At 29.1% G+C, this 72,089-nt stretch overlaps 4 protein-coding genes across 10 annotated transcripts in view; all 4 read right to left on the bottom strand.

The window, feature by feature from the left end:
* Positions 1–7,236: 7,236 nt before the first annotated feature.
* Positions 7,237–11,993, bottom strand: LOC145933226 (uncharacterized). The gene is made up of 4 exons (XM_083032797.1): positions 11,536–11,993; positions 11,186–11,285; positions 7,857–7,958; positions 7,237–7,534 (listed from the first exon to the last, which is right to left on the bottom strand). The coding sequence occupies exons 1-4, from the start codon at positions 11,925–11,927 to the stop codon at positions 7,337–7,339; spliced, it is 792 nt and encodes a 263-aa protein (XP_082888923.1). The 5' UTR covers positions 11,928–11,993; the 3' UTR covers positions 7,237–7,336.
* Positions 11,994–21,922: 9,929 nt separating this feature from the next.
* LOC145933224 (luciferin 4-monooxygenase-like) lies at positions 21,923–49,215 on the bottom strand. 3 transcript variants are annotated; one of them, XM_083032794.1, is made up of 10 exons: positions 49,075–49,215; positions 45,853–46,002; positions 31,161–31,280; positions 30,872–30,988; positions 28,831–29,038; positions 26,905–27,380; positions 25,879–26,056; positions 25,495–25,716; positions 22,445–22,674; positions 21,923–22,187 (listed from the first exon to the last, which is right to left on the bottom strand). In XM_083032794.1, exons 3-10 carry the CDS (start codon positions 31,179–31,181, stop codon positions 22,029–22,031), a joined length of 1,611 nt encoding a protein of 536 aa, XP_082888920.1. In that variant the 5' UTR covers positions 31,182–31,280; positions 45,853–46,002; positions 49,075–49,215; the 3' UTR covers positions 21,923–22,028. The 3 variants fall into 3 exon arrangements, with proteins under 3 accessions (XP_082888920.1, XP_082888921.1, XP_082888922.1); XM_083032795.1 differs by having other exon boundaries at positions 31,161–31,209; XM_083032796.1 differs by having other exon boundaries at positions 22,128–22,258.
* LOC145947497 (uncharacterized) lies at positions 32,332–43,901 on the bottom strand. 2 transcript variants are annotated; one of them, XR_014427179.1, is made up of 10 exons: positions 43,751–43,901; positions 43,044–43,184; positions 37,683–37,897; positions 37,070–37,345; positions 35,953–36,009; positions 35,726–35,773; positions 35,300–35,544; positions 34,937–35,096; positions 34,234–34,783; positions 32,332–32,506 (listed from the first exon to the last, which is right to left on the bottom strand). XR_014427179.1 is itself a non-coding variant. In XM_083057283.1 (9 exons), exons 3-9 carry the CDS (start codon positions 37,882–37,884, stop codon positions 34,680–34,682), a joined length of 1,092 nt encoding a protein of 363 aa, XP_082913409.1. In that variant the 5' UTR covers positions 37,885–37,897; positions 43,044–43,184; positions 43,751–43,901; the 3' UTR covers positions 33,771–34,679. The 2 variants fall into 2 exon arrangements, 1 of the variants encoding a protein (XP_082913409.1); XM_083057283.1 differs by lacking the exon at positions 32,332–32,506 and having other exon boundaries at positions 33,771–34,783.
* Positions 49,216–56,702: 7,487 nt separating the features above from the next.
* The window catches only part of LOC145946565 (uncharacterized), an 18,705-nt gene continuing 3,318 nt past the window's right edge, over positions 56,703–72,089 (bottom strand). For 2 of the 4 annotated variants that reach the window (XM_083056251.1, XM_083056260.1), the window contains 7 exons: positions 71,988–72,089; positions 70,313–70,520; positions 62,193–62,674; positions 61,374–61,551; positions 61,020–61,241; positions 59,082–59,311; positions 56,703–56,969 (listed from right to left, as the gene is read on the bottom strand). The exon at positions 71,988–72,089 is cut by the window's right edge and continues 18 nt beyond it. In XM_083056251.1, coding sequence (XP_082912377.1) covers positions 56,799–56,969; positions 59,082–59,311; positions 61,020–61,241; positions 61,374–61,551; positions 62,193–62,674; positions 70,313–70,520; positions 71,988–72,089 — 1,593 coding nt within the window. In that variant the 3' untranslated portion in view covers positions 56,703–56,798. Of the gene's footprint in view, positions 56,985–59,081; positions 59,312–61,019; positions 61,242–61,373; positions 61,552–62,192; positions 62,675–70,312; positions 70,521–71,987 lie in introns of all 4 variants that reach the window. The other 2 variants (XM_083056278.1, XM_083056268.1) reach the window with 2 other exon arrangements.

The raw sequence follows: 72,089 nt of genomic DNA, 5'->3' as shown, positions 1-72,089 counted from the left end.
TGGATAATTTTTAATACGATTCTACATGGGTTTGCAATGGTTAATTTTTCATAGGATTCTACATGGGTTTGCAATGGTTAATTTTTCATAGGATTCCACATGGGTTTGCAATGGGTACGATTCTACATGGGTTTGCAATGGTTAATTTTGCATAGGATTCTACATGGGTTTGCAATGATTAATTTTTCATAGGATTCTACATGGGTTTGCAATGGGTAATTTTTGTTACTGGCGTGCCCTTAACTAGGCGCCTTTTTTTACCTTTTTTTTAAAGGTGAGTTTTTAGAGATTATATCATTCATTTTTGTATATGATAACATCTTTAAATAAAGAACCCACCACCACCCCCGTCATATTTCAAAATACGACGGTCTTCTTTGCTTACTATAGATAAAAATAACTATCTTGTACAACCATTTTTATTTAAAATATTTTTCAAAGTTTTAATTTATTAGTTGTTGCTAATTTAATATATTTCTTATTTAAATTTTAACATTATATTAAAACAATACACGTCAAATATATATATATATATATATTTAATATGAAAGAAATACCATATATATATATATGTGATACTACATATGCGATACTACATATATGTGATGTCCTATATTTCTTTCATAATAATAACTACTTTCTTGTTACAATCATCCAATTAATTATTTCATAAATATATATTTGCTAATATAAAATTATACTAACAATTATGTACTTATGAAAGAAATAGTAGGATGGTAGTGTAAAAAGAAAGTTATTATAACGAAAGAAATTAGTATAGCATATATATATAGATTATCACATGTATGTAGTAATGCAAAATGTAGATTGCTTGCTATTTTCTCATTATATATATATATATATATATATATATATATATATACCATATATATATATATATATATTAATATAATATTTGTAATGACTCTTTGAATGTTACGCTACCATTTTATTATTTTTTTCATAAGAATAACTATATTTTTTCTTATTACGCTATCATCCTACTATTTCTTTCATAAAGATATAATTGTTGATATAAAATAAAAAAGTGAATAAAAACTAATAAATAATGTAAAGAGATTACTTATAAAGAATAAGTATTTATATATATATATATATATATATATATATATATATATATATATTGATAGCTTATAGTACCCACATAGCACTGCTATGAGAATTATTGAGATATCAAAAATGTACATTTTTTATATTTTCATTTTACATTATTTTTTATTATTAGCTTATATTTACCTCCTTGTTTTATATTAAATAAATTATATATTCATGAAAGAAACAAATATTAGTATGATAACGTAGCAAGAAAGTATTTACGAATATATATACACACACATATATATATATATATATACATATATACATTCTTTAGTAAATTTATTATTATATATTCGTAAATACTTTCTTGCTATGTTATTATACTAATAGTTTTTTTCATAAATATATTATTATTAATATAAAACAAGGAACCAAATAAGCTATAATAAAAAATAATTTAAAATGAAAATTTAAAAATGTACATATTTGATATCTTAATAGCTCTCATAACAGTGTTATGTGAATACTATAAGCTATCAATATATATATAGATACATATTCTTTATAAGTATCTCTTTATATCATTTATTAATTTTGATTCACTTTTTTATTTATTTCAACAATTATATCTTTATGAAAGGAATAGTAGGATGATAACGTAACAAGAAAAAAATTAAGTTATTCTTATGAAAAAAATAATAAAATGGGCGTAACACACAAAAGAATCATTACTAATATCATTGTATTAATATATACACTTGCTACCATCCTACTATTTCTTTTATAAGTACATAATTATTGATGTAAAATAAGGAAGCGAATAAAAACTAATAATAATAAATAATGTAAAGATAATAATTATTCGCTCTTCATCCTTATTTTATATCAATAATTATGTACTTATAAAAGAAATAGTAGGGTGGTAGCAAGTGTAGCAAGAAAGTAGTTATTATTATGAAAGAAATGGTTTAAAATGGTAACGTAACAAGAAAGTAGTTGCAAATATCAATATATAAATATGCATTCAAGAAAGAAATAGATAGATAAAAGGATCTACATTTTGCAATACATACTTACTAAATACATGTGATATGTAATAATACTACATATTATGTGATATATTATATTTTTTTCATAATAATATAATAATCTATTTTCTTCTTACGCAATCATTTTCTTGTTATGCAATCATCCTATTATTTCTCATAAGAATATAATTGTTAATCTTATGAAAAAATAATTGCGTAACATGAAAATAGATATTATATTATGAAAGAATATAATATATTATAAATATCAAAAGACACATACATGTTACGTGTGTACGTATCAAGAGATGTGTATACTATATATAACCCCTCACGCTGTCAATATCGTGGAGCGCTACTAACGCCATCTGTTGTAAAACGTGAGAGTTGGACATTACCAATACATGCAATCTATTGCATGTGTTGTGTACGTGTGATATACGTGTATGCATGTGTTGTATACGTGTGAATACGTGTAGCACGATACTACTATGTATGCGTGGTCGACGACGACGTTTCTTACAAGAAATTTTTCATATTTAGACTTTGCATTATCATATCTCTGCTTACAAATCACGTAGAGCAGAAACAAAGACACTTTCATTACATAATTCGAACTCAATCTATCGATTGAGACTAGTATAAACTCGATTGCTTCAGCCGTTATTGAGGATTCCAAATTTATAATAGACTCAACTGTCCGATTCGCGTTAAGATACACGGTGCCTCGCTAAAGCGGGGTCGGCTACGCCCTCAACTAGGTGCGAGACACTACCGTGTCTCTTGATACTATGGAGCAAAGATTCAGCTTTAAGAATATAGTTTTAAAATTGCTGTACGATGATTTTTAACACAGTTATGAACGATCAAAGTGAAAACGATTACTTTCTCTTCAATTCTCGATAACTTGATAAGGAAAAATCGAAATTTAAATTTTAAAAAACGATTTTGCAAGGAAAACTTCAGGCTTTAACGTAAAACTCAAACAATTTTTTTTTATATTTTTGTGTATGCGACACGTATACAAAGTAAGAAGAAAATTTTCCATTTCGTTAAGTTCGTCGTTTTCTGTTGTTGTGCCCGTGAGAGGCACGAGGGTTTTTTAAGGAATCGTGGCCGGATAGGAACTGGAAAGTTCGGGATCGGTCCAGGGAATTGACACTCGAAGACGTGAAACAGTGTTTAGTATAGATTTCCAGAATTTATATCGATCTTCTTACAATTGCACTCGCGTATTACAATGCGTATTAGAGTGTATCCTTGCACGATACTCGTTATTATTATTGAATACTTCTTGGCGCTCGTTCGTGTCGACGTGGTTTACGCGTATACAGTCGTTTCGAATTGACCCCCGAGTTTTAGTGATGGGTCATTTTTATATTAGATAAATGGGTCGACACGCGCAATCAAAAGATCCTAGATGCAAGCGAAGGAGGTTAACGGGACGTTTCGCTTGCATTTTGGCAATTTTGAAATGTAATCGCTTAGTCGGCGTTAGCCTCGTTTTCGGATTGCGTGAGACCCGTTTCGCGCGGGTATGCGCTCTAATTTTAGTTGCTTAATATAATTGCTTAATTATATATATGTAATATATAAATATAATATAGCTTTTAGGGCTATAACACTGTATATAAAAAATACCAGAATTGAAGAAAATAAAAAACAGCTGTGACCTTTCGAAAATGGAGATTTCAAGCTTTGAAACCCTTTTTTAGAATTTAATTTCTCATTTTTTGAAACAAAGTTACAGCTATTTAAAATTTGCCTATTTTTTAGAAAATTTTCTTTGATCCCTTAATTATTTTGCGGAGTGTATATATTTTTTTACATACATACATATACAATATATACATATATATACATATACATATATCAGAGAGAAGAATGAGAGACCACGCAGCCGTTTTTCGTCAAACGTTTTTTCTAGCTGGTACAGTGGCGCTAACTGGATTCACTTTAGAGCCGGCGGAACTACGTAGCCAGATCCACTATTCGGTGCCACGGTAAAACGACCAATTGGTTCATGTCTGTGCTAGATCCACGATTGTGAATCTAATAAGCTCTCCATAAAAAATATATAAATATAGATTTATTTGATTTCATTAGCTGCGCGTGATGTTTTGTTTTAGTATACACTATGGACAACGATAAGTTATTCAAATATTTTTATGCATATACGTATCTGCAATAAAAAATAAATTGTTATTAAATCAATTTTCTTAATTAATTATAATGTAAAAGACATCTACAATTAATCGCTTTACTTTTTCTATTCCTGAAACAAAAATATCAAGCATTTTAAGCAATAACAAATTATGCTCTTTTATATAGCCACTTATTATTAATTATTTTTTAAAATTATTTATAATTAATTTATTTTTAATTTATTAAATAATATTTATTTATTACGTTCAGTTGGATATATATTAATGTGCAACGATGTATTAATAAAAGTTATATACAAATTTATATATAAATAGATAATTAAAACAATAAATTAATTGACACCTTATCTCTCGACCAAACTGGCAGTATATTTATTAAGAAAATCACAACGTTTCGACCTCTATATTTGGTCCTTATCAAATGATATAGTTCCTTAAAGTTATACACTTATGTCATATTGCTACGCGTCATGCTAGACAGACAGTTTATTGCTAAAACAATAAAAATATAATTATTATAATATTACAAATATCTCTTAAAAAAATATATATAACCTATATAGGTGTGTTTTTTTAAATGTTTCTTTGTAATCTATTTTAAAATTATTTTCAAAAAGGTAACATAAAAAAAATTTTAGTTATTTATTAATTAGTCATAATAAAAACATTTAAATTCGAAAATTATTATAGATAAGAAAAGATCTCTCTCTGAAGTCGTCGAAAGCGAGAACAAGTAAAGAGTAAGCGAGATGATCGTATTGTCAAAGGGAGTTCCGCAGTCTCTTACGCGAGGTTCGCTTTATCTATAGTATTTCACGAATATATGTCATATCTTACCATAGAAAATAAAATTTGTAATTCGCAATTTATCGAGTTGAAAATAATTTTAATGGATAAATAAAATTTTTGTGATTAAAATGGCACCAAACACGACATAAATCAAATAATTTTTAATTAGTTATGTAATCAAAATTTTAATTACCTATCTAATTAAAAATTATCCGATTTGTGTCGTGTTTGATGTCATTTTAATCGCAAACATTTCACTAATCCATTAAAATTATTTTTGATCCGATAAAATGTAAATTAAAAGTTTTAGATTTTATGTATAAGATGTTTATACATTCGCGTGAATTATTGTAGATAAGGAAAGATGTCCCGATGTCGTCGAAGCGAGAGCGAGAACGAACAAAGAGCGAGCGAGATGACACATCATCAAAGAGTTCCGAAATCTCTCTCGCGAGGCTTCTTTTAAATATAATTTTTCATATCATATGTCATGTTACTATAGAAAATAAAATTTTTGAATTTCGCATTTAATCGACTTAAAAATAATTATAATGGATTAATGAGATTTTTACGATTAAAGTGACACCAAACACGACATAAATCGGATAATTTTTAATTAGTTAGGTAATTAAAATTTTACATAACTTTAATAAGTATACATTTAATTTATTATTAACTTCTAATGTTGCATATTTGTTATAGTTCAAAAATTGATATGCATTATATGACAAGACAAAATATTTTTATATATACATCATTAGTCATGGAATTTTTAACGATACGCGCGCGCGTACATAAAGACAAATATGTTTATATTTATAAAAGAATATTTTGTCGTATTGTGTCACTATTACATAATACAAATTTAATACTATTTTGTGTATACATATTAAACAAATATTAACAGTGTACATACTAAATATTTACAGTGTATCGTATATTTTCTTCACATTGGGGAAAAGCATATAATACGTACAATGCATCATATTTCTAGCCCATCTTCTACGGCGAAAATTATTCGAAAAGTTGTCAAATAAGAAAACGTAGTCGATAAATACTGTCAGATATAAATATTTTATTTTTGTTATTGTATATATCATTAAAATGACTTTAAATTGTTAACAATTATAAATTATTTTAAATCTAGATAAACATATATATATATATATATATATATATATCTTAAACTATCAAGTATTTACTTTAAATGTACGTATATTTTCTTCATATATATATCTTAAACTATCAAGTATTTACTTTAAATATACGTATATTTTCTTCACATTGGGGAAAAGCATATAATACGTACAATGCATCATATTTCTAGCCCATCTTCTACGGCGAAAATTATTCGGAAAGTTGTCAAATAAGAAAACGTAGTCAATAAATACTGTCAGATATAAATATTTTATTTTTGTTATTGTATATATCATTAAAATGACTTTAAATTGTTAACAATTATAAATTATTTTAAATCTAGATAAACATATATATATATATATATATATCTTAAACTATCAAGTATTTACTTTAAATGTACGTGCAGAAGGATATACTAATATATAAAACAAAACATTAGCTAACTATTAGAGAAGAGAAATTATTCCGATAATTTTGGCGACACGCTATAATATTTTTTACAGATAAAATTCAAATGTTAGGATTTTAAAAAAATAAAAAATTGCGCTGCAACTATTTAATTTCAAGTTATTAATAAAAGAAACAATATTATACAAAGTAAAATAAAGCTAAAATTAAATTTTAGTATTATTTTTTATTTTATTTTATAAATAATCCGGAGAATTAAGAATTTAATAAAATATTTATCCTAACACAACTTAAAGTTCTACATATCTTTTGTTCACGTATTTATTTTTAATTGAATATGCATTCTAGAAATTAACACTAATTATAAATATAGAACTTACAATCATTTTCTATTTATTTCTAAGACACATTAATTTAAGAAGGCAAAAATTTATACGTGTGATTTAAATAAGTTTATTGTAATCAAATTTAGGTATACAGTACAGTTTCAAAAAATATATATATTATTTAATTTCTCACAATAAACACATAAAAATTATTTTTAATTTTATAATTTAAATAAAAGTTATGTTTATAAAAATTTATTATGTTTTTATAATATAAATAATTATAATTATAATTCAAAAGTAAAAAACTACTGTGCAACTAAGAATTTTTGCATTGCTTGTTTTGCTGCAAAGGAATAATTAAAAATATTCGTTAAGTATCGCCAAAAATATCGGAATTAAGTATGCCATAATAAATTATTCATAAATATTGAAGCAATAATGTTGTGATACGACTTACAGAAGCATAATAATTAAGTGAAAGAGTTGATAACATGCATGGTACAGTTACAGATACGGGCTGTTGACATCGCGATACAACATATAATAAATCTTTTTGTAATGATACTTTATTCTTATACCATAACGATTCGTATACAGCATGGCAAACGTTATTGCTCTGAAACATTAAAATAAAACTACATCTTGATTATAGTGCTATAAGAATGCTTTTATTTTGAATTTAAATAAAGAGTAATCAGTATAATATATGTATGTATGTATATAACACCTTTTTATAATAAAGCTGATCATGATAGTTATATTTTATATAGAAAAGAAATTGTGCATGCGCATATTTATATATATTATACAGATTTGTATATTTTTTATGTTTTGTGCTGTAAATGTAAAGATATCAGTTTTATATATACGAATTTCGTTTGGTTTTTTCTTATTTTTTCTTATATATTTATTATATATTATCAATTATCATATCTTACCGTACTCAAGACATAATCAGCTGGCCACGCGCAAACAAAAACTTCTATAAGTCCGGATACGCCAACAGTCATAAATTGAGCCTTTATAGTTAATGGTTGTCGCTGTATAGAATAATATTATAATATTAATACTACAATTCTGCTCTAACGCAATATATATAAAAAAAAATATTAAAATTATTAAATTATTAAATTCACAATACAAGAAAGAAAGAGAAAAATATTTAGTATTCACATAAACAGCTGTAGTCTAATAAGTCAATTTTTATATTCTTAAAGAAATTAGGTATATATGTATATGTATATATAGGGGAAAATATACTAAATCGTACTCCCCCCCCCCTAAGATAAATATTAAAATTGCAATAAAACTATCAAAGAAATAACACAATTTTTTCATTTATCTAAAACTATGGTTCTTTGTCAACAATATACGCTAAACATTAACACAAATTTATCATTGTTTCATATCGTAAATTAAAAATTAGAAAAAAGTAGTATTTGGTACAATTTACAATACTGGTTTGCTAAATTGTACTCATGAGTTTTTAAATCGTACTTCTAACTATAAAATTAAAGAAATGTAACAAAAATAAAATTTTATTTTCTACAAAAGTTCTCAGTCGGCAACAAAAAATATCTATAAGAACGTCATATTTTATATATAAATTTCATAATCATAAATTCTCTTCAAAAATTTAACAAAAATACTTTTTGTATTACACAAAAATATAAAAAAGTGTGCAAGGTGGTTTTTAAATTTTGGCTTCCTTATAGAGGAAGCTTAATGAGCGAAATAAAATGGTGAAAAAGTAATGTACAAGTTTCCAATTTGTACACTTTTTTAACATAACATAACATTTTTTAAAATGTCATGTACATGTATGTGTATATGTGTATGTATGTATCCACTCTCGTATGTTTTTTTCGTAAAATTCGAAAATTTACATTTTTTGAAAAATTCAAAATTTTATAAAAAATGAATCCTTTCACCGATCTTCGTCAAATTCAATACCAAATATCTTTTAATGATACTTTAATCATGTAAAAAAATTTAGCTTGATATCTCAAAATTTACGAAATTTAAAGCAACCATAGACATTTTTCATAAAATTCAAAATTTTATAAAAAATAAACCCTTTCGCTGATCCTCATCAAAATTTAATATCAACCATTCTTTAATGATAGTCTATTTTTATATAAAAAAATTTATCCCAATATATTAAAATTTATGGAAGTTAGAGCAACCACAAACATTTTCTAAAAAATTAAAATTGCATTAAAATTTAAAACACTATAAATTTTTATAAAAATGACAATAGTAAATGATGACAAATAATAAATAAAAGTACATACATACATACATACATACACACATACGGACGTTTTTAAAAAAATGTGATTTTTCGATGTTTTGGAACATTCTGAACACATTGGCATAAAAATCTTTAAAAAATTTTTTCACGAAAACAAAGCTTCTTCTATGAGAAAACAATATAAGTATTAACTCAATATAATTATAAAATTTGATAATATTTTCTTCAGTTGTCCATCTAAATATAAAGAAAGAAAACTAATGCCGAAGTAAAAGAATTAATTTAGTAAATCGCATCAGTAGGTACAATATAGGAAATAGTTAGTGGTACGTTTCATCGAATTTTCATTGCTTTGTCAAAGGCCGTAGCCGGATAAGATGGACCAATCTGTCCCCACACGGATCACGCTTATTTTTTTTGCTTTGATTGCTATTAGTGTCACTTACAATTTAGCCAAATATTAGTCCTTAATATTGAACCGTTTTGGTGTAAAAAATAAAAATAAAAATGTCGAAAATAATTCATATCTTTTGATCGGCTTTACCGATTTTGATGAAATTTTAATATGTTGTAGATATCATTGAGACACATTTGTGGAAAATTCGGGACAGATTTCTGATGACAAAAACATTGATTAAAAAAATGAATAAATGTTTTTCTTTCTTTTAATTCCGATATCTTTCTGGTATAATTACGAAAAAATTTTTGTAGAATCTTGGAATAGTTTCCTATCAGATATTATTTTTTTTGAAGCAATAAAATTTATAATTATTTCATTTTATTTTATTTTATTATTTTTTTAGTACCATCTATTCATTTAATCGATTCCGGAAAATTACTTGTAAGATTCCATTCCAAGATTCTAAACCCAAATATGGCGATAGTATCAAAAAACTATAATTTTGAAAAAAAAATTTTTTAAGTACCTTCCACCCATTTATTGGTTCGAGAAAATTACTTGTTGTAGAATATTGTCTCAAAATTCTACAAAAAATATATGGCAATCGTACCAAAAGCATATAATATTTTTAAAAAAATAAAGAAGAATATTTTATTTTTTTAAACTTCCGCCTACCTATTTTTTTGTTTCGAAAAAATTACTTGTTGTAGAATACTGTCTCAAAATTCTACAAAAAATATATGACGGTCGTACCAAAAGCATATCATATTTTAAAAAAATAAAAAAGAATACTTTATATCTTAAAAGTACCGCCTATCCATTTTATTGCTTCAAAAAAAATAATGTCTGATAGAAAACTATTCCAAGATTCTACAAACATTTTTGCGTAATTGTACCAGAAAGATATCGGGACTAAAAAAAAGCAAAAACATTTATTCATTTTTTAAATCAATGTTTCTGTCATCAGAAACCTTTCCCAAATTTTCCACAAATGTGTCTTAATGATATCTACAACATATTAAAATTTCATCAAAATCGGTTTGGCCGATCAAAAGATATGAATTATTTTCATCATTTTTATTTTTATTTTTTACACCAAAACGGTTCAATATTAAGAACTAATATTTGGCTAAATTGTAAGTGACATTGACAGCAATCAAAGTAAAAAAAAATAAGCGTGAATCGTATGGGAGCAGATTGGTCCTTCTTAACTGGCTACGGCCTTTGTGTGAATAAAAAAAAATAATTATAAAACATTTTATCGATTTATCAATGCTTCCATATACAGGATTAAATAAGATAAAAAAATACTTAAATAATATGTTAAACTGCTTATCTCTCTGAATAATAGTTTAGGCACGGGGTACCGAATATTACATAAAAATTACACAAAATAAATTTATGAACGTCACTTATCAACGGATCGCTTGAAAAGGAAACAAACATTGCGGCATTCGAGTGAGACTAGCTACGATACAACAGCGTTAACATTTTAAAATATTTTAACTCTTTAAGAAATACAGTAGAGCTACGATATAACGAACGGTACTATTTATCATACTTTTCGCTATATAAGCAAAATACGTTAAACAAATAAAATAGACACAACTCACACTTAAAAAGGTAAGACCGCTGAATACTACTGCTATAGTACTGAATCCTATTGATGACAATGCTATATAACGAACCGTCATAGTAACATCTTTCGCATATCTGTAATTAACTTTTAATTTCTTTATTTTTGTTTTAAAATTGACAATGAACGACAGAAATATAAAACAGTATGACACTATTTTAAAATAAAAAAAAATTTAGACAAATATTTAATTTCTATTATTATTATTCACAACATCAAATTATTTTAAAATTTCTGGCTTCTCTCACTGCAGTCATATATTGCAAGTACAACATTGAAAAGATAAAAGATAGAAATATTATTCCACCATAATATATTTTATCTCACCGTAATAGCTGTTGATGCAACTGTATGCAGATTTTATACTCTGAAAAACTTCTAACTTTCCGAAATTTGTGAGACAAAATTTCAAATCTTGCCGCTACAAACCAAAGTAGAACAGCTACAAAAACGTTGCTACATACTTGTACGTAACTTTGATACACGACCATCGCATGATGCAAATAAATGACAGTTTTTAGAGGTTGCTGGCCCACGTAAAATGGATACTGTACTTCGATTGGAAAGGATTGAGGTAGCAACAGTGGCCCAACAATTATAGCGACAGCAGTTATAGTTATCCAACTTAATGTCATAATGTAAAATAATTTGCATTTATCAATATATTTCTGAATAACACTTTTCTCTTTTGATGTTGCTTGTTCGATGAAATTTTCCATTTCATATATTATAACCTGCACAAATATATAATATGAAAGATATAATATTTTTATCTCATATGCATCAACCAGATCTATACATAATAATAATATATTTGTGCGTCTCTCCATCACAATGATTTCTATATTTCTAGATAAGTGTTATTTGAAATAACTGTTAAAATATAGAAGATATAAAAAATTTAAAAAGATTTCTTTTATATTATTTCTTAGAATTATATAATGTCAAAAAATCTTTTTATTTAATTTTTCAAGGTTATATTAAAATTATTCTGTTTTTTTTTTTTTTAACGAAGCGCTATATTTCTATTTCGACACCATAAAAGTATATAGAAAAACATGAATTCAATAAATTAATTAGAAATAATCTTGAAGTAATCCGAGATCATAGAAGAAGAAACAGATGTTTAAGAATTATTTCATTGCAGCTTATTTTAAATGCCTTAAGTTTGTATACAGAGTGTCTCATTTTAACTTTTGGATTGAAATTTCTCGAAAACCAAGATTTCCATCGAAAAATGTTTCGTACAAAAGTTGTAGGATTTCGAAGGAGGATCTTGTTGTAAGCATAATCTCATTTCATATGGAGGTATTTTTAAGATTTTTAGGTCATTATTACTTTTATAAATAAAATCACTATAATTTTTTTACATAAATCGATTCGTCATAATATTTAGTGTAAAAAATTGTTAAAATTGAATAATTGAAAAATGAATAGTTTACGAGATGTTTTATGCTTCATTTTGACACATTTTGACACAAAAAATATGAAATATTTTTCGTAATATATTCATTTTAAAATTTATATATTTTTAATATTTATTCTATTAATGCAAATAGATATAAATAGATATAGATATAAATTAAAACTACTATTAATCCAAAACAAAGATATATCTTATCTCTTACTTGCAAACGATCACTCTGAAGCGTAAACAATGTAATCTGTATTGGAACTTGTAGAAAGGCACTTAGCTCGCAACCCACTTTCATAAGAAGAAACATATTATCACGTTCGAGACCTAACGTATACATTAACGATATCGACATTAGCGTACCATTTAGGCAACAACACCATCGAAATATCTTGTCACGAATTTTTTGAGACTTTGTGGCCGTCACCGGAAGTGGCCAACAACAAGCAAACGCTAGATCTACTTTTAGAAAGGCAAGAACTTTTTCCAGTGTCAATATCTCCGTCATAATAATAATCTCGCAGACGTATTACGAACGGAAAATAAAACGTATCTTTTATTACAATTCGAACACAACTGTCTTTACAGTTATTTCCGAGAATTTGTGGAAAAAAAAATCGCGCGAGGAGCTGAGAAAACGCATATTGAACGCTTAGTTTGCTATTACGTTCATTTATAATTTATGGAACGTAAAACGTAAAATGTTTTCTCTAGTAAAAGGGATGCGCGTGAACTATGATATGGCGGAAATTATGAGACGACAGGAAAAGAGAGTAATAAGTTACACAAGAGATATGTACAATGTATACATATGTGTGGTTTTTATAATTCCTTCTTTTATATACATATATATATATATATATATGTATGTATATATATAGTACATAAATTAGCTTAAATTCAATAAGAAAGTTTCTTTTGTTATGTCTTTTGCAAATTAAACATTGAAAAATAATTAGACCTCTATGTAATCAGACAAAAAAAAGGAAAAGTGTGTAATTGTAAGAAAAGATTTGAGGAAAAGCGTTTGTATATCTAAATTTTATTAATTTTATTTATTTGTGTTGACGCAAATATGTCTTTAATCATAACTTACTATCATCAAAATTATTCTCTATACTATTATATGTTTTATATTATATTATAAATTTTTGTGATCAAAATTTTTTATCTTTGTATGATAAACTCAAGGGAAACTAAAACTACTTCATGTGTTTAATTGACAATTGAAATAATTATATATACATATAGCTTTCAGTAGATAAATAAATAAAAGTATATTAAAGATACAAAATAGATATATTTTTATTTATTATGTATTTATTTATTAATTTAATTAGTAATTTTAATAGTAAATTTAACATACTAAAAGAAATTCTCATATATATTTTGGGTATATATGTCTATTTTAGGTATATATATATTTAATTATATCAATAATAAAAAGAAAAAAATTTACCAAACAGAAATAATACGATTTTAATATATGTATTAATATTTTAACTGCTGGTTCATAATTAAAAGGCTTCTGTCTATTTCCCATACTAATCTCGTAATTCGCTAATAATTTTTTTTTTATAATATAAGAACTAAGTTTCAGAAAAAATTTTGACAAAGCAAAAATCGTTGAAGAATTAAGTCAGGAATATGACATTTTTAGAACAAATGCATGTTTTGAATTATTCAGTACAATCTAACGAGTGATTTTGGGGGGTGGGGGAGAAGAGGAGAAAATTATGTTTTTATTTTAATTTCATATTTTAAATAAGTTAGAAAAATAAAACGTGATGGACATTTTCCACTGGTGAAAAGAATACTTATTAATATTTTTTCTATTTCACCGTCTCGTTAGAATGAGATGAAGTTAGCAACCGCTTTTTAATTTTTTATTATAACTTAACTAGACTTAATATGATCATTTGAAAATATTCGTTAAAAACCTTGATTCTTTTGGAAACTTTTTCAATTTTTTAATTTTATTTATTTCTTTTATTATTTGTAAAATCAACAGTACTTTAGAAAGAAAGTAAAATACATGCATACATATGTATATTATAATTATGTCATATATCATATCATTTTAATTTAGTTTGCGCTACTTTTTAATATCATTATTTATGTAAAAAATTAAAATAACTATTAGAAAGAACAGTTTTTCATTAAAATATTTGAAATTGTAATTTTCTATTTTTAGTTGGCGCAATTTTTAATATCATATATTTTTGTAGAATATATTCGTACAATTTTCTTTCGTTAAAATATTTTTATAAGTTTTAATTTTCAATAATTTAAAATAACATTATATTTCGTGCAGATTAAATAAAAATAAAAATAATTATTTTATAAATTACAACAGTTATATTGGCTCCTTCCTTTTTAATCTTTTTTTTAAATATATTAATTACGTTATGTAAATCGACGGTAACCATTTCCTGCGACACTTCACACACAGAACAAAAACTTCTAATGGATGTCCAGTAGACGTCCACCATGGAGATTCAAAACCTCCATTAGACATCCACGTAACATCTTATGGATCTCTACTAGACATTCATAGTTCCGCATTTGCTATGTCCATTCGACATCCATTAGATGTATTCATAGATGTCATATGAACGTCATATAGAGTAATCATGGATATTTCATCAAGCTTTGATGACGAATAATGAATATTAATTAAAATTTATTTAAATTCATTATGGATGCTCTTTTTTCACTTTTTCACTTTTTTACTTTTTTTTACGCGGGGAAATCCTCATGGATCCCCTCCGATTCCCGAGAAAGTAGTGCCAAACTCTTACGACGAAAACCCCGCGAATATCTTACTCGGACTTTGTTTGTGGCAGATACCCGGCACAATTTGCTCGCTTCGGGACACCTCCGCATTCAATGCAACATTCTTGAATAATTGCAACGATTCGAATTGATAAAGATAGCAGATACACATTTTAAATCACAATTTGTCCTTAAAAAACTGACTTTTTTCAAATTGCGATAATTTAGCGAAAAAGTATCGTATCGAGTTCCGTCAAAGCACATTTTAAAGAGAAAAGTTCAAATTTTCATGTGCTTTTTATCCCATTGAGCTACGTCAACTGATTCACGCCGTGCAATTCAGGAAAGTGGACCTTCTATTCAACAGTTTTGCAGGTTCACATACTATCATTTGTCATTGCAAAACTGATCATTCCACGTAATCGGCACTAAAATTTTCTCAAACTACAATCTTCAAGCTTTATTTTCGTTTTTTAAACACCTCGATATCATAATTATTAGCTGAGTTATAAATTCTTGAACCTTGACAATTTTTTACTACTTTTTAAGTTATTTTTGGCTGAGTGTATATATATATCATTTTTATTGTCATTAGATACATTATATTCTATATGTATTGTTACGTCCTCGGGACGGCTTTTGCGGTTCTCGCAAAAATGTCACACTCACTCTCGCACTCACTCGCGCGCGAAATGAATCCACTTTCGTAAGGAAGCAATGGTCTTTAATATCACGACCCAATACGCGAAAGCAACGAGATACAATATTATTTGCATGTACAATGTAAGAAAGCTTGTCTGATCCACATGCGTCCGCTCGATGCGTCAGCCAGACCAAAACTGTCATGGAGCCGAAAAACAACAGGGCGGTTGTCAATAAACAACCCCCTTTACGATGAAGCTCCTCGATGACACTCAAGGGATGATATTCAGGGGAAGAAAGACCAGGGACGTAACACTGCCCCCCTCCGTCAAGATTGTTGTCCCGACAATCGATAACAAGGGGCATCCACCGTTAATCCAAAATTCTGTGCTTCGATGTCGACTTCATGACTCCAGCGAATATCCCTGTCCTATCCTGGGCTTCTCCCACAGGTTACCGAACAATCCGCGATTCTGGATCCCGTCGCACATCCGCACAAGTTATCTCCGCCAATCTAAATCCACAGTACATCTGCACCAATTGTCGATTCCAGGGCACCGACGAGTCTTCTTGCCCTACCCTGGGCTGCTGCCGCAGGTTACCGAGCGACTCCGTCAATTTGGTCCCAATCGACTTTTAAAGTTCCTTGAAGACAAGTCCCGGTCTCCCTACGTCCTCCGGTTCGGACAAGGGGGGGGGGGGTATTTTCCGTGGACCCATCGTCCCTCATGAACTCCCCAAGTCCCTGTCTCGGCATTTGCCCAAAGTCCCGCGGGAAAACCACGGATCAAAAACCGCGGGCGAGACAGTCTTCTTAGAGTAGAACAAAGACAAATGAAGATTTCCTTCCTGGAAGACTAAGCTGGAAGATCAACTTTTCCGCCATTCAGAAAACTCTTCCCAGGTTAAAGACAAACCTCTTCCCAAATTGAAGACTCTAAAACGGAAAATAAAATGCGCAATAACTTATTCTACTTTTCCTTAAATTAAAAATATCCCCCCGAATTTTTAAAGAAAAATCGACATTTCCGGGCTCCAATCTACTTTATTAGTTTTCTAAACTTCTCTCGAGAAAAGGAGCTAATCTATCTGAATGTACAATTTTTCTCTTATGTCTAGACGACTTTTCTATACAAAACACCACGTCACTAAGTTTTTTCACTATTCGGAATGGACCTTCCCAACTTCCTTGTAACTTCGGAGCTTTCCCTTTAATTCTACGAGGATTATAAAACCAAACTTTCTATCCTACTTCAAAAAGAATTCTTCTGGCACCACGATCATAACGAATCTTCATCTGAGAAAATTTCAGATTCATTCGCTCTCTAACTGAAGAATGGATTTCCTCTAATTTCTCTTTTAGATTTCTAGTAAAATTTCTTCCCGAAAGTCTTCCTTCAGAAGATTCAGGACTTCCTCGTAAAAGATCCACAGGTAACCTAAGTTCCCTACCAAAATATAGCTCTGCCGGAGTCACGCCAGTGGTTTCATGCTTCGAAGATCTGTAAGCTAAAAGAAACATGGGAATCCATCGATCCCAGTCCTTTTGATCTTCTGACACGTATTTCGCCAAGAAATTTGAAATAGTCTGATGTTGGCGTTCTACTTGTCCGTCAGATTGAGGATGAAGGGCAGTAGTTCTAGTCTTCTTTATCCCGAGTAATTTCATTAATTCTGAGAAAAGTTGTGATTCAAAGTACTTCCCTTGATCGGTGTGAACTTCATTTGGAATTCCATGCCTTGAGATAAATTGATTAACAAAGACTTCAGCGACCGTTCTAGCTCTGATATTTTTAATAGGAAAAGCCTCTACCCATTTAGTGAAGCAATCTACGATAACAAGCAAATATTTGTTTCCAGATCTTGTCAAAGGAAGAGGACCAAGTGTGTCCATCTGTATTCTCTCTAATGGAGCTCCAACATTATAAATTTGTAGAGGAGATTTCCCTTTTCCTGAAGGACCTTTCTTCGAAACACAGATTTTACAGGTTTTACACCATTCCTCAACATCCTATTTGCAGGTTGCCCAGAAGAATCGTTTTCGAATTTTTTCTAGAGTCTTATTGACTCCGAAATGTCCTCCTGCTGGAGAATCATGCGTCTCCTCTAATATCTCTTTTATTCGTACTCGAGGAACCACGAGTTGGAGAAAACTTGATTTTAAATTTGGAGCTTCCCATTTTTTATAGAGGATCCCATTTTTCACAATCAAAGAATCCCAATACGACCAATATATTAGAGTTGAAATATCCTCTCCGACTATTTCTGAACGTGGGGAACGAATTGCTGTTTCCTTGGCATGAAGAATAAATGAAATGTCAGGATCCTGTCGTTGAGTTTCACGCCAATTTTCCAAATTTTCGCCTTCGAACACGATGCGAGAAACTGTTTGTTCCTTCTCTTCTGAGCTTTTCCTTTCCACTTTTGCACAATATTGACAATTGTTTGATTCAAAAGTCTTCTGGATAATCCGTCAGCATTATTGTGAGAAGTCCCTTTACGATAGATAATCTCAAACTCGTATTGCTGCAATCTTTCCATCCATCGAGCTAATTGACCTTCCAAATCTCTGAAAGATAAAAGCCACCGTAACGAAACATGATCCGTTCGAATTAAAAATTTTTGTCCCAAAAGATAATGACGAAAAAACTTTATAGAATCTACTATCGCTAAAAGTTCCCGTCGAGTAACGCAATAGTTTCGTTCGGCTTTATTAAGCACACGACTAAAATAAGCAATTACTTTCTTTTCTCCATCTTGCTTCTGAGACAACACTGCACCGATCCCTATATTCGATGCGTCAGTATCTAATAAAAATTCTCCCTTTTCTCTCGGAAAGGAAAGAATTGGAGAAGAGCACAATAAAAACTTTAACTTTTCAAAAGCTTTCTGACATTCATCTCCCCATACGTATTTAGTTTGACCTTCTGTCAACATGTAAAGGAGCTTAGCTAAGGAAGAGAATCCTTTAACAAATTTACGATAATAAGAACAAAATCCGAGAAAACTTCGTAATTGTTTTTTTGTGTGAGGGATTGGCCAATCTTTAACAACGGAAATCTTATCGGGATCTGTAACAACGCCCTCCGCAGAAACCACATGACCCAAATATTTTACGCTTTTACTAAATAACACACATTTCTTCGGGTTTATTTTTAAATTCGCTTCTCTTAATCGTAAAAACACCGTTCTAAGATTGTTTATCATTTCAATAAAACTTTTCCCAAAAATTATCACATCATCCAAATATACAAGGCAAATTTTTGATAATAAATTTTGTAAAATCTTTTCCATAAGGCGTTCAAATGTTGCAGGGGCGTTACATAAACCAAAGGGCATAATTGTAAATTGCCAAAGTCCCTTACCGATTGAAAAAGCCGTTTTCTCTTTGTCCTCGGGACGGATCTTAATTTGCCAATACCCACTTTTAAGATCAAGTGTGGAAAACCAAAAATTACCCGCTAGCTGGTCAAGAATGTCATCAATTCGGGGAAGGGGATAAGAATCCTTAATAGTCACCTCGTTTAATTTTCGATAATCAACACAGAATCTTATAGAACCGTCCTTCTTTTTAACCATGACAGCAGGGGAAACCCATGGACTCTGTGATTCCTCAATTACTCCACGTGAACTCATATCTTCCAAAATCTTATCGACTTCTTCCCTCATTTGAATCAGAATCCTACGAGGAACCTGTTTTATGGGAGGAGAATCTCGCACATTTACAATATGTTCTACAACATTACAATTCCCTGCAATAATGTTTTCAGAAAATAAATCATCAAATTCATCAAGAAAATCGACAAAACTTTCTTTTTCTACTTCAGTTAAATGTTGAGAATTCGTTTCATAGAGTTCTTTCAAGGGGATCGGAACTTCTTTAGAAGAATCTTCAATTCTAGCTATTTCTTTTTCAAATATCGGAGTTCCAAAAGCCGATTCAAAGACTTTATCCAAATTAACCATTTTTAGAAAATCTATTCCCAAAAGACATTCATCATTTATGTCTGCAATAAACATTGGAATTTCTAGAGAATATTTTCCTAATTCAACTTTAATTTCTGCCCAAAACTCTACACGAACTTTTTCTCCGGTGGGATATCTCAAATTAACAAACTTCTTACAAATCTTTCTTTTCTTTTTATCAACAAATTTGCTATTTATTATGGAAACATCAGAGCCCGTGTCGACCTTGAAAGAACATACTTTATTATCTACTTTTCCCCTGTAAATGAAATAATCGTTATTCTTAATCCTATTAACATTTAATACAATTTCCGAGGAATTTTTTACGGAAGCCAAACTCTCCCCGAAAAGTTCGGCTAAATCGAGTTTCCCTTCTCAATAGGACATTCGTACCGGAAATGTCTGATTTTCCCACATGTCCAACATTCCCTTCGGCCGGCGCTAAATTTGCTGCCTGGCCAATTTCCTTTTTCATTATTTTCCTTCTTATCTTTTTTATCCCGTTCGCCTTCTAATTTATTACCCTGCGCGCTCTTTATTTCAACACCCGAAAAATTTTTATTAAAATTTAAATTTCCTCTCTTTTTCTCGAAACCCTCCCCTTGAATTATTTTTATTGCTTTTGCCCTTTCAATTGCCAAACTCAAAGAGGTTATATTTTCCAATTGTAAAGTTCGTTTGACAAAACTATCATATATCGCCGAAACGAATTGCGCGCAGGCGATCTTATCTCGGATTTCGTGTGGGCACTCGGGATACGCAAGGCGAACCAATCTATCGAGTTCTGAACCTAATGTTGCCAAATCTTCCCCAAACTTTTGTTTCCGATTTGTAAATTGTACGTAATAATTTTGTGATAAGTGTCCTTCTCCAAAACGTAATTCAAGCTTTGATTTTAATTCATTAAATTCTAAATTGGACACGTCTTCTACCATCTCTAATACCGAACGCGCTTTTCCTCTCAAACTCGAAGCAAGTGCAACAGTCTTTGTCGCATCATCCCAACTATTTGCTCGTGCAATTAAATTAAACTGCGAGAAAAATTCACGAAGTGATACTGTCCCGTCATAAGTATCAGATTTTAATTTGAATCCTAATATCGCGCGAAAATCATTCTCTCTCTCATTTGAAAAGTGCGCACCCGAATTTCCACACGTTCTATTAATAAAAGGACTTAGCTGTAGATTTTGTGGTCGGGAATGAATCTCTTTTAAGGCTTGAAGTTCCTCGTCGTGATGACGCAGCATCGCCGCAATTTCGTCCTCTCGACGTGTCTGCTCCTGTCGCATCTCTCGCATTTCTAGAAGGAGAGCCCGAAGAGCTGTAGATTCTGTCGCTGCTGGTTCTCCTGCGACTTCCGGTAACGAGCCCGTTTGCTCTCTCGATTCCTCGCTGTCAGTCGCTCGAGACAGAGCTTGTGAACGGGTAATCCTCGGGGAATGTAACATTTTCGATGTTCTGTTCCGCTGCGGTGAGATGTTCCTTTTATCCCGGACGAGCCCCCAAAATGTTACGTCCTCGGGACGGCTTTTGCGGTTCTCGCAAAAATGTCACACTCACTCTCGCACTCACTCGCGCGCGAAATGAATCCACTCTCGTAAGGAAGCAATGGTCTTTAATATCACGACCCAATACGCGAAAGCAACGAGATACAATATTATTTGCATGTACATACAATGTAAGAAAGCTTGTCTGATCCACATGCGTCCGCTCGATGCGTCAGCCAGACCAAAACTGTCATGGAGCCGAAAAACAATGACAGGGCGGTTGTCAATAAACAACCCCCTTTACGATGAAGCTCCTCGATGACACTCAAGGGATGATATTCAGGGGAAGAAAGACCAGGGACGTAACAGTATTATACATATATATTCTATTTTTATTTATCTATAATTTGGAAAAAAATTCTAAGAATGTACGTATGTATGTATATGGATGTCCAGATATATGAAAAAGTTATATAAATTATGAATATGTAATTATAATAATGATTGTAAAAAGTATAATTATAATTTCTTTTTATTTATATAAGCAATTCTTTAGCCATAGCTTTTAATTCTTTCTTTGCAATTTTTCCTGTACTTGTATGTGGTAAAGCATTTAGAAATATCACTCCAGCGCGAAGCTTATATTGATCCATCATGTTATTTGTCACCAAGTCTATTAGTTCTTGTTCCGTTACCTGCGCATATGCAATTTAATCATTATTGCATTATAGAATACATGATTTTATACTCTGCATTAAAAAGTAATCTATAAAAATAATTAGTGACAATAGATTTGTTAATAAATTGACTATAAACATTTAGAAAAAAAAGCTCTCGAAAGATTCTTAAAATTTTGATACTATTTATAAATTATGAATTTCTTAAAAGTTACAATTTTGTGAACGTAAACACTCACTCTTGTAGCCTTATCATATTTGTAACAAAATTGTACCTCGACTCCTGGCGTCTTGACGACAAAAGCAACAGGATGTTCATCGTCTATTGGATGAGGAATTGCTGTTACTGCAACTTCCAATACTGCTGGATGCAATAGTAAGACACTCTCGATTTCTCCAGGTGAGATTTGATATCCTCTGTATTTTATACGGTTTTTTATTCTATCGACAATAAAAAGTTCTCCATTTTCATCGAAATAACTAATGTCATCCGAATGCAGCCATCCTAAAAAAATTGGGTTTATATTATATGTAATATTATTACTATTAAATATTTTATTGCGTCCTCTTAGGTTTTTGTGTATTATTTGGTTTAATTAAATTTAGGTTATACGTATATTATATATACATATGTTTATATACTACGCAAAACAATTAGGGAAGCGCTTTAAAACTTGCATGTGTATGGTGTATGTGTACGTCAATGTTAAGAGAATGTGTGCGTGATGCGTGTGTGTGCGTGTCAGCAGAGATAAGGACCCCATGGTTCGTCACTCCGCGGTAGTTAACGACTCCAAACTTTCTCTGCTGTGTGTGTAAGTGTGTGTGAGTGTATAGGTGGGGATGTGTGTGTACGTGTGTGGGTGTATGTGAGTGTGTATGTGGGTGTATGCGCGCACACCCACATACCCACACCCACCCACCCATACACCCACACACATAGCAGCGGGAGTGACGAAACGTGGGGTCCTTATCTCTGCTGACAAACACACACACACACACACACACGCATCACGCACACACTTAACATTGACGTACACATACACCATCACATGATGTGCAAAATCCAACCGAGCAACCTTCCCATGGTGCACATTGGATAACGCGAATGCCGGCGGTATTGCTAAAAATCTTGCAAAATGCAGGGGTGACTTTGAAATGCGATAACTCGGCTCCTAGGCATGATAGAGCAATGTTTCTTGCGGCATTTTAAAGGGAAGAGTTCCTACTTCAAAGCCAATGTGGTGGCATTTATGGTTCCATCCCTGCTTTTTCCATGGACAATTACAAAGTCAAGAAATTTCCAGAGTTTTTTCGCCATCTGATTTTAAGCTTCACACAAAAAACAGTTTGATGAGACGAATAATGCTACATTACCCACTTTAAAGTTGAGGCTTTGCCCGTTAAAATGCGCTCAGAAACATTGTTCTACGACCTCTCTAAGCCGAGATATGGCTTCTTAAAAATCATCAAATTTTGCAAGTTTTAAAGCGCTCCCCTAATTGTTTTGCGTAGTGTATATACTCGTAACTCGAAAACAAATGCTTTTTGAAAAAAATTTTTCAAATAAAAATTATAGGGCTTTAAGTAGCGCATTAAGTAGTAATATTAGTGTGACTATAAATAACATTGTTAAGAGCACGAAATTGAGTTCTTATATTTCTACGAATACCGTCAAAATAAAAAAAATTGTTTTTTATTTTAATGGCATTCGTAGATATATAAGAACTTTTTTAAAGGAGTTGTTCACCTTAAAATGAACAAAATGGTTATATAAGAAAAGATGTGTTTCTTATTTTCACCTAAACTACAACATATCTTAAGCTCATGAAAATCGGAGAGGGATTTCACCATCTTTCTTTGTAAGAGGAATCAGTTATTGAGTGGTTGATTTTTCAGTGAAATCTTACTGTCATAATCAGTGAAACATAAAATGGAGGAAGTGGAGGAAACATAAAGTGTGAATATTTTTCCTAAAGTTTGTAACGACGCCCCCCGTATCGTTCCCGACCGTCCACCCGTCGGAAGGCTGCGCCTGGCGAACACCGGCCGGGCTCGGCAGGCGCCGAGCGCCACATTTAATTAATCAAACCGTTAAACACGGTTCACCGTAAACGCCCGACGCGCGCCGAAATAAACCGAGTACCATCACCCCCACTCCCTCTCCTTCGATCCAGCCTCCGATCCCGTTACTCGATCCGTATAAAAAGAGAGCTCGCGATAAGAGCTCTCTCAGATACCGTTCCGACTCCGCCGTACCGGAGAATCCATCCGCCCGGAAAAAGAGACCGAGATAGACGAGTACGCTGCCTCTGCGGAGATAATCTCCGTGCTCCGAACTTCCGGCTTCCGCTTCCACTGTTCCCCCGACTTCGAGGTAGAGGTCCTCTGTCTCCCCCGAGATATTCTCGAGAGTCCGGGGTTCCGACCGCGCCCCGCAAAAAGCGCGCTGACGTCAGCGGGTGGAGCTCCGCCGCCTTCGTCGAGGTTTCTCGACCGTCAGTGCGTTCCTCCCTCCGCACCCCATACGGACGGCCGTGACACACCGAGCCGTCGCGTCATTTAATAAATCACGGTCTACGTAATCCTGCCGACAACGCGGCCGACTACTACGCGCGCCGTTCGATTGCGCTCTCTTCGATATATCGAAGAGAGCGGCCGCTCTCAGCTGACGCGTTTTTCTACCCGCGCCGACTCGCGTCGCGACAACACCGAGCGCCCCTCGCGCCGCCCCGACCCCGCGTCTAGCGGGCGACGTAAACACGACCATCCCGCTCATACACACATACACACCGGCGTACGTGTCAACCAACACTCCGAGGCGATTTAAAGACCCGCATAATATCCGGAGATTTAAAGACAGGCGTTACACACACACACATACACACGAACACTTGTAAATACTAACACCTAGATTTAATAAACTGTATATATTATACCCAATACTACGTTCGTTGTCTCACCCTTTTTACGAGCCCTGATCCCGACCGAGTTATTCCGAGCTCGCGAAAAGCGACCGTTACAAGTTTAGAGAAATACTTATAGTAATCTTTGATGAAATTTTGTCATTGTTTCAATCAGTGACATTTTCATTTGTTCAACATTTATGTAATATGTCTAATATTATATTTTAACAATTTATTTTAATCAAACTTTGATTTGCATAAAGCTTTATTTATGTAATTTTTTAATAAATAATAAGCAATATCTAAAAAGTTTTGGAAGTTAACCAAGATTATAACCTCGATAATGTCAGAGTCGAAATCATTTGGGAAAGATGGAGAAAAGACACTAATATGAAAAAAAATGTATAGATTTCTTTTACCTTGTTCATCAACAATATTTTTAGTTGCTTCAAGATTTTTGTAATAGCCATTCATTAAAGTTTCCGTCTTTATGCACAATTCTCCCAAGTGATTTGGTCCAAGAGCCTTTCCGTTTTCTAGGTCAACGATTTTCATCTGTACATTCTGAAGTACTGTTCCGCAAGATCCACTCTTATGACTCGATTTCTGCAGTGTCCCAAATGCACTAAGTTCTGTCATTCCTTGAAACGAAGATAAATGATTAAGTTTTTATTACATATTTTGTTAGTATAGATATTTTATATTTTATATATATGCATATATATATATATATATATTTATTTATATTAATATTCATATTAATTGATATTGAGATATTTAATTATATTAAAATAATATCTTACCAAAACCTTGTAATATTTGCACATGTGATAAAATACATCTTATTTTTTCGTGTACTTTCAGTTCAATTCTTGAACCGCCAAAAATTATACTTTTTAAAGACGATAATGGAAATTTTTGTATGTGATTTGCTCTGAGAAACCGATTTATCATATACGTGCTTAGAAAGACCATAGTTATCTAAATAGCACAAGAAATCATAAAAAAGTTTATCATTAAAGATCATCATAGAAGATCATCATAAAAGATTTATACTTTTGTGTCTTATTATTATATGTAAAAATGTAAAATGCATATGTTACTTGATATTCCCAGGTAAGAAAGCATGCAGACAAATTTTAGCATATCATTTTAATTTTAATATAACAATGTATAATATTGTGTTATAAAAAAAATGTAATTTAAATTTTAAAGTTATTGATTTTATAATATGTAGCAATTTTTATAAAATTGCCTTTATAAAATAAATATTACTAATTGTAGTATTAGCGCAAATCATCTTAGCAAATTTTTGCTGAATACATTTCAGAATTTAATTTTGTAAATCATGTTATGAAAATCATTACAGTATAAAATTGTATAATTATTTTTTTAACATTCTTGAATCTAAAATTTCACAAAGAAATTTGAGATAGTATGCATAAAACATGTATGAATTATGCAACATAATATAAAATTTATAGCACAAAAATATCAAGCTGTTAAGAATTATGTAGGCCATCCTATATAAAAATAATTTTATTATTTATTATTTATAAAATTATTATTTATAAAATAATGTTTAACAAAAATTTCAATCAAATTGATATGTCTCTATATATGTAATTTTCATTTTTTCTAAAGTTAGGAAGAGACGAATTTAAAATTACTCGCGCGCATTTATAATAAATAAAAAAAGTGCCTTTTTAAAACTTTTATTTTTTATATTATATAAAGATTTTTCGTCACTCCCCTCTCTCTCTTATTTTTCACATAAAGTGAAAGATAAATTTTATTGCAAGCAATGTTTATCTTTTTTGCTCTTTTACCTTGTATTTTTCGATTAATAGATATATCATTTCTTCGTCGAATTCCGGATAAAGGATCACTTTGGCGCCCTGCGCGATCGACATGAAATTTATTATTATTCCGGTCATCCAATAAAGTGACGAGAACCAAATTGCGACTCCATCGATCAAGTCTATGTTCTTATCGGTGCCGAGACGCAACAAAGAATAATTGGATATTTCAACGCCTTTCGGTGGTCCCGTGGTACCTGACGAATGTATGATGCACATCGTTTTTTTTATATCATCGTGATCGATATACTGGAAATTCTCCACTTCCGTATCACTGTACGTGCTCAAGATGTCGGAAAACGAGATGGCGTCGGGATAGTCGCCGAAAACCACAATCGTGGGATTGTAATTACATTTTTTTATTGCACTCAGGATAACGTTAACGGATTTCTCGCTGCAGAATATTACTTTTGGAATAGTGAGTTGCATAGCATGCAGCGTGTTGTCTAATGACAAATAGCACACAATTAATTAAGGGACTACATTAATATTAAACACTAAATAAAATAAATAATACATAAATATTATTTTACAACTACATAATAAAAAGGATCTATTTTAATTAATTTAAAATAGATAAAATATAATTAAAATATGATTATAATAAAAATATAATAAAAATATAGTAAATGTTGTAAGGTTATACATTACTATTCGACTACTCGGTATATTAAACTCGCGCATACGTCTGTGCGTCTGCGGTTGCGTGATGACGTCGGTATGTCGTCTGCCCTGGGCTGCGTTCGGAAACATCACCCGAGTGCATTCCTTCTCTTTCTATATCATTTCTCAGCGATATAGAAAGAGAAGGAATGCACTCGGGTGACGTTTCCGAACGCAGCCCTAGTAACGGGTTGCGAGTAAGACAAGCGAGGGAGATTTAAAACATGTGAGTGAGAGTCTTGTGAGAGACATTGTAAAGAGTACACGCATATTGACTTCAAGACATTATAATTGTATTATTGGCTCCCGCAGTTTATTAATTAAACTTCTTTAACCATTTATAAAGAAGCTTGAGTTCTGATTTAATTGAAATCGTCCAGAAGAATTATCCGCTGATCAATATACCCTCATCCTGACATCTAAGAGAGGTTCTCCGGTTAACCCAAAGGGACTTTCTTACAATATATACATTAGGGTGGTTCTTATATGGGTTTTTCAATTTTAATGTTGGATAGTCGTAAATCGGCTTTAAATGTGAAAAAAAAAATCTAATTTTTTCAGATTTTTATTTTGAGCCCTGAGTCTCCCTGTTGGCACGTAATTTTCTTTTTCATTTAAAAAATATTTATTTAAGTTAGTTCTAGTCTAAAATAGCAACATTTTATGAAATACGTTTCATTGCCGTGAAAATAGTAAAACATCGTATATGAGGTATTTCACTCGAGTTGTGTTATACTACACACAAATTGAGTGAAAAAATTTAAATTATTATTTTACGGAGTATCAATATATCGATTAATTTATTATTTTCCATTGATTTTTTTTTTGTTGAAGAATTTTTTTTTTGTATTCTTTTTTAATACAGCTTATTTTCTTGTATTGGTAGTCCTGATGATACATTGAGCTTTTGTTTTAGGTATTTCACGTGCAAACAGGGTGACTCAGGGCTGAAAATAAAAATCTGAAAAAATTAGAGAATCATTTTTTCTACATTTGGAGCTGATTTATGACCATCCAACATGATCTTCCATTTAACGACCACCCTAATATACATATAATAAAATTTTGACAATATTAAAATATTATTATAATAAAAAAATATAAAATAAATATTATAAAATATAATAAAAAAATATAATAAATTTAAAATAGATAAAATTATATTTATTATATTTAGAATTACTTCTCTCTGATTATATTAATCAAAAATTGCGTTATCGCGGAAGAACTTACGCAAGTCCATGTTTTCGTTCCACGGATTGAAGATTGCGTTAATATAAATTGCCGCCAAGCAGGGCACGATGGAATTGAGATGATTATTTGTGCACACACTGACAATATCGCTAGATTTGATTTCTCGTTCTTGTAGCCACAATGCGCATCTTACGACTTTATTTTGTAACTCCGCATAAGTAACTTCTTTTTCAGTGCATGCGTCGAGCTGTAATTTTATTGCTATTTTAGTAAGTGTCTCAAAACTGGGTTGAACGGAAAGTTTGTGCCGTTTTTTTGGTCAAATTAAAAGATTATGTTTTTAAATTTACATGTAACTTTATTCATTAAGGTATTCGCCCTTTTTCTCGGTAACCTTTAGCCATCTTTTGGGTAGCTTCATGATTCCATCTATGTAGAACTTTTCAGTTTTTTGGGCGAAAAACTGTTCCAAGTTATTTTTGCAGGCTTCCAAGGAAGTGAAGTTGTCATGTCTTTTTGGTCACTCGGCAGAAATTGATACAGCTTGGCTGGGATGTTCTACCCCACCCGTCGTATTCACCGGACCTTGCACTCTCCGATTATCATTTATTCCAGTCCCTGCAAAATTTTCTTAACGGCAAGAACTTCACTTCCTTGGAAGCCTGCAAAAATAACTTGAAACAGTTTTTCGCCCAAAAAACTAAAAAGTTCTACATGGATGGAATCATGAAGCTACCCAAAAGATTGCTAAAGGTTATCGAGAAAAACGGCGAATACCTTAATGAATAAAGTTACATGTAAATAAAAAAATCATCTTTTAATTTGACCAAAAAAAATGGCACGAACTTTTCGTTCAACCCAATACCAAACGTTTTATTGTAGATTGTTTTTAGTCATAGTTAAAAAAACATTAGGTGATTTTGAAATATCTTAAGTTTATTTTCAATATCTTATAATTTCTCTAAAATGTTTACTCGTTATAAAATTAAAAATGCAAATCAAATTTTTATGCCTGTTCATATAACAAATATTTTATAGAATCAAACATATACATATTTTATAATAACTGTTAAATTTTTAGTTTAATTGGTTTCTTTTAGTTGACAACACTCGCTCAAGTAGTTCCCTTCACACACACTCGCACTTTTTCGAGCGCACGCACGAAGTGTCGTTTTTTGTCATGTCAGCATTTTGCGTATTATCCATTATAAGTAATTTACTACTGTAATAAAATTAAGAAAATAAATAGTGTGATAACAATAACATTATATTGTCAGAAGTTTGTTGAGAAATAATAGTTTTAGTGTTAGAATATTTTTTATTTTCATTATATAATAATTTTATTACTGTTAATTTTGACAAATTGGGAACGAAAATTTCACTACAATTGTCGAAACAATAAAAGATTTCGCGATTGAATTGAATAGCATTTGTTTGGAAACTTATGTTTCCTCTCATACAAATGTCTCTACTTATTTTTAGCAAGTATTTTTAATAATACAAATACGAATATATACATGTGATATGATATAATAACATTAATAATACAATTATACAATATAATATAGATATAAATAGTACAGTATAAATAGAAAATAGTGTCGGGTTAATAAGAGAGCGCAAGAAATACACAAGCGCGAAAAAATTATAATATTTTCAAAAAAGTTTGATTATATAAAAAACATTTAGAACTCTTGATCCTGTTTTATTTTCGCTAATTGTCAAAATTAAATATTAAAATAATATATGATAAAATAGAATATAGTTTAAGATATAAGACTGTGCATATAGAATATCATATACATATACAAAATCCAGCTTTAGTAACACAAATTTATGTTGTGTATATCTTATAAATATTTTGATAGAAGAACAATTGATATAAAATACACAGGTGCTATTGTTCTCCCATAATTATCAATATCTTTCAATAAGTACTATACAATTTCAGAAAATACTTCTTTTCAAATTATATTTCTCATTACTTAGGCACGGAAATTTATTTATTACTTATTAGCTCGAAAATTTCTTTTTTTTCTAAAATGTCTAGTATTTATATCATGTGTAAGTGTTGACTTACGTGTGCCATTTTGTCTCCATGACTTTTAATCTTATTCCACATCATTTCTCCAATATTCTTATAGTTAGGCATAGACGTTGTTTCTCCCTTATAAATATTGTTTTCTACAATAAAAGTCTAAAAATAATAAATAAATTTGATTATTAATAAACGCAATACATGCCTTTGCAAGCCTTTATAGCTTTTTGTTTTGTATTTGTAATCTATATCACGCTATGTTGACAGTGAATTTTTGTTTAAATATTATAAAAAAGGTTAATTATATAATTATATGCGTTTTTATATTTACCCTTGAATCGTTTGTAGTCATTTCGTTGGAAATAATGGAGTTTTAGATCCTATGTTTAAAATGGACACAGTATTAAACAGTATAATGATTAACAGCTTTTCTAAAGATGTTGCTTGTTGTCTATAAGTATGGATTAATTAGATTTTCGTTTCGAGTGCTTGAAGATTTGTTAGATCTTTGTTAGATTTTTAAATGATACAAAAAGATATATGATATTCTTCAGGTAATGTTTCGTAATGGAAAAGTTTTATGAATTATGCCTATAGTTTTATTGGCAATTCTTTTTGGTAAGAGGGATAAAAAACAAAAGGTTATAAACGTGCTCAGGATAAGGTCAGTAATTAATAAGGTTCGGCAAACAAAGTTATAAGACATCTCAAATCTCTCTCTTTCTCTGAAAAAAGACTCAATGATCTACGTTAGTTCTTTATAACAATGCAAAGAGAAAAGTTGAAGGATATACCCAGACAGCACAGTAACGTTTTAAAAACGTATTAAAAAGGTACATGCTGGACGTTTCGTACGTATTTAAAACATCCAGATTAGATCCGCAGACATCTTTCGGACATTTTAAAGAGATCCAGTGTTACTAATTTGGACAATCAAAAAATGTCCATTTTAAGGACTGAACGGACTAAAATTGGACCTGTTTCGAACATTAAACGAATTTTTTATTATTATTCCTAACAGCACACATGTTCGAAAGACGCTCAGAGGACATCCAGAGAACGAATTTTCATCCTCTGGATGTCTTCTGAACGTTTTTTGAACGTGTGCATTATTTTTTATTATATATTAGGTAGGTATATAGGTAAAGTTCATTTTTAATGTAAATTAGAGTTAACTTGTTAGCAACTTATTAATTGCGCAAAAAATTGTAACTGTTAACAAATTAAATTCTTAATATATAGCATTAAAATTGAACTTTAATAAAGAAAGAACAAATTTAGTAGCTTAATTTTATATATATTTTAAGTTTTATTATTGTTTTAAAGTAGTTTCTATTTATAGCATATTATAAAACAATAATTGCATCTATTTCAAATAATGCAAACATAAATAATAAAACATCTCTAATTTTTATCAACACATTACAATGCATTATTCCGTATATGCTTATAATAATTACAAAACAATTAAGACGGAATATTATTTTGTGCATGTTGTTACATCTAGAATATATTATATATAACACATATTAAAAGAAATGAGTTATTTAAGGAACATATATAAAATCGATTTCTTACAAATAAGACACGGCATGTGAATCATCTTATTATTCACAAATTGAATTATTCCATCATCAATACTTGAACTATGGATGTTCTACAAGTAGATTGACAATCCTACAACCATAGAAATATTCAAAACACATGACATTTAAAGAATATCTATCATTAACAAGAATATCTATCATTCTATCCAACGAAATATATTATATTTGAAATGCTTTTACACTACGAAGTCATTGCACTATCAAGCTATTCTTGATATATTTTCAAAAATTAACATAAAAACTAAAAATGCTGAAAGTATGAAGTTGGTATTCAGATAAGAGTCGGAAATAATCCAAATTGATACTTCTGCTTTTATATGAATGTTCAGATTAGAAATGCTATATAAACATTTAGTGATGATAGAAGACAATAAACACAATTATGAAAAATTAATATAAGCGTTATTTAGTTTCAATATATACAGCGTGTCCGGTGTTGCCCCATTCGTGCAGGTAGAGGGAATTAACCTGAATAGGAAAGTTCTCTACTGTTTTGCGATCTTCGCAATAATTAATGAGTAATTAATTTTAAAAAATCGACTAATTCACGCGCGTGTACAAGCGCGCGGCGAGAAGAGACCGCCTACTGTTATGGTACTCAGCGCACGGCGAAATAGTAAAAAGAGCGCTCTATAAAAGAAAATGCCTACGTATGAGCGGTGCGTTTCCCTCTCTTTCTTGCGTCCCTCCATATCTCACTCTCTCTCTCTCTCTCTCTCTCTCTCTCTCTCTCTCTCTCTCTCTCTCTCTCTCTCTCTCTCTCCTCTCTCTCTCTCTCTCTCTCTCTCTCTCTCTCTCTCTCTCTCTCTCTCTCTCTCTCTCTCTCTCTCTCTCTCTCTCTCTCTCTCTCTCTCTCTCTCTCTCTCTCTCTCTCTCTCTCTCTCTCTCCTCTCTCTCTCTCTCTCTCTCTTTCTCTCTCTCTCGCGCGTTTCTCTCACCTTTCTCGTATTTCTCTCTCTTCTCTAGCGTTTCTCTCTCTTTCTCTCTCTCTCTCTCTCTCTCTCTCTCTCTCTCTCTCTCTCTCTCTCTCTCTCTCTCTCTCTCTCTCTCTTCTCTCTCTCTCTCTCTCTCTCTCTCTCTCTCTCTCTCCTCTCTCTCTCTCTCTCGTTTCTCTCACTTTTCAGGTTTCTCTCTTCTCTCGCGTTTCTCTCTTTTTCGCGAAAGAGAGAAAGATACGCGAAAGAGGTGAAAAAAAATTAAGAGAAAGAGAAAAACGCGAGAAGAAAAAGAAACGCGAGAAGTGAGAAAAACGTGAAAGAGAGAAAGGGATGCAAGAGGCGACAGAAACGCGAGAAGAAAAAGAAACGCAAAAGAGAAAAACGGATGCGAGGCGACGCAACAGAAGAAAGAGAAACGCGACAGAGAGAGAAAGGTACGCGAGAGACGAGAAACGCGAAAAGAGAAAGAAACACGAAAGAGAGAAAGGGATGCGAGAGGCGACAGCAACGCGAGAGAGAAAGGTACGCGAGAGAGAAAGGTACGCGAGAGAGACGAAAGAAACGCGAAAGAAGAAAGAAACGCGGAAGGGAAAGGAAGAAAGGGATGCGAGGCGACAGAAATGCGAGAGAAGAGAGAAAAACGCGAAAAGTGAGAGAAATGCGAGAGAAAGAGAAAGGTATGCGAAAGAGATGAGATAAACGCGAGAGAGAGAGAGAGAGAGAGAGAGAGAGAGAGAGAGAGAGAGAGAGAGAGAAAGAAACGCGAGAGAAGAGAGAGAAACGCGAGAGAAAGATGGGAAATGCGAGAAAAAGAAAAAGAGACGCGAGAAAGAAAGAGAAACGCGCCGCTTGTACGTACATTTTCTTTTGTAGAGCGCTCCTTTCACTACTTTGCCGTGCACTAAATACCATAACAGTAGATGGTTTCTTCTCGCCACGCGCTTTGTACACACGTGCGAATTGGTCGATCTTGTTTAATTAATTATTTATTAATTATTGCGAAGATCGCAAAACGATAGATGACTTTCTTATTCGTTAATCGCCTCTACCGCATACGATGGGTGGGGAGCGATCGACATCGGACATCCTGTACAAGTATAAATAAAATTAATTAGAAAGTGAAAATCATCTTAAAAAAAATTAAAAATTAAATCAGTTATTCGTTTTTTTCTTTTTCGCTTTGTGGTATGTTGCAATATTAAGGGACGTCTCAGCGATGATGAGTGCCCAATGCCCAATACAGCTAATGCGAATTCTTTATCTTGGAATAAATCTGGCGGACAAGTGCCAATATATGAAATAAAATTATTTCCTTAATTTTCCCCTTTCAGCAGCTCTTCTTAACCATCCTTGAATAAATTTTTCCGCTTCTTTGGTTGTTTCACAATATCGTCCTTTTTGTGATGCACCTATTTAAAATAATATATCATTATTAAAATCAAACATAAAATTACTTAATTTATAACAAAATGAGAGATGAATATTCATATATTATTCGTTTTCATTAAATTTATTTTTGTTTGAAATTTATACTTGAAACTTTTCTAGGATGTAATACTCACTTATTAGAAGTTTGCAAATGTTGAGATTACAAAAGGATTTTTTCTTTTTTCTTCCAAAAAAACTATATTTATCTGCAATCTCATTAGTTAGCATCATGGATAAAGCTCTTCTAATAAATTCATATCCATTATTCCCTCCTATTTGTATCAATTCATTCATCTAAAAAATAAATAAATGTTGCTCTTACAAACTAAATATAATTAAAAAGAGAAATAACATATTTTACATATAAAAAGTCTGAATTGTTAGAAATATTTATTTTATTTAATTTATTTAACTATATGATTAACTTAAAAATAATTTACATTATATACATATATGTAAATTATTTTTAAAATAAATGTGAGCTAAACTTTAATTACCGCTTTAATAATTTCATCATCATTCTCTAGAATAAGTTCCACTGTCTGAAGATCTTCTTCGGTTTTAAGCGGAAGAGGTACATCTTTATTATTGAATATTGAAATTATTTCTTCCTTTTCTTTGGTACTTGTTTCTTGAGAGTTATTTTTTAGTTGCAGTTTAATTTCTTTAACCTCAGACAATATATCAATAACAATACTCCGTATTAAATAATTCTGGCCCATTAAATTCTTAGCAGTCTTCTCTGAAAAAGTCATTTCAATTTATATTTAAATTTACTAGTCATTACACATACACGCACGCGCGTGCGTGTGTGCGTGCGTGTGAGCGTGTGTGCGTTCGTGAGTGTGAGCGTGGTGCGTGAGTTTGTGTGTGTGCGTGTATGTGTGTATGTGTAATGACTAGTAAATAATAATGTTTATTACCGTCAAGTTTCTCTCTCTTACTAGAGCAAGCTGAATTGCATGGCGTACCTACAGAAATATTTATATATATATTAACCAATTCTTGTAAAAAAATTAATTTTTTAAATAAAAATATTTAATTTTCTATTATTTCTTACTGTACTGTCAACAGTGTCTCTCGAAATTATTTCTATAAATGTGTATAAGACTATAAAATGAAAATAAAATTGTATATAAAATACACTTACTAACTAGCGTTGTTTCATAATATTGTGAATCATCATTTTCACTAAGAATTGAATTATCTGTAAAAAGTATTTTAAAAATATAAGATATATACATATAAACAAAAGAGAAAAAATGTATAAAATTCTACATGCTTATTATAAATCTAATTCTACAAGAAATTATGTGATAAATATTTGTCATTTGTTATAGTATTGTGGCACATGGATTGTACGGTAATATATACAGAAGGAAATTGTCCATCAAAGTAGATTTATACAGGGTGGCCCATTTTAAGTGACGCACACAGTTACCTCGTAAGGTTAGCAATGTGGCAAAAAGTGTTGTATACAAAATGTATACAAAAGTTGTAGGATTCAGAGAGGGACGTTTTGTCGTAAGCATAATCTTATTCCAGGTGGAAGCATTTTTGAGATTTCAAGGTCATCATTACTTTTTTAAACGGAACTACTATAATTTTCTTAAATAAATCGATTCCTCGTAATATTTGGCGTAAAAATTGTTAAAATTGAATAATCGAAAATTGAATAATCGAAAATTGAATGGTTTACGAGATATTTTATGAAAAACACTCTTGTATTTAAAAAAAATTTGCAATTTGCAATGTGTAACTGCACTTTTTTTTAAATAACTTTTTTTATACCAATTGATTTATCTCATTATTCTATGCAGAAAATTATTAAGGTAAGATTTATCGACAAATAAGTATATTACAAGATATTTCATATTTTTTGTTAAAATATGTCAGAATGAAGCATAAAATATCTCATAAACCATTCAGTTTTCTATGACTATTCAACTTTAACAATTTTTTATGCCAAATTTACGAGGAATCGATTTATGTAAGAAAATTATATTGGTTTCGTTTAAAAAAGTAATGATGATCTCGAAATCTCAAAAATGCCTCCTAGAATAAGATCATGCTTACGACACAAGACGTTCCCCTCTGACCCCTACAACTTTTGTATACATTTTTTTGCCATATTGCTAACCTTACGAGATAACTGCATGCGTCACAAACAAATATATAGTATATATAATATTTATATTATGCACAAGTGTTAATTAAAATATACGATTAGTTAATATATAAATTAATATATAAATATAAAAACTTACTATTTTCTGTATTGTATGAAGACTCATCATATGTAGACTGATTTACGTTAAGTGATGTAGAACTTTCTTTTCTTAAAGAACTACATTTTTTCTGCTGTATTTTAGTTTTCGTTTTTAATATTGGTGGTTCTGATAATAATGAGGTTTCTAAATCCTCTTCTGATGAAGTAAACGTTTTCTGAATTCTTTTTCTTTTAGCGTTCTCTTCTATTTCAGAATTTAAGTCACTTGTCACTTCAGCGGTACGTGCTTTTGAGCGTGCTTTGAAATAGTCATCTTAAAAAATTAAAAAATATATTTGTTCTATTTTGCATTAATTTTATATAATTATATAAAAACTAGTAAATACATTTTAGGTATAGTAAATATATGAGCTATAAAGCCTGGTAAGGCGCGATAAATAATGCGTGTAGAATTTGATTATTGTTTAATTGTTGCTAAAGAATCGAACAAGAGCCGAAACGCGTACAAATAATAAAGTAAATATCTATTATAAATACTTCGCGCATTATTACCGCGCAAGACTCTCATGTAGCGCGTTTTACTACATCAATGATATTTTATCTGAGCCTTTCCTTTCAATGTAACATTTATTTTAAATATAAGAACTCACCAAAAGTAGAATTTCTGAAGCTTCTAATTTTATAGCTGGGCCAGCATGTATTTAAAGATTCATGCTTTTTTATTGCAGTCATTAATTTTTCCCGTGAATATGTAGGCCAATGGCAAAACTGCCCTTGTATCCATATTGAGGGTACCGCTTCCACAGAACAATCTTCTTCGAATTGAATAACAGTCCACGTTTTTTCACACATTTTACATAAATAACTAAAACATAAACAATTTAAACGTAAACAACTCGTAATCAAGAATGTAACCATTTCAATAATTTTAATGGTAAAGAAAAAGAAAAAAAGTAAAGAATAATCACCCATTGACTTTTTTTCTTAATTAATTATAGGCAATGCAACATTTTTTATTTCGATTTTATAAAAAATATTTGTTAATAGGATATATAATAGTTAATATATATTAAACAATTTGTTAATAGGAGGTAATTGCGAAATATATATAAGATCAGGAAAAGCTTAAATCTTTAAAATTAATTAAATTTAAAAATCAGTTTAAAATCAGTTTAAAAAAGTCAATGTAATTTTTAAATCAGTTTTTAAAAAAGTTGAAAAAAGAACAAAAAATTATAAAAACAAAACTCTTTTTCATAAATTTGAAAAAGTTTTTCTGCAATAAAAAAGATAATAGTAATCGTTGATGATAACATTAACAATTAATGTTTGCATAAATGTATTAATGGAAATATTACATGTTTTTCCTCCCAATTTAATATCACACATTTAAATGAAATATCTGCTACATTAAATACTTCAAGAGGACCAACATTGTCAACAGAACAGATTCCAATATCTTTTGATTCGCAGGGACGCGTATAGAAATTTTCAACAATCAAAAACTTTCTGCCAATTAATTTAAAGGCATTATTCCAATGCACAATATTTTCAATTAAAATTATGTCTCCATTGATAAGAGTACAACAATTATTAGGATGATCTATACGCAACACAAAGTCTTGTAAAATAATTTTTTTAAATTGTTTACAAATGTTAAGATTAAGAATCGGACCAGCACAATGTTCCTTTTCATAAATAGGATATTTTTTATTTGTCCTTTCTACTATTTGAACTTGATGAAAATTTTGTTCGCTTTTCCTTTTAATTATTTGTGCTAACGGTTTTTCACCTTTACGAATGGATTTTAAAATATTTTGTAAATAATTTTCAAATGGGAAAGCGCTGAAATTGTCTAATGGGCCATGAATTTTTACATCTTCAGAAAGATGCAACAAATTATGAACATTATGAGATATATTTTCTGCACCATATAAAATTTTAAATGTGTTCACAAAATACAAAAGAAGTTTAGAAGCATAATCAATAAAGCATGAATATTTTGAAGACGTTAATATAATTATTGCAAAATGTAAACAAAGAAAATTTATGTATCTATCATTATTTAATATTTTTCGAAGTACAACAGGACCAGTGTAAAACAAAAATTGCCTAAACTCAGTAGCTTTCCATCTTTTTGCTTCAAGTAATGATCGAGGTTTACGGTTAAATTCTATTGGCATATTTTTAGCTTGATTAATTAAATTAGAAGATATATTTGCAATATCCCGATATGATAATTTTACGGAAGGTTTTCCAAAACACCAAAAATTTACTACTAGTTTTTTTACGACTCCAAGGCAAATTAAATGCATATAATCTAAGGGAAAAGATTTAATCATATCAAGACCAGGAATCTGTTCTAATAAGCTTGTGCCATTATGATGATCTTCTTGAACTTTTAATCTGTAATCTTTATCTGTTCTTAAACGTAAATGATTAGTATTAGGAAAGCAGACACGATTATTAATATAAGTACCTTCCTCATAACATTTAGTACACGAACAATAACCCATATGACCAATTGTATAGGTAATATAAGCTTTCGCTACTGCATCACAAATAAAATGAGAAATTTTGACAGAATAATGTTTAGTATCGATAACAATTCCATTATTAATAACAATTGATATATCTTCAACAAAATCGCTTAAGTAACAGTTAACGTTTTTAGGTTTTTCATAGCCATGATAAATGCCAATCATATCTACATTACTATGATGTTTGACAAGCCGACATAAAATGGGATAAACTTGACTTCCAGAACTTTTTGCCAAAGGCAGACCATCTATATTAATTGCAAGTTCTATAATTCCAGTATTCTTAAAAAAATCATTAGAGTAATTTATAAGATTTTTTATACAATTCTCTACACCGAAATGATAATATTGCCCAGGTTCAATAACTTTACTTACAATTGTACGACAAGTGTTTAAAAGACTTCGAGCATCAGTGGGTAATTCAGGAATACGAATTTTTAATAATTTTAATAAATCACTTAATGCTGCATGCGAAATATTATGCGTCAATGACCACTGTCTTAAATTTAATTGTATATTTTCTTCTGAATTATTTTCTTTAGTACTGTCATGAGAAAAATACTTATATATATCAGAATTGACTGAATCTGAAGGTGAGTGGGAGAAAAGTGGAAGATATTCATTTGATTTATCAGATTCATAAAAGAACAAATCTGATTCTAAAATGTTTTCAGAAAGTTCTGGTTGCGATTCTGGTTGTATGTCATTGGTAGAGATATTTGTTGGTAGGATACTTATATTTGTTGGTTCAGAGGATCTTGTAATAATTTTAGGAGGATTAGGCTCAGGTTCAGAAAAGACTTCTTCTTGGAAACGCTTTCTCTTTGCTCTCATATAATATTTCTTAATTTCGGACATTATTAAATTCTCAACTTACAGATGAGAAAATAGATGCTGATGGAATGACAGATTCACAGAACTAAAAATAAAATCTAAATTTATATAAAAAATATTTTATACGGTTAATTTTATAACTAATTTTGTAATTAAATTTAATATAAACAAATTTATTTCTTAAGTTTTATTTAAAATTTGAAATTTTTTCTAGCAATGAAATTAAAATTATTTATTTCAAATTTTAATTTAAAAAGTATCTATTGGATATTTTTTGTTTGCAGAAAAACGTTAAATTGTCGCTCGACAAGAAAAAGTTATAAATTGTACAAATAACACTTTTAGTATTAGAAAATCTGTCATCTTGACACTATAAACAAAATTATTTTGCCTTGCTAAAATAATGTGCCATATATGAATGTATATATGAATGTATATGAAATATATCAGCATACATCAGCATCTTAAAGGTAAACTATATTAAGTCACTTTGTAAATTTTTAGTAGACTGTTTGAAATTTTTATTAGTTTCAATGCTAATTTGCAACACTTACAAAGATATTTCAATAAGTGACATAATTATGGATTATGGGTAAATTTTAGTTACATTTAAATTGGAAAATGTTTTACTGCATACTTTTCGAAAAATATGATTTAATATACAGTTTACCTCTGAGATGATGATGTATAACTTATATATATACATATATACATACATATACAATAATATATATAACTTTTATATATATACAAAATATGTGTATATGTATACATATACAGGGTGTTGAAAAAAAAAGGTAAAATAATTTAAGGGAATTTAGTTTGCCTCAAAATAAGTTAAAAAGTTTTAATAAACATGGGTCCGCAAAGAAGTCATTTTTGAGATATTTGCAATATGTCATATAACTTAACTTACCTATAATTTAATTTAATTTACCTATATTCACATGAATATTTCTTCTTTAAGATAAGGTAAAATACCAGCTTATTTTTTCGCATAAATTATAATAAAAATAATTTAAAACAAAAAAATATAAATTATAAAAAAAAATAAAATTAAAAATATTTCAAAAACGATTTATTTGCGGACTCATGTTTATTAAGACTTTTCGACTTGTTTTTGGGCATACTAAATCCCCTTAAAATATTTTACCCTTTTTTTTCAACACCCTGTATATATATATATATATATATATATATATATACATATACATACATATATATATATATATATATACATATATATATATATATATACATATATGTATATTACTCAATGAGACATCGTATATAAACATATATACAATGTCTCATTTTAAAAGTTATATTTAAATAATTTCAAAAGAGTAAGTTTTATAAATAGAATTAATCAGATATTATTAAAATAAAATCGTCGAAAAATGAATATTTAACGAAATATTTCATATTTTATCAAGAAAATTTATATAACTAATTTAAACAATACAATAGTTTAAATATATATATATATTCCCTAATATAATCTTCAGACGTAAGATCTCTCTTTGTATTATAGAATGTTAAGATACAAATTAAGATACATAATCTTCTCGCTTTTAATAATTCATAGTCATAATTCAACATGTCTGTAGTGGTACATCATAAATTTTAACAAAATGTAATAAGTTTACAACTTCTTGATGATTATTTTTTCATTTTTTTTTAGAAATTGTGTCTGTTTAAAATATATTCCCATCATGTATCATCCCATCAAAAAGCAGTATACAGTATTTATCAAGAAGTATTTATCAAAAAGATAAAGGAATGAATCAATTGATAAATCGTGAAATATATCGTAACAAATATCTAAATACATTAGAAGTAAAATACATTAGAGACATTGCGACTAATGCGATGAAAGAAATATATAAATATATATATATATATATATATATATTACTTTTGATATCATTTTACTATATATATATACATATGGAGGGATAAAAGCCATAGTGGGTAAGTCAAATTTTTTAAAATATTGACTCGTGTGCATAGATGCACTCTATACAATATATAAATTGCATCTAATGTACAAGTTAATGTTCTAAAAAATTTGACTTACACCACTATGGCTTTTACTCCTCCATATATATATATATATATTAAGTAATATATATATATATATATATATATATATATATATAACTTTTGATATATATTATTATATATCAAAGTAATGATTTCTTTTACCGCATTAGTCGCAATGTTTCTTATGTTTTCTACTTTTAATGTCTTCTTCATGTATTTAGATATCTGTTACGATATATTTCACAATTTATCAATTGATTCTTTCGTCTTTTTGATAAATATTTCTTGATAAATACTAATATATTTTTTAATGATGATACATGACGAGAATATATATATTTTAAACATAATTTCTAAAAAAATTAAAAAATTAAAAAATAAAAAATAAATTTAATTAAAAAATTAAAAAATAATCATCAAGAAGTTGCAAACTTATTACATTTTTTTAAGGCTTATGATCTATCACTATGGACATGTTGAATTATGACGTTAAGACTAAAAGCGAAAGACATCTGTCCCATTGCGAGCAAATAATCAAAGCAAAAATTGCTTCAAGAGCACAAAGATTATAAACATATAATTATATTTTACCTTATATTCAATGTTGAGTACCAAATGTTGACTTCCAGACAAAACAGTACTAGATGTTACCAATGTTGACTTCCAGATAAAACAAAATGTTGTGTAAGATGTTCTTTGTAACGTTTCTCCACTGTATGCGTAACAGATGGTCTGAAATATAAAACTTGATTAAATTACAAGAAAAAGATGCGATAGAAAAATCCAGAATTATACTATATGTATTCAAAATTTTAAATAAATGTTTTGCGATAAAACATTTTAAGGTGTCTTTATGCATGGATGGGATGTATATGAACTTTAATAAACTTTTATATTAAAATGAAGAAACTTAATGAAGAAACAATAAAATTATAATTAGCCCTAAATATTGCAATTATAATAACAAGGTACGTAATGGAAGTTGACTTCTTTTAATGAACCAAGTTCACAATAGACAATAATTTTAATAAAAATCAATGTGTTAATTGTTAAAAACGATTAAAGAATTCAAATAATGCATTTCAGAATGTCATATGAAATGATATGCCTTAGGATTAATTATATTTTTCATTTTATTTGGAATTTTGTTACCATAACCTTACTATTTTTCGAAAGATTGAATTTACAAGAAAGTGCACGGAAAATATGAAAAATATATGAAAAAATATGTACGCTAATTAATTTATAATTTTATAAAGTTTATTAATGAATATAATAATGAAATAAATAAGGATTACCTTCTAGTATATGCGCAGCACCAATCTTCGAGAACTGGCGAAGGCGGGAAGGACGAGAAAAATTGAATATCACATGCACGTAATATTCGGTCAGAAAACATCATAAACAAGTGAATGCTCACGAGATATTCTTTTTAGATCTATCGCGGATCTAAAAGCATCCTCAATCACGAGGCAAGTAAAACAGAGTATGTATACTCCGTTTAACGAAAGAATGTTCACAGGCCTGCGTTCGGGACCCATGCTCTTAGCACTCTGAGTGTGTTTCTGTCCTAGTTCACCTTTTCGTAAATAACAAAGATAGAAAACGACACTCTGGCTCTAAGAGCGTGTGGTTCCCGAACGCAATCAAAAGATCAGACAAAATTTCGACGAACATTTTTTATATATACATAAAACATTTTTAAAACGTCTAAATATAAATATACTTTTAACGTCCAATAATGAACATTTTTTAAACATCTAAAATAAATATACTTTGAACGTCGAATAATGGATATTCTTAAAACGTTCATATTATGTCCATGGATGTTCGGACTAAATAAAAACCAAAACTGGACGTCCAATGGACATTGTATGCTGTCTGGGTATTTTAGAAATACACACACACACACACAGATGTGATTTTAAACTTTAATGCGACATCTTAAACAGAATTGCAATTCGAATTGATAACTTTTAAATCACAATTTAAAAACCGACATTAAAAAACCGACTTTTTAGATTGACATAGGGGAAAGCATGCTAAATCGTGTCATTCGTTAAATCGTACCTCTACTGTATTTCTTAAACAAAATTAAAAATAAGAGTTAAACTTTTTCTTATATCGTACTGATACGATTTACTAAATTCATTTTTTTATTTAGGCATTAATTTTTATCTTTATATTTATAATAGATGGACAACTAAAGAAAATATTATTAAAGTTTATAATTATATTGAGATAAGACTCTTCATCAATATTTTTGTGTAATACAATAACTATTTTTGTTAAACACTAAGAATATAAAGGCTCGATATATATCAAATATAAATCGGTAATAGATAGGCTATTCGAGCCGTACGCGGATGTCGGTGCGTCGATTCCAACGAAAATTAATTTTTCGTTAGAATTAACTAATTGTGCACGGGGCACCGACATCCGCGTACGACTCGAATAGCCTATCTATTACCGATTTATATTTGATATATATCGAGCCTTTATATTCTTAGTGTTTAATTCACGCCGGCTGAAAAAGGCATTATTTACAAATAGTTGTTTATCAAGGCAGAGAAAAATATAGAGTCGAAGGGTCTGAATAGCTCAGATGGTGAGAGCAGTCGCCCGGCAAGCGAAAGGTCTCGGGTTCGATTCCCGATTCAGCGACTTTCGGATCTATATTTTTCTCGCCTACATTTCTTTAGGGGGGACAGAGGGGATCTTTGGAATTAAAAATCTCGAATTGAGATTGTTCCGTAATAAAGTCTTGGCGGTGTACCAAGCAAAATTTGTGCCCCGTGCACAATTAGTTAATTCCAACGAAAAATTAATTTCGTTGGAATCGACGCACCGACATCCGCGTACGGCTCGAATAGCCTATCTATTACCGATTTATATTTTTGTTAAATTTTTGAAGAGAATTTTTGATTATAAATATAACATTCTTATAGATATGTTTTGTTGTAGACTTTTGTAGAAAATAAAACTTTATTTTTTTTACAATTTCTTAATTTTATTATTAGAGATTTAAAAACTCATGGTTACAATTTAGCAAACTGGTATTTTAAATCGTGCTAAATATTATCTTTCTTTGTAATTTTTAATTTACAATATGAAACAATAATGTTGTGTTAATGTTTAGCGTATTTCGTTGACAAAGAATTATAGTTTCAAAAAAATAAAAAAATTTTATTTCTTTGATAGTTTTAATATTTACCTTAGGGAGTATGATTTAGCATACTTATCCCTAATTCAGCGTAAAATTATTATATCGGGTTTCACCAAAACGCATTTTAAAAGTAAAGTTTGAATGCGCTTTTTATCCCATTAAATTACGTCAACTGATTTACTCCGTGCAATTCATGAAAGATATAGTGATTTCGTTTAAAAAAATTAAGTTAACCTTGGAAATAATCCCTTTGGATCCAAGGCCAAATAAAAATCATTATCGGATGATTTTTTCTCAATATCAAATAACGTTTACTTGAAACATTTTTTAAGATAACGCAAAGTTTCTGATGAGATTTATGTGGATCTTCTAAGATGGGACATCCTGTATATGAAAAAGTTTGGATTTGAGTTTGTTTGAAATTTAATCTTTTTTCTTAAAAATAATAAGTTTTTATTTACGGACAATGTGATCTATATAATTATAATGTAGTCTAGTATAATTACATTTCATATGTATTACTTTGTAATTGTAATTGGAAGATAAAATAAAATTCTAGTAAAATTTTTTTTTCATTTTAATATTTATAAAATGCTTATTATATATCTTTTTCTAGCTTATATTTTTACAAAATATTAACAATTAATTGTGTTGTAAAATTACATCGTAAAATGGCATAAATGTATGTAGATACGTAAAAGAATATGTTGGCATTAGTTGTATAAAAGTTTGAACAAATAAAATAATATTTAACATTATTTTATTAGCTGTTTAAAAACAATTATGAAATTAATGCAATTTGCCAAATGCATAATTGTATACTACTAATTTATAATCAATGCTAAGCACCATTTAGAAATTCCATTAATTTGAGCAGTATAATCTATACAATAATGAGAGTATATACGAGACAGTGATTCTTAATATGACTCAGATATGCAAAGTTTATATTGATCTTAAATTCATTTTGCGCAATTTAGAATTTGAGAAACATTTTTTTTACATTATATACTATATATATACTGTATATACATTTTATAAACTATATAATATATACACTATATAAAATATATTGTAAAAATTAACAGAATCTTTAGTCACACACACTTTGCGTTAATTATAAATTATCAGTGTACAATTAACTAATTAGCCATTTGTATTATATTTGTATTTGTTATTAAATACAATTTTTTTTTTTGTATTTGTTATTAAATACAAATTAAATTTTTAACAGTATTTAACAACTTTTTATTTTGTTGAACTGCTTCACTTGTTACATACAAGTTTGAATATATTTTTATATAAGTGGCATGTATTTTTTACTTGTTTTTAAATTATAGTTCAAAAATATTTTTTAATTCTATTTAAAAGTGTAAAGTTATTTAGAGATAATTAAATCGAAGTAAAAAATGATAATAATAGCCAACCACAGTTAAGTAAGGCGCGCATACACTTAATTGTTAATCTGTAAAAATAATGTTAAAAAATAAGTGTTTTGATTTTTTTTCGGGCCATTTTCAGTTAAATCATAATTATAAACAGAGATTATATAAATAAATCCGCAAAGCAATCAAACAAAATAATAAATAAAAATAAATAAAAAGGAGGATGGGTAAAATCATCGGATTTTGGCCCAAGCGATGGAACCTTTTTTATGCATGTTTTCTTATATTTTTGGATATGCTGAATTCAAATCAAACGTTACTTTCAAGGTGCACCGATGGGAAAATATTGAAAATCGCATTTAAATTGCAGTTCTGCTCTTAGCATGACCCAAGATCAATGACGTAGACGTGGCGGCTATCTCATCTCGTGTGTGTGTGTTTGTATGTGTGTGTGTTAAAAGTCAAGCATTACAAAAAATATTGTATATGGCATGTGCGGAAGACAACGAATTACGTCGCGCGTGAAGTTGCCGCATTCGCCTCAGCTTATGATACAGATACATTCACACTCGTACTTGTGCCTTCGGCTCATGCTACAACTTCACGCGCGACGTAATTCATTGTTTTCCACACTTGCCACACAAGATATTATTGGGATATTTCAGAAAAAAATTAGTTTTATTCTCACATTTAGACTGACTTACAGTCAAATTCGGCTCTATTTAAAAAAAAAACTATTTTTATTAGAGCGCTTAGATTTATCTTTTCATATTTTCCGGCAATAATTACTCCGGCGTGGCGTTATAATATATTTCTTCATTTTTTTATTGATCGGAATGGATAAGATTTGTAACATTTGTGGCGTAAGCTTAGCTAAAAAAGCAAGATCATCATATCGTCATGTAAGTGATAATATGTTTGAATGCGTAATATGTTACAGAAAATCTCATCGTGACCAAACTCAAGCTGTTCAAAGCACAATTCCAAATAAATACGACGAAGGGTCATGCTAAGAGCAGAACTGCAATTTAAATGCGATTTTCAATATTTTCCCATCGGTGCACCTTGAAAATAACGTTTGATTTGAATTCAACACATCCAAAAATATAAGAAGACATGCATAAAAAAGTTCCATCGTTTGGGCCAAAATCCGGTGATTTTACCCATCCTCCTTTGTTATTAATACGTATAAAAATTTATACCGAAGTCTCTCAGGTCATTAAGAGCAATTCAAAAATAGAGAGTTCAATAATATAGCTTTAGATACATCTCAGGCATCTTTAAAATGTGTCGCTTTCATTTAGCAGACCAGGAAGCAAAGATATATGATACAAAGATATTATGTATAAGCATATACATAAACGCAATAAATAGATACTAAAAATATTTCATGAAAAAAACATTACTGATGGACAAACATGATTAAATAAATATACGCAAAGTAATGAAATGTGTTAATCAAGAAGATATGTTAATCAAGAATAATATGTTAAAGAAAAGGCAATGCAATGCAAAATTTTATCGAGAAAATTCCTTTACTGCACTTGGCTCTTATTGCCATTTTTTACTTCGATTTAATTATATTCAGTAGAACTTTTATAATTGTATTTGTTTAAAAATATCTCTTTTTCTATTAAGAATTTTTACATAAATATTCAAATTAAATGGATCATTGAATAGCCAAGATAAAATTTATGAGAAATTTTTAAATTGTTAAATAGATAAATTAAAATAGTTAAACTAATCTCTGAATTTTTATTTCTAAATTTGTTTGCTAAGAATGAAATTAAATGTTACAATAAAAAATTACAAAATTTCATCGATAAAGTGACATTGAATAAGAGAGCTGAATGACATACGTCATCCACAGATGTTATAATTTAAGCATTTCGTTAAAATTAAAAAAGAAGTATTTCTACACTGTCGGCAATACGAATATAAATAAAAATGTTTTATGCCATAAAAATCAAAATGTGTAAAAAATTGCTAGAATCAAGCACACATAATGACAATAAATCGAATTCACATAATAATACAATATATTCATAAATATTGTAACAGAAAGACTTACTAATCCCTCGAAAATGGAACGAAGGGTTGTGTACAGCTCCTTACTGATGACTCGTCACGGAAGGACTAAACTTTGCTTGCTTCTAGTTTCACGATGCAATGCTTACTAGTAATGTCGTGACGTTAAAGGGCGCTCATTGATTGCACTGTGCATCGTAATTATACGAATGATCGCAGTATCTGTTATTTACGACAGTGTCTCATGACATATCGCAACAAGCAACCAATACACTATCAAGTTTAATAGAGTCTGCTCTACTTTTATATGCATACGATAAAATTATTAAAAATAGAACGAACATGTGTAAGCAAGAAATAATGTGATATATGACGACATATAAAATATTTTTCTCTATAAAAAACGAATCAAAAGAAAAATAAAAATAATTACAAAAAAAATGAAAATTGCTATTCAGAATAGAATCCATATCGATATCCAGTTAAATGAGCAAATAGATAGACGTAAATTAAGCTTCGAAATCTCATTAAATAAATAAATAGACGCGTTTGCCTAATTTTGATCATGAATTATTTTTTTAATAAAAAACAATTAAATTTAATATTAATAAAAATAATTATTAAATTCATTAATAATTTTTATTAATATATTTTATTAATTAATTTTATTATTATTATTATATTTTCAATTATTATATTTATTATTATTATTATTATTATATTTTCACTTATTTTTTACATTTATTATTACTATTATTATTTATGTACAATTGTATAACATAATCTCTTTCGAATGCGATATTATATGTATATTTATTGTTAGATAGAGGCTGGATTCCGTAAAGCGCATATGCGCGCATTTATCTATAGTACACGTCACGTATATTATAGAAAATGTGCATATGCGCTTTACGGAATTCAGCTAGAATATGTATATTTAGATATAACGTATTCGATAACTGCTTCATCATATAATATTATTATGTTCTTAACAGTTTCTCGTAATCTTCTTAAACATAGTGATTTGCAATCAACGCGTTTATTAATTCGCTTTTACTAACATATATAGTTGTTATTTAATTACATAACAATTACAATTACAGTTATGGTGAATATATTTCTCACTTAAACATAATACTTTTTTATTAGCTACTAGTACGCTATAACTAATAAAAGAGTATCATGTATTTTAAAAGTTAATTAGCATTTATCTTTCTGGAATTAATCAATATTACGTGTTAATAACGTTAAAATATTTCAAAATTACTAACTGCTATAATATCTAGTAAAAAAGCATTGTGTAAATTGTGTCATTTAATAATTAATAATTAATTATTAATTAATTAAATAATAATTGTAAATATGTTGGAGAAAGAGAATATTGATTTTACATTCTCCTTTATATACTCATGAAACTTAAATCAATACCCATTATGTGGTAAATGGAATACATCAGAAGAAACACAAGCTAATTCTTCGTTGAACATGTAAATGAATCGATTGGCTTTTTCCATCATAACAATAATAATCGAGATAAGTATAGCCCATTTAAACGCAAAGTGAAACAGCCATTTATTTCAGATGCTTCACATGTATATCACTTATTCTTGATTGCCGTCTTTTATATTTCCCTTTTCTAGTAATTGCTCTCTAACATGACATTGTTATTACTAAACACATCTTGTAACTCTAATCGACTTAATGCGTACATTACTCCTTATTGAGAATCATTTTATATTTAAACTTGGAATATATAATTTTGAAATAAGAGAAAATTTGTGAAAAAATAGAATAAAAATATTATATTAAGATATACATATATGTTATAATTTACTAGAATAAACTTCTTCGCTCACCCATTTGTTTTTTTTTGTAGAGCAAATCTTATTTTGTGCAGAAAATCATGAAAATATTTAACTATAATATAATAAATATTTAATATAGTTTTGTGCAGAAAAAATAATTTACAATTATATAATTATATTACATTGAAAATTATATATATATATATTTTATATTACATATTGTATAGAGGAAAGTGGGACAAAACCGGGTGCTTTTTTGGAGTTTGTCAGGATTGGTCTTCCTACAAAAAATCAGAAAAATCTACGCTAGTACTACGGTAGTAACTGATCTGCGTTAGTAGCGTTAGTGAACCTTAAACTATGAGAAAATAAGACTAGTTGCTGAAAAAAATATTTGCTTACCAAGGACAACATTTTTCGAAGTAGTCAAAATAACCGGTTTTGCCCTACCGCTAGGGTAAAACCGGGTACTCATTCAAAAGCGTGTAAATCACCGTACAATTATGAAATTTTGATTTATTTAAATCATAATACACTACAAAAATGCACAGAAAGAATTTTCTCTAAGCGAGAAAACCAATCACAACGCGTTCTGACTTCTCAGATTCAACCACAACGTGAAATTTGTCGTGGCATTTTCGAAAACGCTCATAATGCCTTTCGGCATGTTCAAAAAGGCTACAAAGCGAAATTTGTGTTGAGATTCTTTTGATAATCGACCAAAACGCATTCTGGCAATATGAAAATGCCACAATGCGTTGTGGATGTTTATTGATGTAGCCATGACGCGATGTAATAAAAATAAAATTATAAAGAAAATATTAAAAGTTAACTTTATTTATTTTATAGTTGTTACAATAAAATTTAAAACAATTAAATTCTGTGATAGAAACTTTTTTATCAATATTTTTTTATTAATAATATAAAATACTATTTAAAGTTGGTCTCTTTGTAAAACTTTTTTTTATTTAACTAAAATCTACAATGCTTTTTTTATACGTAGATATCAAAGATTAATAAACAAATATAAATAAAACAGTGACAACAAAATGTCCTCTTGACTGAAAATTATAAAAAAACATGAACAGTTGCCTTTACCCCCATGGAAAAATATATATGTAAAAATATATGTAGAAATATATGTAATATATTATATATATTTTGAAATATATGTATAATATAAATACATATTTGCATAATATAATTTATATATATATATTTAAAAAATATATGTAAGTAAAAATATAGTTTTATTATATTGAATTTGAATATAATCTATAACAAATAAATATTATATGCATATATATATATATATATGCTATATATTTTGAATAATAATTTGTATATATTATTATAATTGGATTTTTCCATATATGTGTGATATCACTTAAACTGTATAAAGAAATATATATATATATATATATGTGTGTGTGTGTGTGTGTAATATATGTGTATATATTTCTATCATATATATATATATATATATATATATATATATATCACATATAATCTTTATATAGTTATACATATATTAATATAGGATTCTTGCATATATGTATGGTATATATTAACTTTATAAATAGAATTATATTTACATTATATATATATATATATATATATATATATATATTATATATATATATATATAATATATATACAAATATATATATTATATTTATATTATGTATATATTTTTGCATATATTACAAATATTATATTATACGTAAAATGAATCAGCGCGGTATGGGGTCCTTAATCTTAAACATCAACATCATGCAATTCTGTAATTGAAATGATATGATGATATAAAAGTACTTTTTCTTTTTTCTTTAAAACGCAATTCACGAGAAAAGTAAAAGTGATTAGAAAAAATAAAACTTGCTGCTCATCCTGACATTCTATTAAGTCAAGCAATAAACGCGTTTGTAAAATCATATATTTGTTCATACATTGTATTCCAGATAACATGATAATTTTTCTGACATTTTATAATATTATTTAAACTTTATTGGTCACAAATTCTCCCGTAATAGAAGATTTATTATTATTTCATTATTTATTATAAAATTATTATTTATTTTTAGAATTATATATTATAATCCAAATACTGATTATAAATTCTAATTATTAATAATAAACAAATACAAAAAAATAATAGCAATAGAAGTTAGCGCGGTAAACGAAACGCAAATTTATTATAAAACAACGAGTCTTACACAATATGATAATGCGAATGTTTCAGTTCTCTTTTTGGACCATCATCATTATCCTCAGCGCCTAACAAGGATAAGGAAAAAGATTACATAAGAGATATTAAAAAGTAATTAAAATAAAACATAGCGTACAGAATTAATATCAAATTCTAAAATGATGTAAAAGTGAACTATACCGTTCAGTCGTCGGATGCAACACGGAAAAGAACATTATCGCATAATAAAAAAGTAATGGAACTCTATATTTTATTACAATAAAGTATGTTTTTGGATATATTGTATAGTATGCTAAATTGTACTGTTCGTCAAATACTTCGTACTTCTACTGTTTTTCTTAAACAGAGTTACAATATTTTAAGGTGTTAAAGCTGTTGTATCGCAGCTAGCTTCACTCGAATGTCGCAATGTTTGTTTCCTTCCAAGCGATCTGTTGATGAGTGACGTGTTAATAAATTTATTTTGTGTCATTTTCATGTAACGTTCGGCATCATGTGCCTAAGCTATTACATTGAGAAAGATAAGCAATTAAACTTATTATTAAAGTATTTTTTCATCTTATTTAATCCTATATAGAAGCGTTGAAAAATCATCAAAATGTAACATTATTTTTTTATTCACAAATTTGACAAAGCAATGAAAGTTCGGTAAAAAACGTACCATTAACGTTTTCTTATATCATACTGGTACGATTACATGTATAAATTAATTTTTTTACTTTGGCATAATTTCTTTTTTTTTATATTTAGATTAACATTTTTAAAAAATATCAAATTTTTAATTGTATTGAGATAATACTTATTTATATTTTTGTGTAATACAAAAAATAATTTTGAAGAGAATTTATAATTATAAATATGACATTTTTATAGATATGTTTTGTTGCAAACTAAAAACTTTTGTAGAAAATAAAACTATATTTTTGTTATAATTTTTTTAATTTTATTGTTAGAGGTACGATTTAAAAACTCATTGGTACAATTTAGCAAACCGGTATTATAAATCGTACCAAATACTACTTTTCTTTAATTTCTAATTTATGATATGAAACAATGATAAATTTGTGTTAATGTTTAGCGTATATCGTTGACAAAGAACCATAGTTTTAAATGATTTTAAAAATTTTGACATTTCTTTGATAGTTTTATTGTAATTTTAATATTTATCTTAGAGGGTATAATTTAGCCTTCCCCTACTAATTCGGAGTAACATCATTTCCCAGTTCACTTGCTGGGAGACAATGAGCTCGAAAATATATACAGCTAGATAAGGTTGGCAATCGTTTCTCAACTCCAAAAGTTCCAACTAAAACAGACTTTAAAACTTACGATCTGCATGTGTAAAAATAAATAGGAACATCAAAAAAGAGTTGGATAATATCAAGATATTACATTGTCATTATTTACATTGGACATTTTTAATTCGTTGCATCCGAAACTACAATTTACAATAGAAATCAAACAGGCTGATAAATTTAATTTTTTGGACGTTACTGTTTTTCTAAACAATAATCAACTAAATTTTAATTGATTTCATAAGCCAACCTTTTCAGGAAGATGACTGAATTTCTTCTTACAACACTTTTTAAACCAAAAGAAAGGTATTATTGATCTAACGGATAGTACTTTTTGCTGTCACACCTACAATATCACCAGAAAAGCTTTACTTTTATAGTCAATATTTTACTAAGCAATGGTTATCCTATCAATTGAATATTTCATACTATAAATTTACGTTTTAAAAATTTAATCTCAAGATAAAAACAACAACAAAAGCAATCTCTTGTCAATCACACTTAAGTTATCTAATTTATTAATACTAAAAAAAAGGAAGACTTGAATTTTTGTTCCTTACGGCATTAAAACTGTTCGAAGATACTCGAGATATACAGAATAGTAAAAAACCTAAGACTCTCTCACACAAAAGTGTTCATTTAAAATATATTTTAGTCACATTTTAAACGAATAGTTATTTACATTTTATTTAAAAAAATTTTTTTTATAATAATACTTTTTTGTTGCAAAACCTTGATATAAATGCGGATATTTATCATTCAAATTATACTAAAATTTCACTCTAATGTACACACATTAAAATAGATTAACTAGCAAACAGCTTATATTGTAATAATTTATTTTTTTAATTAAAAGAATAGAATAATGTGTTTGTTTATATTGCTCTATTTTCTGTATGACAATAACTAAACATTCCTAACTATATTTAAATACTTTAATTATAGGAATTACTACTATCCATGTTTTATTAGATTATAAATGAAACACATACATACAAATATTTATCAAATATTGACAAAACAAAATCTTTTAGATGACATTTTATATAATATTAAGTTGATTTTTCATTAATAAATAAAAAATACGACAAAATATTATTACTTAAAATTAAATTATATATTTTGATACAATCAGATACACAACACAATTAATACATATCAATAATCCTATTTAATAAAATATTATTGTTAATTACATGTTTATTTATCATTATGAATCATTATAGATTATTATTTTCTGTTTGCTCATTTCTATATTCCTCATTCTTTTAACAACTTTTGCAAAACATTTAGCATAATAGTCGTATTAAATTATTCTATTATACCAGGTCCCATTTTAAAGGACCCACTCAAATATCTCATTGTCAGAAACACTGCGTTAAATCGAAAAATGTTTCCTACAAAAGTTGTAGGGTTTCGAGGGGGACATAACATAGTAATATTCATTTGAACTTGGGCGGCGTCTCCAAGGTTAGTGAAGGTTAACCTTAAGTGAAGGTGAGAATGAATTTTGAAGAAAATAAAAAAATGCTTCAGATAAAAGTTGTTCAAATTAATTAGTAGAAAAAGATGTTATAATAAAAAATATGGGTTTCCATTTAAAATATTTATTCTTACCTTCACTTGACCTTGGAGACGCCGCCCAAGGTCATATGAATATTACTATGTTATGTCCCCCTCGAAACCCTACAACTTTTGTAGGAAACATTTTTTGATTTAACGCAATGTTTCTGAGATATTTGAGTGGGTCCTTTAAAATGGGACACCCAGCATGTATAAGCTATAATTCCTCTATTATAAAAGCTATAATTTTTGCATTATATTTGAACCATTTAAATAATTTCTTGAATCTTCTTTCTCTTCTTAATATATATCATTTTTTTTAATGTCAAACATTTCTAACTATATATGTTTATAAATTCTGCACTATTGTCCAAAAAAAAAAAAAAAAAAAATTAAAATTATATGATTGTAATAATAACTAATATAATTATTATATAAATTGAGAATTAAGAAGGCTATAGGAGCCGTACGCGGTTTCCGGTGCGTTGATTCCAACGAAATTTTAATTTTTCGTTGGAATTAAATACTTGTGCACGGGGCACGAAGGAGATCGTCGGAATTAAAATCTCGAGTCGAGATTATTTCGAAAAAATCTTGGCAGTATACCAAGTAAAAAATTCGTGCCCCGTGCACAAGTATTTAATTCCAACGAAAAATTAAAATTTCGTTGGAATCAACGCACCGGAAACCGCGTACGGCTCCTATAGCCTTCTTAATTCTCAATTGATATTTATTATAGAAGGAGCCTTTATATTCTTAATAATATAATTATTAATAATAAAATAATTAAATATGATAATTATAATAAAAAATATAATAATTACATATTAAATATATAATAATAATAATAATAATAATAATATAATTCAAAACAATAATTTGTAATTAAATATAATTAATTATTATATTTAACCGCGAGATTTCTAGCCCTTGTTTTCAATTCTCTTTTGGCAAGTTTTGCTAAACCTATACATGGAAAAGCATCTAAAAATATTACTCCAGCACGAAGCTTATATTGATCCTCCATGGTACTCGACACCAAGTCTATTAATTCTTGCTCCGTTACCTACACAAAAAATAACTGTATATTTTATAAAAATAATTGTATATTCTCCTCAACACATACACAAGAAATATATATATATATATATATATATATATATATATACATATAGTTTTCGGTAATCTTATACCTTAATACCTTTATGCACGAAATAATCAGACTAATCATATATATATATATATATATATATATATATATATATATATTTATATGATCGGACTCATTATTCCGTGCATAAAGGTATTAAGGTAAGATTACCGAAAACTACATATTTTACAAGATATTTTAATTTTATGTCAAAAAATTGTTACCTTACAATTCAAAAAGTACTTAAGAGAAAAATATTTTATTATAGTGTTTTGGAAAGCTCTCGAGATAAGCTACAAGAATATGCAATGAAAAATAGTAGGTTCTATTTAAGAAATTGGTGAAAAAGGTGACCTTCACGTAAAGGTGACCTTGATAGCTGACTTTGAAACGACTATCCAAAGTAAAATCTTTGCCACTATCTTATGTTCTTCAAGCCATGCAACTTTTTTTGAAACATTTTTTTCTAAAATTACATGATATCGAAATATTTGACCGTCAAAAATAAAATGGAACACTCTGTATATGTACATGTATATGTATATATATATATTATATATATATATATATATATATATATATAATATACATATATTTTAAATCTTGATATACAAATTCGACTGAACAACCTCCCCGCGGTGTACATCGGGTAATGCAAATGCCAGCGATTGAAAATCAGGTCAAGGTCATCGATGTTTTCTTAAATGGAACCCTCTATTTTTTATTGCATATTCTTGTAGCCCTTGTCGAGACGTTTTCAAAACACTACTTGATGTCTCTTCTGCAAGCCGTTCCCAAGATATGAAGATTTAAAATTGACATACCGCTGGCATTTGCATTACCCGATGTACACCGCGAGGAGGTTGTTCAGTCGAATTTGTATATCAAGTGGCTATAAAAAGGGCAGACTTTGTGTGTGTGTGTGTGTGTGTGTGCTTCTTTAGTAAAACTTTTATCTCTCTTTCTCTACCATTTTCTTATCCTTTCCTTATCCTTACATTAAAATAACCAGAAGAAATATAATTAGAAAAAAGTTTTACTAACACACACACCCACACACACATACACACATACACACACAAAGTCTGCCCTTTTTAGGGCCACTTGATGTACAAATTTGACTGAACAACCTTCCCGCGGTGTACATTGGATAATGCGAATGCCGATGATATGTCAAATTTGAAGCTTCGTATCTTGGGAACGTCTTGCGTAAGAGACATCAATAGGTAGTGTTTTGAAAACGTCTCGACAAGAGCTACAAGAATATTAACTATTTCTGTTCATATTTATAAAGAATGTCACATTTTGTTTTCTGCTGTCATTCCCAATTTTTTATTAATAATAATAAAGAAATGCTAAGAATAATCAGAATCTTCTTCAATTTTAATATAAAACATAAACATTCAAAGGAATAAAGATTCAAAACATATTACTATCAGCTCATGCTTGTTTATATATGTGTAACGAGAAAAGTAACTTGTTTAATAATTTATGATTTAATACAATAAATGCATATTATTATATATATATTGAAAATTGCATGCTCGCAAAAAATTTTCAGTCGATTTTTTTCTAAAACTCATGTAAAAGAACAAAAAACTTTATTATTTTTAATTTACATTTGCATAATAAATTACCTTAATTTTAATTGTAACACTTATTTTTATATACTCTGCATAATTCCTCTGCAGGTACATACATGTATAATTTAAAATAATAATTAAAAGTACTAATAAATTACCATAAAAAAAATAATAATTAAATGTATTATATACTTATCTGAGATACATTTATTATATTAAAAAATAATAGACGGACGTGTCTATTTCTAAAATGTTTAAAGAGTTAAGAGTTAAAATTTTTGATAAATAAATGAAAATCTCAGAAATAAGTTTATTAAAAATTATGTTATAAAATTTTTTAAAAAGGTTATTTAAATAATTTTCAAAATTTTTAAATTTGCTATCGCTAAATTACTATTTTATAGTCTCGTACTGTGATTTCATTATAATTGCAACAAGATTATACCTTTGCACCGGGTATTTTAGTAACAAAAGCAACAGGATGTTCACCATCTACTGGATGAGGCGCTCCTACTACTATAGCTTCCATCACTGCTGGGTGTGTCATTAAGACACCTTCAATTTCTCCAGGGGAAATTTGATATTCTTTGTACTTTATAAATTCTTCCATCCTATCGATAATAAAAAGTTCCCCGTTTTCGTCAAAATAACCGAAGTCACCCGAATGCAGCCATCCTAAAAAATTTCAAACTTATCCTTATATGTGTGTGTGTGTGTGTGTGTGTGTGTGTGTGTGTGTGTGTGTGTGTGTGTGTGTGTGTGTGTGTGTGTGTGTGTGTGTGTGTGTGTGTGTGTGTGTGTGTGTGTGTGTGTGTGTGTGTGTGTGTGTGTGTGTGTGTGTGTGTGTGTGTGTGTGTGTGTGTGTGTGTGTGTGTGTGTGTGTGTGTGTGTGTGTGTGTGTGTGTGTGTGTGTGTGTGTGTGTAGTATATTTTCTCCATAAAAACTTATCTTTTTAAAAAAAGAAAATTCGCCAAACGGCATTAACTATAGATACCAGTTGTAAAAAAAAACTGTATTATTGTAAATTATTGTTATACAAAATAGTGCTATTTTAATCTATAGAATTCAGGGTTAAACATTTTTAAAAACTTGGTGTTGTCAACTTGAACAATATACTAATGTAATAAAATTATTAATATTGCCAAGTTTTTAAAATTAAAATCTTTCTATTTTTATATTTCTTTTTATATATTTTTTTATTAATTTATATTTCTTATTTTTTGAATAACTTTTTAATTTTAAAATAGGAACGAAGTAAAGTCGACCCAACTAGCCAAAATTATATTTATTTAAAAAACACACAACGTTTCGACCATATGGATGTGGTCCTTATCAAGTGTAATACTGAAATAATACAGTTTTAAATCATAAGTGTGAAACGGTTTGATATGTCAAAAGTTAGAGATTTTTTACATACTTAGTAGAGGTGCAGCCAAATTAACGATAACGTCAACTTTTCCATAATATAGTTACAACATATTTAAATAAACATAACATAAATTCAATTTTGTCAAAACATTTGAAAGAGAGAAAAAGAGAAAACGATCCTATCGTTATGATGATTCGTCAAAAACTAAATATATAAAGCCAAAGATTATACGACCTTTATAATTTTATCATAAATGTTATTGAGATTCTCAGTGTCTTTATGTAGGTTAATTGTATTGCTAACTTTTTTGATAAAAAACGAAAGAGAGAAATCGCAGAGATGTTTTTTATCAAAAAAGTTAGCAATACAATTAACCTACATAAAGACACTGAGAATCTCAATAACATTTATGATAAAATTATAAAGGTCGTATAATCTTTGGCTTTATATATTTAGTTTTTGACGAATCATCATAACGATAGGATCGTTTTCTCTTTTTCTCTCTTTCAAATGTTTTGACAAAATTGAATTTATGTTATGTTTATTTAAATATGTTGTAACTATATTATGGAAAAGTTGACGTTATCGTTAATTTGGCTGCAGCTCTACTAATGAAGTATGTAAAAAATCTCTAACTTTTGACATATCAAACCGTTTCACACTTATGATTTAAAACTGTATTATTTCAGTATTACACTTGATAAGGACCACATCCATATGGTCGAAACGTTGTGTGTTTTTTAAATAAATATAATTTTGGCTAGTTGGGTCGACTTTACTTCGTTCCTATTTTAAAATTTTACTAGCGACTTTTTAAGTATCTAATTATTATTTTTAATTTTAATAGTATTATTTTTTAGGAAATTAAAACAACCATTTGTACAATAGTTTCTCCTTTCGGTTAAAATATTTCTATTTAAAGAAATAAGAAAAATAAATTAATATAACTTTTTATTCTTATTGTAAAATACTTTTAACTGGTTGGTTTGAGCAAAAGAAAAGAAGGTCCTTACCTTCCTCATCAATAACATTTTTAGTCGCATCAGGTTTTCTGTAATAGCCATTCATCATAGTCACTGCCTTTATCCACAATTCTCCCGGATTATTCGGACCAAGAACATTTCCGTTTTCCGAGTTTACGATTTTTATTTCTATATTCTCGAGTACAGTCCCGCAAGATCCAGCCTTGTGATGCGGCTGCTGTAATGTTCCAATTGCACATAGTTCTGTTATTCCTAAAAATACAAGATGAATAATCATATTTCATCACTACAAATTTTCCTTTATTTACTTATTATATATTATCTTATTCATTATATATTAATATTGTACTTTTAATATTTGATTACACTAAAATATATACCTACCATAACTTTGTAACATTTGAACATGCGGTAAGGTACGTCTCATTTCTTCTTGCACTTTTGGCTTCATTACCGCACCAGTGAAGATTATGACTTTCAAAGATGTTAATGAATAATTTCTTACATAATCCGCTTTAAGAAATCGAATAATCATGCTCGTGCTTAAAAAAATCATCGTTACCTGAATAACAAAATGAGAATAAAATGATTTAAATTTTCGTATTACAATACGCCAGGAAATGTAAAACCATGTTTTGTAATTTAATTGATGCATTATAACACTCTATATATGAGATATTTTTTATATTCTCCAAAAAAATATTTATGTATATAACTTAAATTTATATAAGCTATTATTATAAATTATTCGTATATAATTTATTATAATGGTAGACATCTTTTACTAATAACAAACGCTAATCTCCGGATAATATATAAATAGGCTCTAAAGGCAAATTAATAGCATTCTTTTAAGAATGATATATTTTTATAAATATTATATCAAAATCATTCAACTTTGTTTAAAAAAAAATTATCAACTTTATTACAAAGTAAACTCGTAAAAGCATTATTATTATTTAATGCTTATAAAAAGATATCTTGCAACAAATTATATAATTATATAATTCTGACATTTATATTTTATGTGTATCTTAATTATTATTGTTTTCAAATTATAGGAACTGGTAGAGAATTTAAAAAATTTGCTCTTATGACTTTACTAAAAGAAATTTGATACAAATGAAGTAAATGATAACTTTTGATTGAAACAAGTTATGTATATATTATCACAATTTTCTCCATTAAATTACGACTCCGCACCTTGTATTTCTCGATCAATACACACGTCATCTCTTCATCGAATTCCGGATACATAATCACTTTAGTGCCCTGCACAATCGATTTTATATTCATCAGTATCCCGCTCAACCAATGAAATGATGAGAACCAAATTAACACCACTTTGGTAAAATCTATTATCTTTGTATCCTCATTGAGACATATTAGACAATAATTGGACATTTCGATGCCTTTCGGCATCCCCGTGGTGCCTGATGAATGTATAATGCACGCCGTTTGCTTGATGTCATCAGGCTCGACATACCGAAAATTTGCCGCTTCCTCATTGCAATGCATGCACAAAATGTCGGAAAATGTCGCGATCGCATCTGAATGTTCGCCGAAAACCACAATAGTGGGATTGAAGTTGCTTTTTTTAATCGCTCTCAAAATAACCTTCATGGCTTTTTCGTTGCAGAAGATTACTTTTGGTGTAGTCATTTGCATGACATGCAGCGCGACTTCTAATGACAAATAGCACATAAGTATTAGAGCAGACAAATAATATCGGGCCTCTACCGGGACTCGTTCCTAGGACTCTCCTCTTCTCTAAAAAAAAACCTTGCGAACCCGCAAATGTTTGCAAATCAAATTTCTTTTAAGGGTATTTTATCTTTTTAACAGTAGTTTGGGCCGATATACAGGGTGTCCGGTAATAGTCACGCCAACCGTCGTGTGCAGATTCCTAGGATCATTTGGAGACGATTTTTCCTCAGCGAAAATGTCGAGGGAGGTCATTATTTTTTGCATGTTTTCAATTTTTGCCATCATGTATCTTTGTAACTAAGCCTTAAATTAAAATTCTATTAAAGTAAACTCTACCTAAAATTAACTGAAGAATGTGAATTTATTATTATTTTATTTCCACAAGGTTTAGTTTGCGAAAAACCCTTTATTTTCAATTGCTTATAACTCGAAAATTATTGGTGTCTCGACATTTTTGCTGAGGAAAAATCGTCTCCAAATGATCCCAGGAATCTGCACACGACGGTTGGCGTGACTATTACCGGACACCCTGTATAAAAATATATATGTGTGATTCTACAAAAATAGAAATTTTTAGCGGCTCTAACTTTTTTATACTTTAATTAACATTAAATTGGATTTTTTTTCCATACAAAGTAAGATAATAACTGAGTTTATATATACAAATAATAAAAAAGAGGCAAAGTAATGTATTTATTTTTATAAATCATCTTATAAAAAAATAAGAAATTCTTAGGTCCTTGGCGTGTCAAAAAGAATTCAGATTACAACACACCGTCACAAAATAATTTTAGAATTATATACAATTTTTTTGTGTTATAACTAATTTATATTAGTCACTGTTATTAACAACAGTATTATTTAATTTATTGAATTCTATTTTATTAATAAATAACATTATTAAACTTTGTCCTAAGTTTTAATTTTCAGTCCCCCGACATTAAAATTATTTGCATTGTAAAGTCATATATGATCTCAGCAAAATAGCTACTTGTACCGAATGAATGAGTTTGAAGTAAAGTTAACGTACGTCAGTCATTTTTATTCATTTTTATTTTTATTCATTTTATTTCGCGTGATTTGTTATGACGAATACGTGTTAGGTCAACTTCTCAGTCCTCTGGTAAGGGTTATGTTAAAAGTTTATTGTTTTTATTAACTTTTATTTAATGTAAATTATGTATAAGTTTAACTTTTAAATTTTCTTCAACTATTTAAACTTCAATATAATTCAAACGAGATATTTTTCATTTATAAATCTCAGTCCGCTAGTTTTAAGTCCCCTGGTTTTCAGTCCCCTATTCTCAGTTCCCTGGAAAATAATATGACAAGAGACTAAGCACTAACCGGGGGATTGATAAATGTATATATATTAAAACGAAGGTATGTTTGTATTTAAAGAGCGTCTTGCATTGTTTCTTGATAGTTATTGGCAGTTATCTTAATATTTTATTTACCTATTTAATATTCTTTTACAAAAGAAATTTTGTAATTGTAGCAACTGTAGATTTTTTTTCAAAAGATACTAGTTTTTAGTTTAAATATAAAGTTTCAAATACTCTTATTCGTTAATTCTTTTATTTAAATCTTAGTTCTTTGGAAATCTTCCCAATCCCCTAATCATATGTTTTGGAAAAATGCTCATAAAATACGAGGCGTATTATTAAAGTAAGGTCCGTTTTGAATTTAAAAAAAGATCTTAACATATAAAAATAATTTATTATAGCCAAAAAACTTCTACAAGCTTACTTTATTTTTCCACATAATCATCATTGACTTCCACTTATTTTTTATATCGTTTCAACAGTTTCCTAATTCCATTGCTTTAAAAGTCTGCCGCCTGTGTCTTGAACTAGTTAATAACGCCATTCTTTAGTTCGCCGTAAGGAAATTGAATAGATAACTTTGAGGTTTTTGGACCAAATGTTATAAGTGACAGTAAAGTTAGGCAATGGTGTCGTTTGTTTAGAGAAGGACGAACAAATGTTCATAACAAAGAGCGTAGCGGTCGCCCAACAATGATGACAGAAGGTTTAATGAAAGAAGTAAATACAAAATTATTGAAATTATTGAAATTAAGGTTTCAGAATTGTCTATTAAATTTCCTAAAGCAAACTAAAGAACGAAAAGAAAAGCGAACTAAAGAACGACATTACTAACTGGTTCGACACTGGCGGTGGACTTTTACGACAATGGAATTAGGAAGCTGTTGAAACGATATCAAAAATGGATGGAAGTCAATGATAATTATGTGGAAATATAAAGTAAGCTTGTAGAAGTTTTTTGGTTATAATAAATTATTTTTATATGTTAAGACCTTTTTTTTATTTCAAAACGGACTTTACTTTAAAAATGCGCTTCGTACATATTTTATTGACTGGCTGCTTTTATAACTATAATAACATATCTTGTTTCACATCATAAGCCAGTTATAATCCATTAAATATATTAAAAGGAATATGGACAAAAATAATATCAAATAATTTCTATTTTTGTAGAACAACTCATATCTCTTATTTTTTAATCTAGACTGCAAAATATATCCAAGTGCATTTAAATCAGAATTTACGCAAGATTTCTTATTTGTCAGGAGGTAGCCACTCATCGCTTCGTAGTGCATATAAATACTAGAAATTACATATATTTATATTTATTAAAAATAATGCTTATTAAATTATTTATATACCTACTTATATTTATTAAATATAATAATTATTATTTATAGTTATTAAATGAAACAAATAATATATATTTAAAAAATTTTAAGTAAATAAGTAATAACTAAATAACAAAATAATAAATCAATAATAAATAATAAATAATAAATAAATAACAAATAATAAATAAATAACACCAATGCCACACTTATACATAATTATTACTATATAATTAAATCAAGTGACGCGATAACGGCGTGACACCAACTATATAAAAAAAATAAGACACGTCAGATCAAAGGTACCGCGCCACTACCAAATAGTTTATCCGGAATTTTTCTGCCAAAATATTTTCAGAACTAAAGCTATAATAAAAAATCTAACAATATTTTGCTTATGTAATGTGAATATAAGCTATCGATTGCGATCAGTTTGAAGATGATTGGTGCAGTCAAGCCCGAGAACTCGAAAATTTGTACTCAAAAAAGTAATATTTTCGTGGTTTAAGACTTTCAGTCTTTAGATCTCACATGCATAATTTCGCATGCACACACGCAAATCGAGTTTGTCCCTAATAGCAAATTCGCAATGTTACGACTGACGCAACGTTCCCAAGATGTGAGATTGTTTAGCCAATCGGAGCTGTTCTTCAAACAGCCATTTTTAGGTTTATCTGTAGGTGGTTCAATACATCGATTGTCTCTTATATGAAAAAGGTATTACCACGAAATAGACATTATTTAATGACATTATTAACAATGTAAGTATTTTTATTTTAATAAAATATGTTATTATTATTATTTCTTCTTCTTCTATTTACCCTCTCTTTTAGGGGTGTTGAAGAGACTGGACGGGACACTGCCAAGTCCAGTTTCGCTATATGAGTATAGTGATTAGAAATGTTTTTGTTATATTGCAAGTTTTTAATATGATGGCTTTTTGTGCTACTTTGTGGTTGTATATAAGTAGTTTTAGTTGTGTCAGGTATTTTTTAAACGTGTTTGGTGTTATGCCTGTTACTGACATTATTAGTGGTATTATGTATACTTTTTGTTGTTTCCATATTCTTTGTATTTCTTGTGCTAGTGGTGTGTATTTTTCTATTTTCTCATTGTGCTTATGGTCTATATTTGCGTCATTTGGTATTGAGATGTCAGATATGTTATTTTTTCTCTTTTCTTTATGAATGTAATATCTGGTTGAATTTCATTGTTTTGTCCGTGTGTGTCGTTATATCCCAGTATAGTTTGTATTTCTTATTTTTAATGATGGTTGTTGGTGTGTATTTGTAGTATGGTGTGTTGTTTTGTTCTATGTTGTATATATTGATAATTGCTTTGTGTATTATTTTGGCTACTGTGTTGTGTCTTTCTGTATATTCTATATGTTTGCTAGTAATGTACATCCTCCTGTTATATGATCTATTGTTTCCGGGAACTGTTTACATTTTTTACATTTGTCGTCCTATGTATTTGGATCTTTAATAATGCGTTTTAGATAATTCTTGCTTGCTATTACTTGATCTTGTATTGCTATTATGAATCCTTCGGTTTCTGGGAATAGTTTACCTTGCTGTAGTCATGTATATGTGTTTTTTGCGCTTATGCATTTGTTGCTCATTATGTAGCGGTGTTTTCTATATAGCTGTTTTTGGGCCTATGTTTCTATTTTATTTTGTACGTGTTCATTTCTGTTATGTGTGTCGAATTCGTGATTTTGCGCGGCTAAGTTTAACGGGGTGTAGTTTCTATCTGTTTGTGTTATTGCTTTGTGTAACCTGTTTTGTTTACTGTGAAAGTATTGGCGTAATGTTTGTATTTGTCTTGCGTGTAGTGAGTGTATGCTTATTAAATCTCTGCCTCTTTCTTTTCTGTCTATTGTTATAGTCGTTCTTTAGTCATGCTTTCGGGTTATTATTATTATTATTATTATTATTATTATTATTTTTATTATTATTATTATTATTATTATTATTATTATTATTATTATTATTATTATTATTATTATTATTATTATTATATTATTATTATTATCATCATCATTATTATTGTAATTATTATAAACTCGTCATTACTGCTTTTGTCGTCACCAATGTTATTGCTTCCGTTCGCATCGTCGCCGATCTCAATTACGAAAATAATATTAGACAAAGTATTATTTTAATACTATATATATTTAATTTCATTTTAAAATTATACATCATATACTTTTTTATTGTAAAAATATGTATTTTTACAATAAAGAGAGACAGCATCAAAATCGGGACATAAGACATTTTAAAGATATTTTTAAGATGCTTCTTAGATATCATGTCATAAGATGTCTTAAAGACGACTTAAAGACTTCTTAAAGATATCTTTTTTCCTCGATTTTGGACATGTTTCGATTTTGATGCTGTCTAGGACATGTAGTTAAATAATTTTTTTTCTAATAATACATAAATATAATTTTTATTTTTATTATTATTTATTATTATATATTTATTTATTATATATTTATTTATATATTTATTTATTATATTTTATATATTATCAATAATAATTATATAATTTTATATTAATAATATTTACACAATTATTATTATGAAGCGTAAAAAATAATTAGGAAAAATTTCAGAGATATAGGATTTAGTAGCAAGAATATTAGAAATGAGGCAGGAGACATCTTAATAAGAAACGAGGAAAGGGCGGACAGGTGGAAGAATACTTAGAAAAGTTATATTCTGGGCAAGAATTAGGAGATGCATTAGAGGAGGAAAATAGTGTTGAGGCAGATGATTTAGGAAATCCTTTAATGAAGGATGAATTTGAGTCAGTATTAAAAAACTTAAGAAACAGGAAAGTGCCAGGTATAGATAGATTATAGGCAAAAGTTTTGGAGTACACAGGCAAAGAAATATTGCATCATCTGTTCAAACTAGTTAGTTATGTATACGAGACGAGCAAGATCCCGGAGGATTACAAACGGAACATCATAATAACCCTATCATCATAGTAACCCTACCGAAAAAGAAAGGCGCAGATGTGGAAATTTTAGAACCATTAGTTTAAGTTTCCACGTGTCAAAAATATTAACTAGGATCGTACAAAAAAGATTGGAGAAAAGAGGAAATATTATGAAAAGACCAATTCGGGTTTAAACAAAACAGGGGAACGCGCGAGGCTATTCTAGTTCTAACAATAAATAAAACAATAGAGAAAAAAAGAAGGTCTACATAGGATTCGTGGATCTGGAAAAAACTTTCGACAACGTAAAGTGAGAGAAGATATTCGAAATACTAAAAAATGTAGGGATGAAATATAGGGATAGAAGATACATAATTTGTACAAAGATCAAACGATTATAGAAATTGAACAGAAACGTAGAGAAATGAATATTCGAAAGGGAGTAAGGCAAGGATGCACGTTATCTCCGCTAATTTTTCAACTTATATATAGAAGAGGCAATCGGTGATATTAAGGATAGAGCAGATTTCGAACATGCAGGGCAAAAGATTAAAATGCTTAGATTCGCGGATGATATAGCAGTATTAGCATCTAGCAAAGAAGAATTGGAAGTGGCATTGAAGGAATAGAAACGGTTCTGACAGAGATGTATGGTATGAAAATTAATAAAAGAACACCAAAATCCTGGTATGTAAGGGGCGCGAAAATAGGGCTAAAACTAAGATACAAATTGGAAAAGAGGAGCTAGAAGAAGTAGCGGACTTCTGTTACTTGAGAAGCCAAATAACTTGGGATGGTAGGAGCGATAAGGACATAAAACAAAGATTAGCACAGGGCCGAGTCGCATTCAACAAAAAGAAAGCAATGCTATGTTCCAGAGCGATAAATTTGGAAACTCGTAAAAGACTTTTGAAGACATATGTGTGAAGCACGGCATTGTACGGTTGTGAAACGTAGACTGTGGCGGCAGCAGACAGAAAAAATTGGAAGCATTCGAAATGTGGTATTACAGACGCATGATAAAGATACCATGGATAGATAGGGTTAGCAATAGGGAAGTATTAGAAAGAGTGAAGGAGGGAAAGAGTATATGGAATGCGATAAGGAATAGGAGAGATAGGATGGTTGAAGGACACTTGCTGAGACACAAAGGACTAATTCGTGAGATATTAGAAGTAGAGATAGTAATAAAAAGAAGCAGAGAAAGGCCCAGACTAGATTACTGCTCGCAAATAGTCAGAGACATGGTGTGATCTACCTTTAGGGAAATGCATGCATTGGCTCAGGATAGGAAAGAGTGGAGATACGCATCCAACCAGTTTTTGGACTGAGAACTATATGATAATGAATTTATAAAATATATTAATAATAATAATTAATATTATTATTATTTAGTAATCATTCAGACGTCCCAAATACTGTCGCTACCTATCCCGTCACCATCCGTCTCGTCATTACTGCTTTTATCGATACTAGCAATGTACTGTTATTGATCGCGTCGTCGCCGATCTCAATTACAAAAATAATACATATTAAACAAGGTATTAATTTAATATTATTAGAGTCATTTAAATGGTCTAAATCGTTTTGACTATACAAATAATCATTTTTAAAAATACAAAAGTAATTCTTTGATAAATTTTATATCAGATCAGATAATAATCTGCAAAATTAATGTACCATTTATACTTGGCTGAGTAGCTTTGATTTTATATTTATTTTTGAGCTACATATTTTTAAATGTATTTTTAAATTTTATTTTCAAACTTAGAAAAATTTTTATAAAGCATATTTACTTACAGTGTCAAAATTTTTTATATACTTGGCGTGTTTTTTTTTCTTTTATGAAAATTTTGTTGTGATAAAATAAATAAAAAAATCTAATTAATATAAAATAGATAAAATAGAATAAACTAAAATTGCACATGCGCTATTATTAGACTTTTATTGTTCTCTGATTATTAATTAAATATAACGTAGCAATGTTTTTAACTGTTATCGCAGCAGAACTTACGCAAGTCCATGTCCTCGTTCCACGGATTAAAAATCGCATTGACATAAACCGCCGCCAAGCAGGGCACAATGGAATTGAGATGATTATTTGTGCACACACTGACAACATCGCCGGGTTTGATTCCTTGTTTTTGTAACCACAATGCGCATCTCACGACTTTGTCTTGTAACTCCGTATATGTAACTACTTTCTCAGTGCACGCGTCCAACTATAAAATTATTGTTATTATAGTGTCTTGTAATCATTAAACGTGCATTGTAAATTATTTAATCATAATTAAAATGACATCGGATAGATCTGGAGTATTTTATGCAGTTTTTTGAAAATGTTTATTCGATATGAGATTAATATGCAAATTAAATTCAATAATATTAAAAATACACGATTGTAAGGTAATATTATTTAACTATTTTATTACCTGTTTGTATAATGAATAACAAAATTGAACATGATTACATTCGATACTTATTATTAATATTATAAAATAAGTAAGTTAAAATCAATAATAAAATCCTATTAAAAAAACTAAATTGCAATTAAATTTTAAGCAACTTTAGCAAACTTTAGTTTATCTATCGTTTTTTTTTTTTAATTGTATTCATAAGAACACCTGTCAAGAATAAAGGACCATTTCCTTATAGAAATTGGGTTTCGGTGAAATTAGCTGAAACTTTGCAAAAATATTGTTCATGTGATGCTGATCAAAAGTCAACATTGCCGCGACCCCCAAAAATCAATCGTTTGATCTCTATGAGACGTTCTTCTTAATAACTGATACAGCGGCAACAGCATTATCAGGCCTATTGTACAACTGAATATACTTGAATAAATGCGTGTATGTATATGTGTGTGTGTGTGTATGTTATGTATCTGTGTCGATAATAAACATATGCGCGAGTGCATTACATCATCGTTCGAAAAAGAACAAAAAATTAAAGAGTACCTTTAAAAGTTTTCTATTTTTTGTCTAAAAATGAGCAAAAATATTACATTTATGGGCTCGTAGTTTAAAAACTAGCATATTTTGAAGGTCGTGCCTATTTAAATTTCTGATCGGCATCACACAAAGTACACTTTTTTATAATTTTGGTCGATTTTAACGGCGGCCACTTTTTTCATAATATTAGTGCGTGGTCCTTTATATTACAATTACTTTTTTATTTGCTGCTGTATATAGTATGTATTTACATTTTTTGTAAATTATATTCAAACAGCCATAACTTGATGAAAAAAAGTCGTACGGTCATGAATCAAAATTTGTTTGTAAGTTCTTGAATTACACTTTCAGATGTTAAGTTTATTTAGAAATCAGTTTTCCTTTTGCCGCAAAAAAATGTTAAATATGGTCAAAAACGCCATTTTTGGCTTTTTTCATTTCGAAATCCTGACGTGCTAGGCAAATTCTGACAACGGTATCGTGTTCAGCGCAAAAAAATCCTCTGGAAACGTACTATCGCACTTCGAAAAGAATTTTGTGTCCCACTGTATAATATATAATAAGTTTAAATACAGCCTAATATTTTAATTATTATTTCTTTTAAGTATTATACAATTTTAAAATATATTCTTTTGTTTTATGACTTTTTTTTAACTTGATTGTGTACTATGAGTACCTTTAAAAGTTCTCCTTTGCTGAAATATTCTACATTTATGTTACGTGTAAAAGTTCACTTACTTGTGCAATTTTATCTCCATTGCTCTTCATTTTATCCCATATTAATTTTGCAAGGCTGTTATAGTTAGTTATATAAGGCGACACTTTCCCTTTATAAACATT

The sequence above is a fragment of the Prenolepis imparis genome, unplaced genomic scaffold, assembly GCF_030444845.1.
Source record: "Prenolepis imparis isolate NDT839.2.m4 unplaced genomic scaffold, iyPreImpa1.0 SCAF_2, whole genome shotgun sequence".
NCBI lineage: Eukaryota > Metazoa > Arthropoda > Insecta > Hymenoptera > Formicidae > Prenolepis > Prenolepis imparis.
This window is presented reverse-complemented; position numbering and strand designations above follow the sequence as displayed.

Excerpts from the sequence above, each read along its gene's own strand:
- LOC145933226 (XM_083032797.1), bottom strand. The coding sequence starts at position 11,927 with ATGGAAAATTTCATCGAACAAGCAACATCAAAAGAGAAAAGTGTTATT. Across the intron at positions 11,286-11,535 it reads TTGCATCAACAGCTATTACG|ATATGCGAAAGATGTTACTA; the intron begins GTGAGATAAAAT and ends AGTTAATTACAG. Across the intron at positions 7,535-7,856 it reads CTGATTATGTCTTGAGTACG|AGCAATAACGTTTGCCATGC; the intron begins GTAAGATATGAT and ends TTAATGTTTCAG.
- LOC145933224 (XM_083032794.1), bottom strand. The coding sequence starts at position 31,181 with ATGACTACAAACGATTCAAGG. Across the intron at positions 25,717-25,878 it reads GCAAATATTACAAGGTTTTG|GAATGACAGAACTTAGTGCA; the intron begins GTAAGATATTAT and ends CTTCGTTTCAAG. Across the intron at positions 22,675-25,494 it reads AAATATTGTTGATGAACAAG|GATGGCTGCATTCGGATGAC; the intron begins GTAAAAGAAATC and ends CAATTTTTTTAG.
- LOC145947497 (XM_083057283.1), bottom strand. The coding sequence starts at position 37,884 with ATGTGTGAAAAAACGTGGACTGTTATTCAATTCGAAGAAGATTGTTCT. Across the intron at positions 35,097-35,299 it reads ATGATGAAATTATTAAAGCG|ATGAATGAATTGATACAAAT; the intron begins GTAATTAAAGTT and ends TTTATTTTTTAG. Across the intron at positions 34,784-34,936 it reads CATTTGCAAACTTCTAATAA|GTGCATCACAAAAAGGACGA; the intron begins GTGAGTATTACA and ends TATTTTAAATAG.